At 36.9% G+C, this 72,089-nt stretch overlaps 2 long non-coding RNA genes across 5 annotated transcripts; both read right to left on the bottom strand.

Annotated features, from left to right (window-relative positions):
* Window positions 1–20,703: 20,703 nt before the first annotated feature.
* LOC105103542 (uncharacterized) lies at window positions 20,704–37,950 on the bottom strand. Of its 4 annotated transcripts, none has more exons than XR_838507.3 (4): window positions 33,950–37,950; window positions 30,354–30,454; window positions 30,127–30,248; window positions 24,430–25,773 (listed from the first exon to the last, which is right to left on the bottom strand). It is a non-coding gene; the product is annotated as an uncharacterized LOC105103542 (long non-coding RNA). The 4 variants fall into 4 exon arrangements; XR_010384211.1 differs by having other exon boundaries at window positions 30,354–34,053; window positions 37,282–37,950; XR_010384212.1 differs by lacking the exon at window positions 24,430–25,773 and adding an exon at window positions 20,704–22,065 and having other exon boundaries at window positions 30,354–37,950.
* A 2,676-nt stretch (window positions 37,951–40,626) lies between these two features.
* LOC135323072 (uncharacterized) lies at window positions 40,627–50,165 on the bottom strand. Its single transcript, XR_010384213.1, has 3 exons — window positions 49,935–50,165; window positions 42,446–42,525; window positions 40,627–40,833 (listed from the first exon to the last, which is right to left on the bottom strand). It is a non-coding gene; the product is annotated as an uncharacterized LOC135323072 (long non-coding RNA).
* Between the last annotated feature and the right edge of the window lie 21,924 nt (window positions 50,166–72,089).

Genomic DNA, 72,089 nt, shown 5'->3' with positions numbered 1-72,089 from the left:
CACAGACGAAAAAGACCCCGAAGGTTAAGTAACCTGACTTATGTCCCAAAGCTAGTCAGTGTCAGAGCTATGACCTGAACCCGAGAAGTTTGGCTCCAGAATTTATTTACACTGCTCATCTGATACCCCAGGGGGGTAAATAGCCTAAGTAATTCATAGCCATATTCCTACTTTCATAATGGGTGGAATAGCCCTATGAGTACCATCTCCATGAAGAATATTCTAAGACTAATATTATGAACATCCTTTAAAACTGAGACTATTCCATAAAGGGAAAGTACTTACTGACAGGTGGCATGGACCACCATACTTAGTGTGTTTACTCTTTGAGGAATACTATTTGCGGGGTACACTTGTGTGGGCGTTGGGGGGGGGTTTGTAATTAAATGAACATAAGAGAGAGAGAAGCAGATGCTCCTGCAGGCTGTTCCTTGGGGTCACATTGACTGTGTCATTGATATGCTAATGATCATGAGGATGGATGTTCTTAACATCTTTATAGGAGGCAAGGATGTGATCAGATAAGGAAAAGAACATGAATGTAATGAATAAGAATATTAGCAACTAGCCTGATGTCGGTGTGAATCAGGAAATAATGGTCTCTGTAAAGAACAGGCCTTGGATATTTGTTTTTATTGCATAGCACTTAGGATTATTATGAGACATTGCAACTTAAGTTTCTGTTGCCAGCAGCATTTGTAAAATTGGCAGTTTTACAGGGAGGATTGTGAGTAGCTATAAAAATATTATTTTCCTGTAGATAAAAGTTGATTCTGATTTCCATCAACCCATGAAACATGGTTTAGGGTTCAGTCGAAAGTGTCAGAAGCAATAGTCTGGAATCCCATCTTGGTTGTTGAATCTTTAAGGATATGCAAGTATCGGACTATGCTTTCTTGGAGCCCAAGTTCCTCCATGATAGTGAGGTAAGAACCTAGAGAGAATTTATTCTTTCAGTTCTTTAGGGGACCATTTATTTCATTACTAAAGCCGTGAAGGTTTAAATGTAACAAATCTACCAGCTCCCACTGAACAGTACAAACACACAAATTTTATAGTGGGCACTTTGGAGGTGACAGGAAATGCAAAGTGTTATGGTTCAGTTTCTGGCAAAAAAAAATATTTTTGACGCCAACAGAATATGAATTTACGCATCTGCTTCATCAGTATGATCATTAACATGTTTCATATATGCAACGCCTTCTCAGAGGGTAAAGCTCCTTGAAAAATTTTGAGTTATACTTCTGTGTGTTTACTCTAGCTTATTTGAGAAAATAGAAGAAAATAATCCATAAGGAATACGTTTTTAAAAAATAAAGGATACGGAGAATAGTCAAACGTGTCTGTATGTTAGATAAGTAAGCATTACTTCTGTCATCTAAAAAAAATGGAGTGCAATGAAAATTGAAAAAAAAAAAAACAAAACAGCACTAGAGTTTGTCAAAGAAGATAATGGAATACAAAGGAGAAAGAGAAAAGGAGGAAACTGTGTACCATTACATTAAACAAGATTTTATTTATATTTATATGAAAAATGGATGCTGAGACCCTACATTTACTAGGTATATTTTAGTGCTTGAACTATATCTGTGGAATAAAACAGATAAAAATTAGTCTTTATGGAGCTTGAATTTTAGCAAGAGGAGACAGAAAATAATAATAGTAATGTGTAGAACATTAGGAGGTGATAAATTGTATGGCAAAAATAGAGCAAGACAAGAGGTATGGAAGAACTATGAGATTAAGTACCTAGTTACCTGTAGGAATGTACATAATAACACTTTCTATAGAATATGCATAAAGAAAAATCACTTTTAGAGGGTCTCCATAAAGTTGTGCTATGAAGAATAACTATTAGCTGATTATAAATTAGTTTATACTCTCAGAAAATAGATAGGTTGAAGGGTAGACTTTCTAATTTCAACCTTGAAGTGTGTCCCAGTCAAAGTTCTTTGGGTATCAGAAAAAGGGGCAATAAAAATAGAATTTTATTTTAAGAATAAGAGACTCAAAGAGCAGGGACTGAAAACTGGGATATCATCAGGGCACAAGGGGTCTTTTTTTTATTTCCACATCATCACCAGCACTTGTTATTTCCTGTCTTTTTTTTTTTTTTTTTTTTTTTGGTAATAACCATCCTAACAAGTGTGAGGTGACATCTGTGGTTTTGTTTTGCATTTCCCTAATGATCAGTGATATTGAGCACCTTTTTATATTCTGGTTAGCCACTTGCATATCTTCTTTGGAAAAACGTCTAATTGCTCATTTTCAAAGTTGGATTATTTGGGGTTTTCTTGCTATTGAGTTTGCATTCCTTATACATTTTGAGTATTAACACCTTATCAGATATGTGGTTTGCAGATATTTTTTTCTACTTAGTAGGGGTTTTTTTTTTTCATTTTGTTGATGGTTTCTGTTGCTGTGCAGAAGCTTTTTAGTTTGATGTAGTGTATTTTGTGTGCTGTGTGAGGGGGCATGCTAATTTCATTGATTTACATGTAGCTGTCCAGCTTTCCCAACACCATTTGTTGGAGAGACTGTCTCTTCTCCAGTGTATGTTCTTGCCTCCTTTGCCGTAGATTGATTTGACCATAGGTGTGTGGGTTTGTTACTGGTCTCTCTATTCTGTTCTATTGATCTATAGGGCTTTTTTCATGCCAAAAATCACACTGTTTTGATTCATGTACCTTTGTAGTATAGTCTGAAATCTGGAGAGGTTATACCTCCAGCTTTGTTCTTTTTCTTCAGGATTTCTTTCACAATTCTGGGCCTTTTGTGGTTCCATATAAATTTTAGGATTGTTTGTTCTAGTTCTGTGAAAAATGTCATGGGTATTTTGATAGAGATCACATTAAATCTGTAGATTGCCTTGGGCAGTGTGGCCATTTTAACAATACTGATTCTTCCAATCCAAGAACATGGGATATCTTTCCATTTCTTTAAGTCATCTTTAATTTCCTTAATTAATGTTTTGTAGTTCTCTGCATATAAGTCTTTCACCTCCTTGGTCAGATTTATTCCGAAGTATTTTATTTTTTTTAATTTGATTTTAAAAGGGATTATTTCTTTACTTTCTTTTCCTGCTAATTCATTGTTAGCCTAAAGGAATGCATCTGATTTTTGTATGTTAATCTTGTATCCTGCTACTTTGCCGAATTCTTTTATCAGCTCTAGTAGTTTTTGTGTGGAGCTTTTAAGGTTTTCTATATATTAGTATCATGTTACCTGCATATAGTGACAAGTTTACTTCTCTTCCAATTTGAATCCATTTTCTTTTTCTTGCCTGATTGCTGTGGCTAGGAATTTCAAGACTATGTTGAATAGAAGTGGTGAGAGTGGGCATCCTTGCCTTGTTCCAGATTTTAGTAGGAAGGCTTTTGGTTTTTCACCATTGAGTGGGTTTGTCATAAATAGCTTTTATTATGTTGAGACATGTTCCCTCTATACCCACTTTGGTAAGAGTTTTTATCATAAATGGGTGTTGAATTTTATCAAATGTTTTTTCTGCATCTATTGAGATGATCATGTGATTTTTGTCCTTTGTTTTGTTGATGTGGTGTATCACACTGATTTGCGCACGTTGAACCATCCTTATGTCTCTGGGCGTTGGGTTCATTCAGGCTCCATTGCCATTGAGTGGATGCCGTCTCCCAGAGCAGGTGAGGCCTTTTCAGTCACAGATGACCTATGTATCTCCCATGTAGATGTTTGAGATTCCACTCAGAAACAGCCCAAGCTTGCATGCTTTTCTCTGTTGTGCTCATCCCAGATCTGATGCTATGCAGTGGTGTGGTGTAGGATATGGCTGGGGGTCAGGACATTGTGGCTGCAGGATTTGAGGTGGCTGTGCTGCTACCTGAGATTTGCGCTGCCTCTGTGGCAGTCTCATCTCTGGACTTGTGTGCTCCAGCTCTTGTGCTAAGCTGAAGTGTGTAGGGGGTAGAGCTGGGGCACTCTTGCTGGAAGATGAAGGCTGTGTACCCCTGAACGTGCTGACAGTTGAGATTGCTTCCTTGCCCAGACCACACCCCAGGCCCTCAGGCTTTCCCTGCATAGCTAGATGAGTTCTCTTCCAGGGCCTGTCTGCCTGGGATTCAGTGCTTAGCCACTGCGTGCTCTTGTGGTGCCACCCCATGAGCATGCTGACAGTGGCCTTGGTGGCTTTATCTGGATCACATCCCAGGCACACTGGTCTGTCTCTTCATGGCTAGACTGAGTCTTTGCCCAGATATCATGCCAGGCTGGGGTGTAGAATGAGCAGGGCCAGGGTGTTCACCCCTTCAGATTGGAAGGTGCAGCGAGGTGGCAGCCTCCAGTGCAAGGCTCTCTCTACCCTGATTATTGGCAAGCCAGTTAACCTATATACCTCAGGAGTAGAGTCCAGCCCTCTCTAGCCTTTCTGTCTGTCTCAGCAGTGTTCCTAGCAGGAAAGAGGCCTTGATTCCTCTATGCAGGACCCAAGGTCTGGAATGCCCAGATAGTGGTTCAGCCTGCTTACTCCCCATGGCAAAGATCTGCCCATGCAGGCCTTCCCTTCTTTATAGATTCCTCCCCGGGGCACAGGCCCTTTCCTGATGCTATATTTTCCCATGCTACCCAGTTATGTGGAGATCTTTATTGCAGTTTGGTTGTATAGGAATTCTGCCTCTTTCCAGTTAAATTTCCATGAGAAAAGTTCCACATGTAGATGTATTTTTGATATATTTGTGTGGGGAGATGAGTTCTCTGCCACCATCCTGACCCCCTTCTGGTACCATAGTCTTTTAATTAATATATCTTTGTAGTATAGTTTGAAATTAGGAAGTGTGATCCCTCTTGGTTTGTTTTTCTTTCTTGGGATTGCTTTGGCTGTTGAGGGTCTTTTGTGATTCCTAATAAATTTTAATTTGTTCTAGATTTGAAGTAATTCCATTTGAAATTTGATAGAGATTGCAATAAATCTAAAGATGACTTTGGGGAGTATGACACTTTAACAATATTAATGTTTCCAAATTATGAACATGAGATAACTTTTATTTGTGCCTTCTTCAATGTCTTTTATTACTGTTTTATAGTTTGCAGTGTAAAGATATTTAACTTCTTGGTTAAATTTATTCCTAAGTATTTTAGTATTTTTGATGCTACTGTGAATGGAATATTTTTATTTCTTTTTCAGATATTCTATTTTTAGGGTATAGAAATGCAACTAATTTCTATATGTTGATTTTGTATCCTGCAACTTTTCTATATTCATTGATTAATTCTGTTTTTTGGTATAGTCTTTTGAATTTTCCACATATAAGATCATATATCATCTTACATGCAGAGACAGTTTTACTTCTTTTTCACTTGAGATGCCTTTTATTTCTTTTACTAGCCTAATTGCACTGGCTAGTACTTCCAGTACTATATTGAATAAAAGTGCTAAGAGTGGGTGCCCTTGTCTTTCTGCTAATCTTAGAGTAAAAGTTTTCAACCTTTTACTATTGAGTAAGAAGTTACCTGTGGGCTTGTAATATATAGGCTGTATTATTAAATTTACTGTGTTGAGGTACATTATGTCCATACAGTTTTTGAGAGTTTTCATCATGAATGGGTGTTGAATTTTGTTAAGTGCTTTTCTGTATCTGTAGAGATGATCATATGATTTTTATCTGTCTTTCTATTCGTGTAGTGTATCACATTAATTAATTTGTGTATGTTGAAACATCCTTGCATCCCAGGGTTGAATTCTACTTGATCATGGTGTGTGATCCTTTTACAATGCTATCAAATTCAGTTTGCTAATATTTTGTTGAGAATTTTTGCATCTGTATTCATCAGCGATATTGACCTATAGTTTTTTATTCTCATATTATCCTTATTTGGCTTTAGTATCAAGATAATGCTGGCCTCACAAAATGAGTTTAAGAGTGTTGCCTCCCTTTTTTTGGAGCTGAAGGGAATCAGATTAAGGGTTTTCTTCCTGCCTGCCTTCCTTTTCTTTTTCCTTTCCTTTCTTTCCTTCTCATTTCCTCCTTCTTTCCTCCCATCCTCCCTCCCGCTCTTTTTTTCCTTCCTTCCTTCTTTCTTTCCTTCCTTCCTTCTTTCTTTTCTTCCTTCCTTTTTTCTTCCTTTCTTTCCTTTCTTTTCTTTCTTTCTTTCTTTCTTTCTTTCCTTTCTTTTTTTTCTTTTCTTTCTTACTTGTCAGACTAAGTGTTTTATTTCAACAGACATCCTTGGTTAAAAAGATAAGTTGGCAGAGAGGAGGTTCAACATTTCATCACACCCAACAGTGAACAAAACTTCCATCCGAGAACTCAGAGTCCCTTCTGAGGCATCACTTCAGTCTTTATTATGTCTAAGACAGAAATAAGCTGAATCTTCTAATTTTCACTAAGAAAAAATCTATCAAATATATTCATTCTTGCAGAGGTAAGAGTTGGATCCTTAGGGAAAGATATTCTGGGCTTAGAACAGCTGGGTCTCAGAAGTGAAGTTGAGGGCTGACAAACTGGGCTGCAGGAAATCCTAGGAGCAATCAGTTCGACAGTCATAGAAGCCACATTTGGCTTGGGTCTGCTTGTGGCTGAGCTTATCCTCAGACCAAGTGTTCTTCAGTTCCAGCTCCCAGCTCCTTAGCTTGATGAATCAGATACGTGACCTGGTGTTTCCACTGCCTCTGTCCTATTGGCTGCTAACCTTTCTTTCTGAAAGACTTCATGGTTTTGTTTGTTTTTTGTTTAATTTTTGGGTTTTGGTGATACTCATGTTTTTTACTTCTGTATGTTTGGAATTTTCTAAAATAAAGTTTATCTTTTTAAAACTTTCCCCACTCCACTCCACCCCCATCTGCTAGACATACACAGGGCCCAGGACAAGAGCAAAAATAGGAGATGTTGGACATTACCTGGGAAGGAGAAGGCAGTGAGGTGGTGAGGAAGGCAGCAGGTGTTCAGGCCAGCAGGACTGGGCCATCCTTCCCATGTTACAGAGACACAGGGACTACTAGATCAGGTGCCCAAACCTAGGAAACAGAGCCAGGGCAAATGAGGGTCAGTTCAGGGTTCAAATCCTAGATAATATGGTCTATGAGTAGTCACTCTTTTACCCTTCTAATGTAGTCCCTCTTGGTCTCTGTGGTCCAGAGTGGGTGTTTTAGTCCCACCCGAGTTCTGGTGTTTTCACAGTGGTGTCTTGTCTATGGAGGCTTGCTCGTTGGCCTCTTGTGAGAGGGACTGAAGTTCAGGGGACTATCTTGTCATTGTCTTGATGCTGTCACTCCAGTATTGGTACTGTTATTCAGAGACTGTTGTTTATATTTTGTGGCACAAAAAAAGTGAGTATGTTGATTTCTTTGAGACTAAGATTTTTGGGATGAGATAAATGAGGTTCAGTTGAGGCTAAGTAAAATCTGTAATAATGAATTTGGAATAAAATAATCAGCAACAACTCTTGATGTATTTTATCTTTAAAAACACAGTTGTTTTACTTTTGACCACTAAAAAGGTATGGAAACAATATCAAACCCAGTAGTAAATGAACACAGCCATTGTCCAGAGTGAGGGAAGTAACCCTGGATGGAAGTCAAGTGTGATAAATAAGTACTTATAAAAAGAGAGGTGTCTTGCATTGATCATTGATGAGAACAAAGTCAAACTGAGGATTACGATGTACTGAAACCTTTGTAATTGAGGTTCCACAAAAAAACAAGATGCAATGAAGCAAAAATAAAAACACTTGGACTGCTTACTCAAAGGCTAGTTCTACCACTTCATCTCTACTAGTATCTCTTGTTTATTTTGTGGTGACCTCTTGACATCAGCAAACGTGGTCCTAGAGAGCACTTTATCTAGAGGTGGTCAAGTACCTCCATTCTTGGAAGGAGAAGAGGGTTTAGAGAAAGTTATTCCTATTCAGTATAAAGTTACAGTAGTTACAGGAAGAAGCACTTGTTCTGGGTTGCATCTTGCTTGCTTCATTATTTTGAATGAAAGTATTTGGGAATGTGATAAAAGGAGTGGCTTCCAATATTTTGGAACATTGAAAAGAAGACCTAGGAAACTAGTGATGCCAATCTTCAACCCTTGGTGCTGGCTTAAGAAATGATTACAAGAACTAACCTCTCTCACATTTGTTAAGTGAGAAAAAGAAAAATCAACGCTCTAGTGCAGGCTGCTCTTGCTTGTCTATTTTCTCACATAAAGAACAAAGCCTTTCCTAACTGATAAACTTGCCATTGTATAAAATATGTTAAAAAGAAACACTGCCTATTGGTTATCAGTGCTACATAATCAGCTATACTAGTGGTGAATATTTTGAAATTGTTTCCATTGGGGTTTTTTTATTGCTGTGGTGTTGGTTTTCCCTGAATGTTTAACTCTGTTATAGGAACTGGAAGATCACTAGGTGAGGGTGCTGGATGGAGGGATGATGTGTCTCAGCCCAACTATTTTGACCCCAGCACCAATCAAAGTAACACTTTGTTTTCACATTAGCCTTGTTCCTATTTGAGCATTCTTCCTCCAGCCCAATAATGTGCTGTGCTTGGATTAGGCAAAGGACAAGGAAAGCTCTGATAACCTTCATTAAAAGTAATAGAATATATTAATTATTTTCCTGGACTCTTGGAAACAGTTGTCCTTAAACAGTAAGTAAATTCCTCAGGGATGAGCAAGACATTTCAGGGGAGAAAAATTAACCTTAATTTTAGCTAATGAAGGCCACTTGGAATAGTCTAAGAGTCATTTGCTAAGAAGTACCCTGGACGTATCAGAGCAGTAATTTTCTTCCAAGATTGTCTGAATTCCTCTCATAAGTGTATTCAGCCTCTCTAAACTAAAGTAATAACTCTTAACCTTTCATGGGGTCATCTTTTAGAATCTCTTTAAAATGTGAGCATCCTTTTAGAAATAAGCACATGCGTATTTCTAAAAATACTGTGTAAAATGTCGGAGGGTGCACAAGGTCAATGTTTTACAGATTCTATAGCCACCCATTTTTCTTTCCTCTATCTCACATAGTAGTCATAGTGACTCCTCAAGGATTGTAATACATCCTGAACTTTTTTGACCCCCTACCCTTGCCATGATCTTTCAATAATTACAAATGCCAGGGTTGTTAACTCTGATAAACCAAGAGCATTTGGTAAGTGCTCTACTGGCTGTGCATGATTCAGACAAGCTACAAAAGACTCCCCAGGGCAGCAAATCTATGGTTGTAGTTTCAGATGGGCAGTAAGACTCATGAGACCTAAAAAGGCAATATTATCTAATAATATAGGAATCTAATACAATAGCTAATTAGCTTTTTAGCAGAATACAAAGCAGGAAACACAGGAAGTACAATATCTTCATCTCATTAAGAGGCCTGACAGGTAACCAAAAATGCAGCTTCTTTTGCCTCCTTACCGTTATGGGGCATATATGGTTGCTACGGTTGAGGACCAAAGAATGTGAGGATCACCTTGGCCTAAAGAAAGCCATGGCTCCTTTACCCACCAGTTTTATATGCCGTGCATCCCCATTCACAGCTCTCCCTACCCCGCACCACAAAGGAGGCATAAACAACATTCTTCATTTGTCTTAAGTACCGTTTTCAAGCAGCACTGAGTCCGCCCAGGCCTAACGTTAGCCCTTTATTCACACTGCCCTTTAACTTCTAAGAAATTCTAGTGTTAGATTGGCACACTGGGATGAATCAGTACCACGGTGCCAAGCCTCATTTCGTGGGAGCTTACAGTGCAGTGTGGATTATGAAATGACAGTAAATTATAGTAAAATGTGGAATGCAATCAGTAATCTAAGAGATGCCTGAGTCAGATGCGTCAGTTTGATTCTGTTGAAGCTGAGCAGATATCATTAACCCTTCATGGAGACAACAGCATTTAAAGGGGGTTCAGAAAAGAGGATAAAGTTGTCTGAATTTTACACAGTGGTCAAACATTTGGCAGAGATGCAACTTCTTTATACATAGGTGGTCTTTCATTTATTGAGGTGGAATTAAATCAGTCCCACAGAATTCCCTCAAAAATACGTCTAGTCTATGGAGCAAGCATTAAATTTTAAAATGTCTTCAGTATGTCCCCAGTATGACGTTGAAGGAGAGCATCAGGAGGAAAACTGCATTCCTCATGGACCTAGTGCGTATCAGGCACTGTGCTAAATGACGTACAAATGCTATTTTAATTACCTCCAACTTCATGACAATTCTGTGTGGTTGATATTCTGTCCATTCAAGAGTCAGGGCCATTGAAATAATCTGCCCAAACATTCATATCTGGCAACCAGTGGAGCCAGGATGTTAACCGAGGTCTAATTGAATTCAATTAAAAGGGTTTTTTTTTTTTTTTTCAAATATATTATGGTGCTCTGAGGTCACAGTGTTAAGAGTTGCCTACACAAATTAGAGACTATTCACAAAAGGATAAACATAATGTTGGAGAATGAGGACAACATGTAAGAATATTGAAAGAACTAGGGATTATTAGGGGAGAGTTGCCAGATATAAATAATGCTCAGACTCACTCTAGGTTCTGAACCAACTGAAATGAAGTGCAAGGATTTGGATGAAGGATAGACTACATCCAGTATCAGCTTTATTATCCAGAGCATGCAGCTCACTGTTCACACTGAATGTGAAAATGTGGCTTGGACTTCATGGTGAAAAGAGGCTTTCCCCACTGTTCTTTATGAGTAGAACCTCTTGCCCATCCAGTTTCAGGCCAGGCAGTTGAATAACCATTGTTTCCTGTAATTAGGAGGACCAGGGAGGTCTTTGATGGTAAGCTGACCATGTAGACAGAATTGAGGAGAACATCTGGCATTTATAGGCATTCTTGTCATCCATAAGAGAAACTGCAGAGAGGACAGGACACACATGGTCCGTGAACTTGGAATATTAACTCTGACATTAGAGAGAAATGGATATTAGGCTTTTGCCTGTGCTAATCACTCTCTCCAGGTGGAAGAGAGAAGAGGGTGTGGGTAGATGGTAAGGACAGAGAGAGAACCTGAAATTGTTTCTCATACTCATCGCTGCTGAATAAAGAAAATTATCCTTATGTAACCTTCTAGGTGAAGAAATGCTCCTCTTTTCTGTCCTTGAAACACAAAGACCCTAGGAAGAAAAAACAGAAATGATCAGGAGGTGGGGTGGGAGGGGGATGGCAGTTGCTTTCAATTATTTAAAAGGCCCTAATGTGGTGAAAGAAAAGGCCTCATTCAGAAGACGAATGTTGATGAGTTAAGGCGAGCCAGAGTTCTGCTTATTATAAGAAGGACCTTTCCATGAATTAGAGCTAGCCATTAGTAGAATGAGCTACTTCAGTGTTGCATTAGCAAAGATTTATGCCAAAATTGCTCATAATGAATGTTCCAATGACCAGCAAGCTCAGGAAGATTTCCTCTAACGAAAACCTTGAATCCTTACTTAGTTTTAATACTTGAGGGTCTTGACTCTTCCCACTTCTTAAATACTTGGATAGCTTTTCATCTTTTTAAAAATCAGTAGAACCATTCATCAGAAGCCTTAAAGTAGAAACTAGGTGACCATTTTTTCTCTCTCAGTTAAGACAGAAGAGCACATAGTTTTCCAACATTGCAGCAGGGAGACCAGGCTATTTATTGAGGAAGTTTGATTGGAGAAGAAGACAAGTAATGAAGAGTTACTCTAGGGATTATATTAAATCACTGCAATTTATTAAAAAGTTTATCACTTTTTAGTATTATAACTTAAATATTAGCAAAATATTAATTGCAAAACACTTTACTGCTTGTACTGTGAGTTGAGAAGATATTGTAGAATGATGACCTCCATATCCTTTTATTTGGAGTATTTTCATTTATTTATTTAACAAATGATATTTTTATTCACTGAAGTATAATTTGCATACAGTAAAATTCACCATTCTTATGTGATGTATGTATGATGTATGATAAATGTAATCATCACTACAATCAAGATAACAGAACATTTCTATCAACCCCCAAAGTCCCCTTCTGCTGCTTTGTGGTCAAGCCTCTCTCCCCACCTCCTCTTGAAATCACTGATCTGAGTTTGACTTTTCAAGAATGTCATATAAATGGAGTTGTACAGAACTCCATTTAGTGACTTTTTTAGTCTTGCTTCTTTCATTTAGCATAATTCTTTTGAGATTCAACTATGTTGTTGCATGTATCTGTTTATTCCTTTTTATTGCTGAATAATATTCTATTGTATGGATGTATCACAATCTGTTTATCCATGCTACAGTTGGTCTACATGTAGTGATTTTTCCAATTCTGCAGAAAGAAGCTATATAAATCAGGAGGCTTTTGGCTTAGAGTAACAGGAAATTCAAACTGACTCAAGAATAGAAAATCAGTTTTCTCATGAAACCACAAGTCCAGATGTAGTGTGTTTCCAGATTTTGTTGATTCAGTGGTTCAACAATGTCATCATAGTTTGAAGTTCTTTTCTTCTTTGGTTGTTTTCATTGTGTGTCCAGCTTTATCCCTAGGCAGGTTCTTCCCTTGACTTCCAGGTGGCTTAAGAACGTTCCCATGACTTAAGCATTTATAAAATGCAGGAGAAGAGACTGCTTCTTTGCAATAGCACCTCCATCCCCTTCACACTGACACAGATTTGTCATCCTGCTTTATTGGCCAGTAGGAACCCTATCAAGGGCCCCTTCAGGAAAAAGGAAATCTGAGTGACCAAAGGTCCAGAACTTTTTCTGTTTTATATAGTATTTTATCCAGATTAAGTACTTGTTCTCCACATTCTATAGATCTGATTGAAAAAAAATTCAAAAAGCTATCTATTAAAATAAAAATTTGAGGGCCATTTTTATGTACTTGTGAGGAAATAACGTGATTTTATGAGCTAATCTTATCCCATTATGAAAATTTACTTTCAATTTTGAAAATGTTAATTATCTGGTATCATTATCTGAAACACATGCATCACTGAAAATAAAATGCAAGACAGAAACCTGAATTGTCACTTTCTCTTTTTTAAAATTTAATCCAGAGTTGTGTATTACTCTTTGAAAAATGTTACTTTGGTTAAAAAAAAATTCAAGATATGGATGCACTGAATTAAATTCTCACTATAAAGTTTGAATAGTGAGCTTTGAATTTTATTTTACAAATATAATTACTTGCATTTTCTTCTGAGTTAAGTATATTTTTGTTCTTTAATTTCCTTTAAATCCACTCCAATATATTAAATCAGTATATATTATATCAGGTTTCACATTTGCCATCAATTTCTATCTAAGCAAATAACAAACACCACACACACATATATACCATATATCATATGTACATATCACAATTGAAAGTATATTCCCCCAAGTAAAAAGGCTGTACTTCTAAAGACTATATGGGCTGAAATGGTATAACAGAGTTTTATTTCTTCAAATCTTTGTTTCAAGGATACAGTACAGTATTTGGGATTTTTGTTCTACTGTGGAAAAGTAAACTGGATTAACTGCAGATGGTTTGTGGATATTCTGTAATTTTACTTCTCTTACCCATCTTTATTATTGGACATATGTCTGAAAGGTGAAAGTTCAATGGATTTTTACAGTGACTTTAAGCAACCCAGTAAAACAATATGTAGTATCACATAAAATAAAAAGTTATTAATATCTGTGTGTCACAATTCTAGGCACTTTAATAAGTTGTTTTGGTTTGTCCATCTTCTCTACTAGGAGGTCACTGAGGAGAGGGGCTGACTTTGTGTACACACTGCCTACCACGATGCCTGGCTGCTAATGATACCATCATCATAAGAGCTACCATTTATTAGGCATATTTTTAACAGCAAGCATCTGTAAAACAAAACCAGTCTTTGTGCTACAGCTTTTAAACATTATCTCATCCTTACAGCATGATCACTATTATTTTTTCAATTTTATTAAGTTATAATCGACATATAACATCGTAGAAGTTGGAGATGGCTTCATGACCGTCAGGACCCAAGCTCTGTCAATCTTGTTGCTTCCCCATCCTCAGCTTCCATCTGTCTGCTGAGTCTTAGGCCATAATGACTGCAATCCAGCCATCAGGAAGGAGAAAGGATGACAGAGGCTTGTCTACTACAGTGATGATTTCTGGACACTTTCAGACACTTACTTGCATTTATTGATCACTGCTTAGTCATACAGCCAAGCCTAGTAAGAAAAGAGACTGGAAAATGTACTCTTCATTCCAAGTAGCCCATGTGCCCAGCTATAAATTGGTGTTACATTACTAAGGAAGTCAGGGAATACAAATAATGGCAAATAAATAAAAGTTTATGCCACAGACAGAGAGGAAAGATATTAAACACTGTCTATATAGAGGTGTGCAGCTTTTGTTTTGTTGTTTCTTTTCCTTGCTATTTTCCTTTTTTTTCCTCCTCCCCCCCTCCTCCTTTCCTCTGTCATGTTCTTCTTGCTTTTCTTGTTAAGGGGAACAATATGGGCATATTTGAAGGCCAATGAGAGGCATCTAGTAATTAGACAGACATCTAAAAATCTAGAAGACGTTCGGCTCCTGCACTTGATGTAGACTGGCATCCTCTTGTGTCCTTAAATTCTGGTTTATACTTGAAATAAATCCTTAGTCTGCTTAACTGGCCGAGTACTCTTTCCCAAGGCGCTCACAGATGAGAACTTTATTTTGCTTATTATTCCATGCCCAGTTTGACTCACTCAATTTTAATAAAGAGAAAGACTCTCACAACTTTACTGCTACTTTAATGCACTTCACCAGTGCACAACGTTTTCTTCTAATCGCTATTTAAGACCTGATGAATCTGATGCCTGTCAAGACAGACTGCTACTGAGTGCTAGCCTGTGCTGGCTCTGAAAATATATCTCAGAAAAGACTATATAATATTTTAAGTGATTAGTAATCACTGTAGAAGGGAAGATCCCTCAGTTAGAACTCACCATGTCATTTTTCATGAAATGATGTAAAAGTTTGAGTCTTTGATTTCAGCGTGGAAAGTATATCCATGAACTGAAAGTACTGCATGCCTGGGTTGGCACCTCATAGCTGCTCTAAGCTGGTACAAACTAGCAGAATCTGTTTTACTAATGTCAGAATCCAGAATTTCTGCACCAAGTCTAGAGGTACAAATATGGAACCCTGAAGCTCACACAGCCTAAAGTAACCACCCTCTAGAAGCCCAGGATGCCACTGGTTAATTGCAAAGAAGTAGAAGGTTCACCTCCATAACCTCTCCACCTAAAATACCCTAGGAATAGTGTTGATACCTCCTTTCAGGCAGGGAGACCCTTGGCCAAGATGTTAGTAAAGCGGGCTGTGCTTGGAAACAGATGTTCTGGTGCTTGTTGGACTTGAGAAGTTAGGCACTAGTAGTTGCATACTAGGCAAAATGCTTTTCTTGGTAAAACAATAGAAAGCCAGGAATGGGTGGCGCTGGGTCATTTACTCAGCATGAAGAAACGTGCCAGGTTAGTGGAACAGACTCATCAGAAGCCTCTGGATTTCTCTTAGCATTCAAGCTGCTTCATACATACCGATAGTGTATCCTGTTTGAAGAGGTACGGATTTTTAAAATACAACTCCCAATTCAGTAGCTAAATAAGGAAGATAAGTAGTATGTGAAGAATACTCTTAATGAAATAAAGATGTAGCACTCCAAACAGCAATGAAACTGTATAGGAGCACAATAGAAGGCAGAGTCACTTGGCCTTCCACAACTCTCTAGTCTTAGAATTTGGGGGAACTGCTACTACTGCTTCATAGCCACAAAAAAATCAAGTCAGAGTATGTTGAAATGAGGAAGAAGTGGTCCCCAGACTCAATGACCCTGACCCTGCTCCTTCTAGTGCTAAGCTTTCTGACGGCACAATCATAATCCTAAAACCTTGTCTAATGGCCTTCAAGTGTGGCTGGGAAGCCATAAGAATGCATTCTTGAAAGTCAGTTCCATTGGGGGAAAGCTGACTACTAAAACTTGAAGAGATTTTCTGCAGTGTTGGGATGAACATCTGCAACTTAAATCATGGGCAACATGAGATACAACATGTACATTGACTCCTACTACCTCAAGGGTCACACTGGAATTTTTATTATTTAGTAACTGTACAATGGGTAGGAGAGGGGAGAGGGTCAGGACAGTTGGGGATGTAATTACTATCACCTGTTCAAATGTGGGGTTTTCTTTAACAGATGAGTGAGAAATTATTTGGAAATTGGGGATGGTCATCATATTGCTGACCAGTGGTGGACTCTGATAGACTACTGTCCGGCTTACTACACTGAAAACTCAGGCTGGCTTGATGATGTATTAAGAAGTGGAATTGTTGCAAAATATGTTTATGATGCAACAATTTACATATATGGCAATAGAGGGGACTTTGGGGTAATAATGGGCTTGTTCTAAGGAAACTTGTAAAAGGCAGGAGCCACAGGTAGGCACTCATCTAATTACATGGCTTCCTTATTCTGTACATGCTGCCTTGATCATCAAACTTCAGGCACATCAACAATGAATGGAGTCACATGATCAGCCTTATAGCACAGCCATTCCTCGTTTTTATTCTTGATCCCCAGTATCACCTTTACCCTGCTGCTTTGCCTGTTTGACAGCAAAACCTAAGAAACAGTAATACTAGCTGAATTTTAGCATAATTGTATTTGAAGATAACAGACGCCAATTTAGAAGCAATGACTTATGGATGTTTTTAATGACCAAAGCAGAAAAATAACATGTTATCAAACATTATAGATGCTCCATAGAGCAAGGGTTACATGATTTTTATTTTGTGACATTTTTGTATGATAGCATTCTTTGTAACGTATAAAGGAGTTTAACAAAATTGGATGACTTCTTCAATGGTACCACTTTACTTGAAGTCGATGAAAATCAAAACGTGGTCGCCCTAAAATAAATTTCATCTCATTTCATGCTGCAGATAAATGCTGCAAAAGAAACATCAGTGATTAGTGATTCCAGAGCGGATGATAACATTTGAGATAATGCTGCTTGAATTTTTCTTCTGCTCCAAGCCAGGATTCTACTCCAGGCTTAGTAATTCAAATGATGTCTGGCCTCACCAATGTTCCTTAATAGTGACTGTCTTTTAATTTTCTTCACCAGGTGATAAGCAAATATGTAGGATTTTTTATGACAAGCCTTTGATGGGAAATCCAAGTTTTCAAATCAAAACATTTTCTTAAGTAAAAGTGCCGTATTAATCCAGAGTGTTTGGAAATAGGCAAGGTAAATGTGCCCTTTAGCTTTGATAGCTTCATTTTTTAAAAAATTGAAGTATTGTTGATGTATAATATGTTAGTTTCTGGTGTACATCATAGTGATTCAGTTATACTTTTATATATATCTATTCTTTTTCATTATAGGTTATTATAGGATATTGAATATAGTTCCTTGTGCTATACACATATATTGAATATAGTTCCCTTGTTTATCTACTTTATATATAGTAGTTGGTATCTGCAAATTTCAAACTCCTAATTTATCCCTCCTTGCTTTTCTCCCTTTGGTAACCATAAGTTTGTTTTCTATGTCTGTGAGTCTGTTTCTGTTTTGTAAATAAGTTCATTTGTGTTATTTTTTAAGATTCCACATATAAGTGGTAATTTTCTTTCTCATTCTGGCTTACTTCACTTAGGTGATAATCTCTAGGTCCATCCATGTTACTGCAAATGACATTATTTCATTTTTTATGACTGAGTAGTATTCCTTTGTGTATAAGTGTGTGTGTATGTGTGTATATATGTATGTAGGTGATAGATACAGATATACCACAATTTCCTTACTGAATCATCTTTCAGTGGTCATTTAGGTTTCTTCCATGTCTTGGCTATTGTAAATAGTGATGCTATGAACACTGGGGTGCATGTATCTTTTTGAATTAGAGTTTCCTCCAAATATATGCCCAGACGTAGGACTGATGGATCATATGGTAACTGTATTTTTAGTTGTATAAGGAACCTCTTTACTGTTTTCCATAGTGGCTGTACCAAGTTATGATGGCTTCATGTTTAAACTGTCAAGAACTTGCCACAAGAAAAAAAGTATTGACGTTTTTATATCCTATCACATTTAGTAGTGAAGAGAAAACAAATTGACATAAAGGTTTATCATATTTCTTGTACATTTTCATCATATGCTAAATCCATTGTAAAAAGAGAATGTGTATAAAATCATGATGGCAGGGTTTGGCATGTTTTATTGCTTTACAGGTTTTTAATTTTATTTTTATTTTAAAAATGTTTCACGGAGGTATAATTGACATACATATTGAACATATATAAAGTACAAAATTTGATACAGTTAATACTGATAGATACACATAAAGATATATACCTGTACATGAAAACATCACCAAAGTCAAGAAAATGACTTTGTCCATCACCCCCAGAAGTTTTCCTTGTTCCTCTTGTAGTTTCTGCACTTTCTCCATCAGACAACCATTGATCTGCTTTCTGTTACTAACAATTAATTTGCCTGTTTTGTAATTTGATAAAAATGAAAACACACTGTGTTTTGTCTGTTTTATCTGGCTTCACAGAATTATTTTGAGATTCATCCATTTTGTGTGTGTATTAATAGTTCATTATTGCTGAGAACTATATTTCATTATACGGCTGTACCATGTATTGTGATTGTAGTCTCATTTGCATTTTTCTCCATGAGAAATGTGAAGTCATGCTTACATTTGCCATTTGTTCTTTTATATTACATAGTGTATCTTTTTTTTTTTTTTTTTGGTTGTTTTTTAAGATTTTCTCTCTATAGGTTTTAAGCAATTTGATTGTGATGTGCCTTGGAATAGTTCTCTTCATGTCTCTTGTCCTGGTGCTTGTTGAGTTTATTGAATCTATGAGTTTCCACTTTTCATCAAATTGAAAAATTGTGATCACTGTTTCTTCAAATATTTGTCTCCTGTCCCCTTCTCTTCTTCAGGGACTTCATTACATGTATATTAAGCAACTTAAGTTTTAACATTTTAATGCAGACCTTTTTATAGTAAATTATTCTGTGAGAAATCACATGAATACTACCTGTCTGTTCAGTCTTATGCCATCCTACATGCATTCAAAGTAAATTTTGATTTAGTATGTTTGCAAAAATCAACTTCCAAAATTATAGGCTATAAAAACATGTTTTTGATTTTTTATTAAATCTAATATACTGATCTTATAAAATTATTTTCAATCACGATTGAAAATCTATAGATTTAATGCACTGGAATATTACATCTTAAATATAAGCCTTGTGGCTATAGCTGTTTTTGTGCTTTTCCATATTGTTCAAAAATACTAAACGACAATATTTTTGTGTTCATAAATGTTATTTTTAAAATGGTGTTTTTAAACTTAAAATGTTACCAACTAATGATATAGAAGTGGCCAATGTTAGAAGAAACATAAATGTGCATCATTTTGAACTGTTCATCTCTGAAACTCGGGAGCTGTGTGACCATTGTGATGTAGTCATGTGGAAATACTCCACTGACATCTTTCAGTAAGATTAAAAAATAACAGCATCAAAAATTTTTAGATATGTAGATCACATAGGGATACATAAGGATATATTATAAGGGCTTTTAAATTATATTTATTTTTTCATTGGACCTCTTTAACATGAATATTTAGGACTTTATGCAAGAACCAGTAGTAGACCAAATAGGATGCACTAAACTCCATTTCCAAAATGCTTCTAACTACTTCAGCAGTCATTCTAAAGCTAAAATAGCAATTTCCCATCCTTCCTTGAAACTGGGAGTAGCCATGAGATGCAGTGAAACTTAAAGTTGGTCTGTCGGTGTCCCTTCTTCTCATTTCTTCTTTCTGTCTGGAATGGGCTCTCAGTGCTTGAAAGTGAAGCAGCCATGACCAAGCATTGTGAAAATGAAGACAGCAGGAGCTTCTTTCTGAAGGTGCTATAGGAGCCATTCCTGGTGCTTCTTGGTATATAAGTTACATAGACCCTTGTGAAACTTAGTACAGGTTTTCTTTCTTTCTTTCTTTCTTTTTTTTTTTTCATTTATCTTTACTTCTTCATACTGAATGAGTTATTTTCCAGCATCCTCTCATTTCAATCTTCAGGACTACCTTCAGAATTTCTAACTGTGATAAACTCTGCTAGCTTTTATTTAACTGGGAATATCTTAATTTCTCCCCATTTCTGAAGGGCAGTTTTGTTCTATATGGGATTCTTTTTTTATTTTTATTTTTTTAATTATTATTAGTTTTTATTGAAGTATAATCATTTTACAGTGTCATGTTAATTTCTGGTGTGCAGCATAGTGATTCCATTATTCAGTTATATTCTTTTTCAGTATGGGCTATTACAAGGAATTGAATACAGTTCCCTGTGCCATACAGTAGGATTTTGATACTTATCTATTTTATATATAGTAGTATCTCCAAATCCCAATTTATACCTCCACTCCCACCCCCATAACCACAAGTTTGTTTTCTATGTCTTTGAGTCTGTTTCTGTTTTGTAAATAAGTTCATTTGTCTCATTTATGTAGATTCCACATATAAGTGATATCATACAGTATTTTTCTTTCTCTTTCTGGCTTCATTTAGTATGACAATCTCCAGGTCCATCCATGTTCCTGGCATTTTATTCTTTTTTAATGGCTCAGTAGTATTCCATTGTGTGTGTGTGTGTGTGTGTGTGTGTGTGACAGCTGCATGTAAATCAAAGAAGTATATTTTATTTTTTATAGCTGAGTAGTATTCCATTCTGGTGTGTGTGTGTGTGTGTGTGTGTGTGCGCGCGCGCGCGTGCGTGCCACAATTTCTTTATCTAGTCTCCTGTCAATGGACATTTAGGTTTCTTCTATGTCTTGGCTATTGTAAATAGAACTGCTATGAACATTGGAAGTGCATGTACATTTTTGAATTAGAGTTTCCTCCAGATATATGCCCAGGAGTGGGATTGCTGGATCATAGGGTAAGTCTATTGCTAGTTTTTTTAAGAAATCTCCATACTGTTTTCCATAATGGCTGCACCAAACTACATTCCCACCAACATTGTAGGAGGGTTCCCTTTCTCCACACCCTCTCCAACATTTATTGTTTTTGGACTTTTTAATGATGGCCATTCTGACCAATGTGAGGTGATACTTCATTGTAGTTTTGATTTGCTTTTCTCTAATAATTAATGATACTGAGCATTTTTTTCACGTGCCTATTGGCCATTTGGATGTCTTCTCTGGCGGAATGTCTGGGTCTTCTGCCCATTTTTTTATTGGGTTGTTTATTTTCTTGTTATTGAGCTGTATGAGCTGTTTGTATATTCTGGAAATTAAACCCTTGTCAGCCACATCATTTCCAAGTATTTTCTCACAGCTCATAGGTTGTCTTTTTTTTGTCTATGGTTTCCTTTGCTATGCAAAAGCTTTTAAGTCTTATTAAGTCTCATTTGTTTGTTTTTGCTTTTATTTATATTGCCTTGGTAGACTGCCCTAGGAGAACATTGCTAAGATTTATGTCAAAGAATATTTTGCCTGTGTTTTCTTCTAGGAGGTTCTCTCGTCGATGTGGTGTATCACGTTGATTGATTTGTGTATGTTGAACTATCCTTGTGTCCCTGGGATGAATCCAACTTGATCATAGTATATGATCTTTTTTATTGAATTTTGTTTGCTATTATTTTTTTGAGTTTTGCATCTATCTTCATCAATGATATTGGCCTGTGATTTTCTTTTTTGGTAGTGTCTTTGTCTGGTTTTGGTTATCAGGGTGATGGTGGCTTCATAGAATGAGTTTGAAAGTTCTCCCTCCTCTTCAATATTTTAGAAGAGTTTGAGAAGGATTACTATAAATTCTTTGTTTGGTAGAATTCTCCTGTGAAGCCATCTGGTCCTGGACTTTTGTTTGCAGAGAGTTTTTTTTAATTGCTGATTCTGTTTCACTTCTAGTGATTGGTCTGTTCAAATTACCTGTTTCTTTTTGGTTCAGTTTTGGTGGATTATATGTTTCTGGAAACTTGTCCATTTCTTCGAAGTTGTCCAATTTGTTGCCATATAGTTGTTCATAGTAATCTCTTTTTTATTTCTGTGGTATTGGTTGTCATTTCTCTTCTTTCATTTCTTATTTTGTCTGTGTCTTCTGTCTTTTCTTCCTGGTGAGCATAGACAAAGGTTTGTCAATTTTGTTTACTCTTTCAAAAAAATACCTCTTGGTTTGATTGAATATTTTTCTATTTTTTAATCTTTATTTTATTTATTTCTTCCCTGATCTTTATCTTTCTTTCCTTCTGCTAACATAAGCTTTTGTTTCTTCTTCTTTTTCTAATTCAGGTGTTATTCATTTGGAGCCAAATATGTCCCTATTAGAGACAGTATTGGTGATACCTGCTTTTGCATTAGCTTTTACTGTGGATCTGATGTCATAAGTTTTTACATCTCCTTGAGAATAGCAATGTGTGCTTGGTGATTTAACTCTGGTTTGGCCCACTGTATGGGGCCATGAATGCACCTTTCACTTTGTCTCCCTTCATCAGCTAGAGAAGGCTGTGTGCTATTTTTGCTATATGTTGTCTTATAATGAAGCAGGCATATGCTACACAGAAGTAACTTTTGTCCTCACTATACACTAAAGCTTCTCTAGACAGTAAAAAGTATTAGTATTTTTTGAAGTAAGCTCCAGTTTTTCATATGGACTATTTGTACTGTGCATGTGACAATTTATAGAGATGTGTGAGTCTTCAGTGATGAAACTGGAGATGATTTCCAGCTCTGGAAAGTTAGTATCCCCAGATTCCTGTGATCTAATTTCTTAGATGGCAAGATTTAAGCCTCTCTCACATTCACAGTCCCAGCTACTTCTGGCTGTGACTGACAATCAAGTGGTTGATAAGCAGTCTCTGCCACTGGTGCACTGTGTCACCTAAATCTGATTGCTTCGTGCTGAATTTTGTAGAGCTCTGTGTTTATTTCATGGAAATGTCTTGGAGGTTGGTCTGGCTCCTCTGGCTCCTCAGATTTGTAAGATGAAGGATACCTAAGACTTTCTTCAGCACTGCTACTCTAAAAATTCTAATTCATGTGCTAAACTTATTTGTAACACTGTACAGAAAAAAAGTATTTTGTAATCAAATTTTTATAAAAATTAAAAACATTCTCTCTATATATATAGAATTATGTGCCTAGAAAAAAGGCATCATGAGTTTCTAGCATCAACTCTTCTTGCTGTTTGCATTGTACCTGCATACTTTAACATCAAACTTGTAATGTTCTGAATTTAATGGTGTAGAGACCTAAATCCTTCCCACTTTAGGTAAAGGCAATAGTCTATCCACTGTCTCTCCCTTAGTCCATTCTCTGTAACACTTGAAGGGAATGTGTGTTATAGATTCATTTTACATTATATGCTTGCTTTCTCTCCACATATTTTACGTGCTGTCTCCCCAAAAGACTTAAAATTCATTATTTACTTAGTGTGCTTATTCTTATAACTTTGCTGAGCCTAAATTAGTCTACTAGGGATACAAGTGGATGTCTTTAATGAGTTTACTGTCCAGTGAGGAAAAAAAGTATTAAATCAGAGGTCCTGAGTGGTGGGGTCCAGCAATTTATATACAGATTTTAAAAGCTTTCCAAGCGATGCTGATATGCACAAGGTTTAAAAATCATAGGTAGACTATATTTAGTCAGTCAAAATCTCCAAGTAATTTTACAGAGTGCTTCTTATACACATGTAGAATTCCTGCCATATTTTATTGCTTTGTTCTTCACTCCATCTCCACCACCATCTTTTAGAATGTGAAAAAGTCTTAGATAGCCTTTCTGCTCAGAATTCACATTTTAAGATGAGAAAGTTGATGAACAGAGAAGTATGGTGGTGTGGCCAAGATGGTCACTCCAGTACTAGTACCCAGAGGTACCCAGTACCTCAATTCCAAGTGTAATACTCTTGTCTCTCCATGCTAGACAAACTCAGTATTGTCATTACTACTTTGCATGAAAGAAGAAGAATCTCCTTTTGTAAAATGTTTTCCATTATACATATACACCCTAAAAGAAACCATAAATGCCTTCAATCGTAGCAGTTCTATACATTTTCTTTCACATTTAATCTCTTATTTTCCATTTACTTTCATGAGCAATATCTGAAGATGCAGTTATCAGGCTGTCATAGTATTTTATTTTCAAAATCAACATCCTGGCATTATCAATTTTCCCTATCATGCCAGCTACTCATGGATGTACTTCAAAACAGGATTTTCAGTTGGGACTGTCCTCTAGGACAGCTGTCAGAATCCTTTCCTGTGTTGGGGATCAAAAGCGAACCAGTAAGGTGTCATTAAAAATATTCTAGTGATGAATATGTTTATGGGGTTGATTGTGGTGATAGTTTCATGGGTGAATACCTATCTCCAAACTCATCAGGTTGTATACAAAAATACAGATTTTTGCATGTCAATTATACCACAATAAAGTGTTCTTTATTTAAAAAGGAATAAAGCACAAAGAATTCAACAAGCTCATAGAACTCATTATGAGCTACTGACTTTTTATTCTTTGGCATACATTTCATAAAATATTATTAATAGTTACATTATTAAATACAAAACCTGTGAGGAAAGTAGGAAAAAAAAACTTAAAAAAATTATTCCTATGTATCTTTGAATTGCTCCCAGTTGTTAAGAACACCAATGACCACAACCCGTGGAGTATCTTTTGATGTACATAGCACGCTTATAGAGTCCCTCATTTGCTTGTCACAATACCTTTCCAGGGGAGCAAATATGTTCAGAGGAAAAAGCGACTTGCCCAAAGGCTCGCTGCTAATAAGTTCTCGAGCAATGATTTGATCCCAGATCGTCTGCTGGCACGCGTAAGGATCTTACATACATTATAGGACTCCAGAAGCAATTAGAGCACATTTTCTCAGTGAATATAATTGTGGTTGGTGTTCTTTAGAAAGATCTGCTGCTTTTTTCTCATGACAATGCTAGTGGGTAAAACTTTGGCTCATAAAATATGGAATTCATTTTAAACTCCTAACATTACATAAAACTACTTAAATGAGCACACAGACTAATCACTGGGTGTGGATAGATCTGTTATTATTACCACAGGAGTAGTGACAACATATTTTTAATCATTTCAAATGTATTAATTTTGTTTTTATGTTAAATTATGACTAAAGATAAATGGATATTGAATCATATTTCACTGATTTCCACATTTACATACAGATAAAGGTATAATTGCGTTAATTCTTTATGGTTTCCTTTTACAGATGATATACCAAGTCACTTAGCAGTACTCATGCGTTTCCAACATCTGGTCACAGCATAACAACACGGCTGTGTAGCAGCTGCAGTTCCACTTGAATCCAAGATAGCATTCCCAGTCCAAAATAGCACAGGAAGAGGTAAAAAGAGATGAAACCTAGCTTGGAGGAAATCTTAGGCATAACTTCATTGTCTTGTAGTAGTGTGTAATATATATATATATATATATCAATCACTATATAATACACAATATATTATAAATATATAAACATATATATAGTAATATATGAAGTATTTTATATAATACATAGTTATATACCATGTAGTTTTGCATGAAGGTGCCTGGTACACAGATGCATCCATCCATATAATAAGTCATATGCAAATGTATATGTTGATTCTAAAGAAAATGGAAAGAAGCTGAGGGTGATTCAAGGCAAGTCGTAAGCCTCTCCTCATTCGGTGTGGCATTTCAGAAAACAGCTTTTCCTTTGAAAAGGAGTTACATGTGTACATTCTGAAGTTGCCGATTTCTAGCTGGGTGTTTCTAAGAAACCATTTCAAGCCAGTAGATCTGAGTTTCTGCAGCTGGAAAATCAGAAATGTATATTAGGTCAGAATTGTTCAACCTATCTGCCTGCCTGTCTGTCTGTCCATCTAGTGAGCTATCAAGCTTCTGCTTACCTAGCTACCTACCAATGTGGAACCTTTTGAAAATGAAATCTTACATGTGACCCCAAGCTGTCCCACTGGCTGAGTTTTTCTGTCTCTTTCCAAAGATTCAGCAGTATCTTTTATCCTCTTCTAGGCTATCTATTTTTCCCAATCCTGCTCTTCAAGGTAATATTATTTTACAAAATATAATTTGAAGGAAAAAAACTGGCCAGATGATCTCTGTTTTCCTTACATTCTAATGCTCCATTACTGAATAAAAGCAGGGGACCCTCAACTGACTATACATTTAAGATCTCTCTCTCTATCCCTCCCTCTGAAGTCACCTTGGAATTTATCATGGTAGCTGGCTTGAGGTAAATTCTAACTTTATTTGTTTATAAATGGGTAACCAATGTAATTCCTTTAATACTTTTATTATTTCTGCAAATCTGTGGTTTCTTGCATCAGTACCATCCTGTTAAATACTCAAATATTCTTAGCTATTTAAGTAAATTACATATTGATGTGTATTTTTCTTTCTAAAATATCTTCACTGTTCCTTCCTATATACATAATCACATAAAATTCAACCCAATTTATAATCTTCCATATAAATTTTAACATGAGTTTATAACTTTCGATTATGTATCTGTTGCACTTTTGATTGTGATTTCACTATATTCATAAATTTGCTAGAGGAAACTGAAACTTTCACTAGGAATAGAGCATATTTTACCATTATATCTCCTTTTGTGTACTTCACTAATGTTTCATAATTTCATTCACATGGTACTCAAATATTTCTTATTTACTGTTTTCCTGACTATATTTTAATACAGAGGTTTCCTTGTTATTTTTAATGGGGTGCTTGCTTTCATTATATTTTAATAATTGATAAATGCTAGTATATAGACAAGCTGCTTATTAAGATGTTAAATTTAAAACCATAAACTATTACTGGTTGAAATACATTTCTCTGATTATTTTCTTGGCAAACAACCAAGAAAATAATGGGTTTATTTTTCCTTTCAAATATTTGTACTTGCTGGAATATAAAATGTTACTTGGGCAAAAGAGTTGACAGTTTCTTACAAAGTGAAAACTACACCTAACATCTGACCCAGTAATGTCATTTCTGAGTATTAATACAAGAGGAATGAAAACATACGTCCGCAAAAAGCGTTGTACCTGAATTTTCACAGCAGTTTTATTCAGAATAACTAAAAATTAGAAGCACCCCAAGTGTTTTTTCAATAGGAAAACTGATAAATGAGTGTGGTTAATTCTACACTGGAAGTTAGCACAACAAAACAAAGGCAGGCATTACAACAGTAACTGATTTCACAGAGAAGTCGAGTAAAAGAAGCCTTCTGTCCTAAGGATAGCTTTGTATGCTGAGTATTTAAATTATTTAATTCCTTTCATATTTGATTTTATTAAATATATTTAAGGGTACAATTTCACCACTAACCTCTAGCTGCATCTGTATCCCAGAGGTTTTGACATGTACTTTGATTTATATTCAGGTCTATATATTTTGTTAATTCTAGTTATCCCTTCTTCATCACTTGATTTAAAAAAAGAGATGAAAAGTGAAGTCAGAAGACCATAGGAGTTCTGAAATTTTATTGGGCAGATGTTGTCAGGTCTCCCTACTACAAGACAGGTCTTGACCAGCCCCAGGTTTATTCTCTCAGAGTGGTGCCCAAGTCCATCACTCCTGCCAGCTCTTGACTCTACCTTTGAGATGTACTTGCTTTTCCATTACCCTCTTCCAGCCGTACCTGCAGAGGGAGAATCTGAGGAAGCGCCCTTCTTGGTAACCAAGAAGATTTTCCAACCTGTTCCTTTCCTTGATGAAGTTGGGGTCCAGGGGCATTTGAAATATTTCGGTATTTTAGACACAGTTGGCTTTGCTTTTGCTAGTAGACATCTTTTTTTAAGGACTGATCAATTCCTTTGGCAAAAGCCACATTCACAATCCTTTTTGAGAAAGAACTTTATATTTAATTTCAGGTAATTTGGGTGCAAGTGACCATGTAACAAAGCATTTCATCTTTGTAGAGCCATTCAGGTCTAGAAGAAAGTCTACTAGATGCTATCTAAATATTTCCAAAAGTGTTAACAAATGAACAAATGGGACTGAAGCCACACTCTTTGGTCTTTACCTGGAGCCTGTATCTTAATGGTTGCATGTTGTGTTTGATCTTTTCTGTGCAGCTGCATTTAAATGGCCCACCTTTGATGTGAAAAACTCTGACTCTGAAATTTACCTTTAATTTCCTTCTAAATTATTTTGTAAACCTGCCAGTCTCATGATTTTCTTGCATCACTGTAACAAATGCAACCAGCAGGAGCCAGCTCATACTTCACACTTCCAACATTCTTTTTCAAAATCTCATCATTTAGTTTCACCAACTGATTGGGTAAATCTCCTGTTTTCACGTTATTTTAGGCAATACTTTGACAAAGTGTTTCACCACTATGTGAGTCACTCGTTTCCAGCCTTCTATGCTTCCTCATATGTGGCCCAACTGTGCAGACATTTCAAGGCCTCTGCTTACGTCATGTGTGCTAACATCCTGCTGGCCAAAGTCAGTCATATGGCCAAGCCCTGATCCAGCATGATGGGAAGTGTAGTCTTCCCACACAGGTGCTGGTCACGGGAAGTGAATGTTTCCTGACCACAAACCTTCATCTACCACACTATTCTAGTATCATGATACATTTTTAAATGAGCCTGTCCACAGAAAAGGGTAATTAGAATGTTTGAAACTCGTCCTTTGGATTTTCAAGTTGGCATTTGAATAGATCAGTGGAGAGCTTGCTATTTTATTTGTGCCACATAGTTTTCATTATACTGTGTTAACACTCTTTGAAAGGGCATCCACATACACAGGGAGTGGCTGAAGTCTCTTACTATTTCCATCACCCTATCCCAGAAAATTTATAACCATTCCACTATGCATAGTGGACACAGACTCTAAAGAAAAAGTTTCTATCTGCAGAAGTTTATTACTTAATATTAATCCCCTTAATATTTTCTGGCATATTCCACAGAAGCAGAGGAAGGGAGTAAGAGGGGTTGCACATATGAACATAATCCTAATGGTTGAACCATTTTACAGCAAAGGGATTTCTGAGAAACATACTTCACAGGAGTAATTGCCTTTCATAAGACATTTATTTTGATAAGTGAAAAAAAAACACTGTTTAAAGATGACTTAAGTATTATTTTCTCTTTTGCTTGCTTTTCATGAATCATGATTATAGGAGGGTGGGGGATTTGTGTGCTGGTCCAGGACAAGGATATGACCATGGCAGGCAGTAATGTGCCCAGCTTTGACTGGCGATGCCTTGATAGGTTTGCGAGGGGGAGAAGCCTCTCATAGAACAAGTCTGTCCAGAGGCAGTAGCTCAGGGGTCTGCTACTCAGAAGGGGACAGAGATAAGACAACTCCCAGGGAAGGGGGCGAGCTGAGAGGGAGCTTAGACCTCCAGGTAAAGTTGCTAAGCCTCCTAGGAGGGTAGTCTTTGGTCAGAGAGCTGAAAAACAGGACCCTTACAACTGCAAGGCCCCATTTAATCAGTAGATAACAGCTGTTGGATGAGGATTCATGGGGTATTCAAAGCAAGAAGGCTCTATGTGGCCAAACATTTGCTTGTCTGGTCTATTTTTAAAATAATTAGACGTGCAAATATTTGAGTCTGGCGCTAATAGGCTTTTGAGCTGGAAGGTCTCAGTCTGCAGGGAAGAAATATTGTAGGCACCAATACACAGAGGCCATATTTTTCCTCATTTATGTAACAATGATGCATTAGAATAAACAGCAAGTTAGGATATCTAGAACTTTGCCTGCAGTTTGAGCTCCGAGACGAAGTTTTTAGGGACTTGGGTTACGTATGCCATTTAACATCTCTGAACCTGATTCTCCTCTTCTCTAAAATGAAGAGATTAGATTAGATGGGTCCAGAAATGACTCGCAAGCCAAATCTGGCCCACCACCTGGTTTTATAAATATTTCAGTGGGACACAACCACATTTGTTTGTCCATCTATTGCCCATGTCTGCTTTCTGTCTGCTAAGGCATAATTAAATTGTTGTGAAAGGACCATATGGCTCATAAGCCTAAAATATTCACAATTTGGCCCTTTACAGAAAGGTTTGCTGACCACCGGCCTAGACTGTATCATGGGCTTCCTTCAGCCTAAACCCTTTTTGACTTAAGAGCTGGACTTGTCATTTCTCTTACCATCTTAGAGTTCCTGCGTCTTATTTTTACTTACCGTTTGAGCAGTCACTCAGCACTCCAGCTAAGGGGTCTGTCCGTAAGCTTCTCTTACAGCTAACATGATGCTGCCCGTCTCCCTGAGTAAAGCAGTAGCTCTTGCATTTTCATGAAGCCAAGCTGAAATGAACATGGAAGGAGAAGGTAAACACGTGCAGGGAAATGAAAAATGTGATATTTAATTGAAATAACATGAGTAGTATGCGTTGAAAGAAATGTAATTACCTAATTGGATTTCAGCCAGCAGCATGTCTTCTCTGTCTTGGTTGAGTGACTGGGGTCATTTCATCTCATCAGGGATTCAAGCCCACATTTTTATATCTGATCTGGCAAAGGACAAAAATTAAGTCAGAAGAAAGCCATTCATTTAGGCACTTAGATTTTTATTTGGCAAACATTGTAATTAATTATAAATTCCGTATTTCAACAAGCAATTTCTAGTTACTACGAGAAGCTTCAAACTGTCAGAAATCAGACTGAAACCTCTCAGAAATGATTGTCTTCCTCCGTAATGAAAGTCAAGCTTATTTTGCTCTTTGATGAGTACAGTTTTATGCAGCTCTTCATTGTATTGCCAGCTCAAGAATAGTAAAACAAATTACATAACTACACATCACATATATTTAAAAAATAATTTAAAGCACACTTACTTAAAAAAAGATACGTGTTCTTCTCAGAATGTTTTTGTCATCTATATTTAAAATAACTCCTTCATGAAGACTCTTTTGAATGTGGTTGAAATCACAATTTGTTTAAATTCATTTCTACTACGCATTCTATGGCGAAGGACCAGTGGATGTAGTAAAAAAGATAATGGCCATGGAGTTTCACTGATTTTCAAGCAGGAAGTGCAAGATGGGAATTGGAAAATTTTAAATATACTTTCTATTTACATGAAGAGTACGTATATTATTTGACCAGGTTTTCTAATTTTAACACATATTATGTTTGCTGTGTATGAAAATTCATAATGAACCGCATCTAGGTCTAGCTGACAGATGCTAAATTGTTACAATGTTTCAAGCACTGCTAGTGGTACTTTTACAGGTATTTCCTTATTCAATACTGACTGTAGCCCTGTGGGCTGGGTTCTTTTTCTTGTTGTTTGACTCTGTTTTTTGTCTCCTTCCATTATATAGTTGAGGATACGGAGGCTCAGAGAGGTAAAGTGTACACAAAAAAATACAGAGCAAAAAAAAAAAAAAAATCAGCAGAGCCCAGTTTCAAACCGAAAGCTTTGTTTTTTTTTGTTTTTTTATTTTGTTTTATTGAAGTATAGACAATTTACTATGTTGTGTTAGTTTCTGGTGTACAGCATAGTGATTCAGTTATACATATAATACATATTTCTCTTTATAGGTTATTACAAGGTAATATAGTTCCCTGTGCTGTACAGTAGGACCTTGTTTATCTGTTCTGCACATATCAAACCCAAGGCTTTGGCTGTCTAAGTAGAATAAAGACAAAAATATTTTCTCTCCCGCTAATCTAAGCTTATGCTGACTCTGCTCTGCTTTGCTGACACATTCATAAGATGGATAAAATCCTGTTAAAAAAAAGTGACAATTACAACAAAATTCTTCAGAGTGCTTTTTGAGAATTTTTCATGGCAAGTATCAAGCATCGATGAAAAGCACCTGTTCTAAAATGGGGGCAGTAAAAGATAAAAGGTTATCAGCAAATATTAATTAATCATGCAGTCAAATTGGTGGTGGTGATGTTTAAATCAGACATTTTCCAAATGCACATTTCCTTTGTTCCCTTGCTGCTGCCAGCACTGAATTTTTTCTCATCCTCTAGTTCCTACCGTATTTAGGAGCTACCCCAGTAGAGTGCCAGCTCAGATGCCATGTGACAATTGGCAATGCTGTGTCAGTGACATGGAGGGAGCAGCAAGCTGGAGGACCCGTACACCCAGGGATTAGAGGGAGATGATGGTCTTTTGGGGCAGCTGCCATGTCAGGTGGACCATGCATCCTTTAGCACAACAGATCAGCTGTCCTCACGCTGCAGCTTTTGTTAATGCTGTGGAAGTCACCTCGCCTTGTCTCCAGAACAGCGTGATTTTGACAAGGCTTTTAGTTCCTGCTGCTGAGCAGAGCACGTTCAATGCCTTGTCAGCTGGCAGGGGAGGTGAGAAGAGCCATTAGCCCAGCTTCCTTTATGGAACGCTGTTGGCAGGTAGGAAGGAGATGTGTGGCCCACCTGGATAGGCGCTGAAAATGGCTTCTGTTTTGCGGCAAACTCCAGTTCCAGGAAGCATGTTCTGTAAAGCAAATGCCTCTCGGGTGTGTACCTTCTTCCCACAGAATTCCGTTACAGAAGTCAAGTCACGTTTTCTAGTATTGAACTTAAAGTCTCTGCTGAGTGCATTGTATTAAGAAGGGGTTAAAAAGTTAGAAGTTAAATAGGATGCTCGATATTTAAGTGGCCAAAAAAAACTACTGTGAAAAAATTTCTGTATTTCCTGCTGGCACTCACTCGCCTTCCTGAAGAATTCTGTCAAAGATGGTATTACTTTCTTCCTTGATTGGAAATTCTCCCTCAGCCGTTAACTGGTTGCTGTGAAATTGCTAAGTAACGAGTTTGTGATAAGAGTTTTACAAGCATCTATATTTCTATCTAAAGTCTGTTTTGATATCCCAGGGGTTATTTATATATTTATTACTACTGAGCATCTTTTGAATAATTTTTGTATTAGGGGAACTTAGTACATTAGAGATCCAGCCTGCTCAAGCTTTTTTTTTATTCTAACTTTTCAATTAGAACCCTATGACTGAATCCAAACTCATTCTGCTCACTGCACGACAGGCCAATAAATCAAGAGGCATGGTGTCGGGACAAGGAATAGCAACTTAATTCAGAAATCCAGCAGACCAAGAAGATGAGGGACTACTAATGTCCTAGAGAACTATCTTCCCCAAGTCAGAATTCAGGCTCCTTTTATACTAAAAAAGGTAGGGGGTGTGGCTGGTGGTTGGAAACTTCTTGGGGTCAGAATCCTCCGTTCTTGCAGTTGTCCACCTAGGTCAGGTCATGATGTTCTTGCAAATCTCCAGCAAGAGAAATGTTATTCTCTGTTCTGCAACTTTTTATCTGTATATGAATGGAAAAGTGCTATATCCTTAAAGGTCAGAGACTTGAGAATGGGCTGTCCTGTCTATTTTGGACTGTAGGCAGCATTCTTTTGCAAAAGGTGCAGAATCAGCATGACTAAGCACAGGAAACAGAGCACAGGGTTAAAGCTAAAGGAACAGACCTAATACGGAGTCAGATTTGTTGTTCTTTGTTACAGCCAGATAGGTGACCAATCAAATACCAGAACCAGACAGGCTCCATCAATCAAACACACGACAGCCTGACTCCTCAGGAGAGTGTGATGTCAGGAAGAGGATGCTAGGGAGAATTTACTGGGGAAGATACACAGGTGTGATGAAGGGGAAGTGTCTGTTTCCACCAGACTAGCCGAAAGTGTGATCTAGGTGTTGGGATCTGAACTACCTTCCTCTCCTTCCAAGTCTTTGGCCTTTGCCGATACTCGGTGAGCTGCCACTATCTGTCAGTGTATGTTTTTGCAAGTGCGGGCATAATATAGCTAGACTAGGTGCTCTTGGAAAACTGTCAATAACAAATAACCAAGCTTTCAAACATTAATCTTCAATTCTTGCTTTGATAGCTCACGTAACTCTTAGTAGAGAGGAGTATAGCAGGTATGTCCCCTTGGATGCCACAATTAATTTCACCTGTTCTCTATTCTCTTTCCCTTCACTTCATGTAACTATTCTTACTGCTTGTCTGGGGCAGTGCTCTTATTTGGTTACCCCTTTCCATGTTGAATTTTTGCAATGAAGCCAACTTCACTTCCTGTCTTGCATCACCAATTCAATTTTCACAGTCTGCACGTCTCCACACACTTCTGCCTACCCTAAGAAAAAATGAGTACAAGTTCTTGAAATATGAAAAATAAATTGGGTCAGAAAGCTTTTCTATTAAAATTGCATTATTCTCCCACAGCAGGTTAAAGATAGCAAGGTATTGTGAAGTGCAACTCTCAATATATTGAAGATGTAGGACCAAATAATTTTAGAGGTCAAAGGGACTTTATAATTCATCTTCACCAATTTTCTACCCCCTTCCTTAGAAATCTTTTCAGTAGTATCTTTGGCAGACGGTCGTCTAGTTTCTGCTTAAACACACTGTAGTGATGGGGACTCTGCTTTTCCTAAAGTGTCCATTTACTAACCTACAATAAGTATTGATTATTGTGTATGCCCCAGGCACACTGCTAGGAAGAGAGATGCTAGATATTATATACTGGCTGTTGCGGGGCATATCTTTAGAATGTCCTTCTCACTTTACAATGAGGTGAAAGTCATCTTACTTTAACTCCCATTAATGGGCACATATTTAATATTAGTCAATAATTAAAATGACTATTTATCTTGAGCTTTATGATCCAAACAACTAAATTTAATTAGTAAGTAGAGTGATTGATTGGTACATATTCTATTTAATTATACTTTTTTGACAGGATAGTATTCTTAATTAAAATATCAAGGTTTACTAACTTAAAAAACACCATGCTTAAAAGAGGATATTTGTTCAGATTAAGACAAAAAGAAATAAGCATGTAAGTTCACTGTATCTTCTCATTCATCAGTTTTTAACAATCTGCTCTAATTATCAATCTTATTTCAAGAGTAGCATATTTCATTCTATATTTTAATCAAAATATAATGTATTTTCTTAACTTTGAATTAAACATTCATAATGGAATTTAAAGCCCACTTGGCTTTAATCCTTTTGAAACTCTACCACTGTCAAAAATTTATACAGAAGTTTGATGAATCCTAAGTACACAACAGGATCATATGAAGAGATTTAATAACTACTGAGGCTACCTCACCACTACCCATTCTGATTAATTGGATTTTGGTGGGACCAAGGCACTGGTAGGTTTCTAATCTACCCAAGACATTGTAGAACCACTGTTTAAAGGAAAGCTTGAGATCTCTTAATGAATCTTTCCTATGTCTGTGTAAAATAATCAGATACAAGCCTTGCTTTCTTCTCCAAGTCCATTTTCTCATGCCTCTTTCCTCTTATGTGTCAGTAGCATGAAATGATAGGAAAACAAACAAGTAAATTAAAAAATGGATCAAACATTTGCAGAAGTACTTCACAAAGAAGGCATATGAATGATCAGTAAACAAACACCTGAAAGATGCTCAATATCACTGGTCATCAGGGACATGTGATTAAAACCATGAACACACGTTAGAATGGTTACATTAAAAAAAGAAGCATGGCGTTACCAAGTATGGGAGAGAATGTGGAGCAACTGGAATTCTCATACATTGTTGATAGGATTGCAAAATAGCATGGCCGATTTGGGAAATTTAAAGCAGTATATTTTAAGTCACTTACCACGTAATTCAGCAATCCCATTCTTGTGTAATACAAGTAAGACAACACAAAATAAAATGAAAAGATGTACATACAACTTGAATGAATATTCATAGCAATATTATTCATAATAATCAAAATCTGGAAACAGCCCAAGTTGTCCATCAAATGGTGAATAGATCAACAAATTATGTTTTAACCATGCTATGAAATATCTGTCAGTGATGTGTTGATGTAACTAAAAAACATTTTGCTAAGTGAAAGAACTCAAAAGTCTACTTATGAAATTCGAAAATAGGCAAAACTAATAGTGACAGAAAACAGATCAGTGGTTGCCTGGAAACAAGGATAAGGGGTCTGGATTCGCTTCAAATGGTAATATGGGAGCTTCTGAAGATGGTGGAACAGTTCTAAATTTTGATTATAATGGAAGTTATAACTAGAAAATTTATCAAACTGTATTCCTAAAGAGTGAATTTTGTTGTTTATAAATTATAGCCAATAACTGTTAAAAAGTAAGACCTAGAATTAGGCATTTTCATATACTATAGATGGAACTGTAAGTTGGCACACCCTTTTTGGAGGGCTACCTAGGGACATCTGTGACAATTAAACCTTTTCTTTAACTATGTAATTCCACATTTAGATATTTATGCAGTGGAAATCTTCACTTGTCCACAAAGATATAAGAGCAAGCTTGTTCACTGCAACATTGTTTTTAATATCAACAAGACCCAACAGGGCCTGCTGCAGTCAATTGTAGTATATCCACACAACGGAAAATCATGCAGCTTTTATAAAATGTAGCATATCTATGTGGAAATTTTCTAACATATATAAAATCAGAAGCATTAAGGCACAGAACAGTGTGGATAGTATACTAAGGTGCACATAAAAACCGAGCAGAACAAGTTTGGACTCAGTAACAAATCTTGTCAAAGCCAGCCAGGAGCCTTGCTGCTTGTGACCAGCCAGCCCCACCTGGGGAGTTTTCAGGCGAGGCCCTAGCAGCTGCCAGGACCACTTGTCCTGAGGCTCCTCCCTTCACAACGTCCCGAAGCAGTACCACTGCCCTAGCGTGTGGCAGTTGGAGCAAGGAATCGACATCTGGGGGCCAATGGGCTCCATACAGTAGGGTAAGTAAGTCGCTCTGCTGTGTACAGCCAGAAACTTTATTCCTCTCCATTTGGGGCTTTCTCTTGAATAAACCAGTCTGTTTTAGAGGGGTACCCTGTTGGAGAGAGGAAAGAGTTGTTGGACTTTTACCCGACTTGTGAGCTGGTGCATTTGTTTCTTTGGCTGCTAGCATTTGTGTTTTGTTTGTTTTGTATTCCTATCTTTAAAAAAAAATGGGGAACGTGTCAACTATCCCTAAAGAAGGTTCTCTGAGGCATATTTTGGATAAGTGATCTGATTACAGCTATGAACCCATGCCTGAGAGAAAGATGAACGATGTGTGGCCGGAGTACCTGTGGGGATCCCCACAAGCAGTTTATGCCGGGTTATCTCCGTCTACTGCCACCCTTGCTGTGTTAATTACGTCATTTGTGGTCTCCTGTGTCGTTGGTGTATGTAAAACCCCAAGGCCAAACCTGAGCATTTATTTAGGGTTTTCTGTTTGTCCTTTGGGTTTCTTGTTTCACTTTGTTTTGGTACCATTTCTCCATCTATAACCAAGTCGGTTTTATGATACTTAACACTTTTACTGTTGTTAAACTGAAGAAAAGAACAGAAAAAAGAAACCTACCTGTTCTTGTCTGAGCGTGGGACATTCCCGGGGAGAATATAAAGGTTTCACTTGGTTCCTAAAATCACGAAAAGCCCCAGCCCGGAGTTCAGCCCGGCTGGTTGATGCCAAGTCACAATGGTTAGGGAGGATCACGAACTATTTATACTTTCACAATAAAGTGTTGAGGAATGGTGGCCTTTGAGTGGCTCTATACAACCCTGCAATTTTAGATACTCTGTGAAAAAGCAGGAAAAATGATGAAATGCCCTATGTGTAAGTATTTGTGCTATTACATCAGGGAAAATAAAACAGAGGAAAGGAAGGAGAGTGAGGAGATGTTCCTTCAAACCTTAACTCCTCCGGCTGAGCTGGCTGTCCCAGCCTCTCTGGCCACTATGTCAATGTGTCCACTCCATCCACTGCCTTCCACTTCTACATAGCCAGCCCCAGTTCCTGACACTGGGGCTCAGGAAGCAGTAGGACTGGCTCCCCCTCCTATATGGATAAATTAGAAAATCCTATGTTAGTTTCTGGGGCACAGGGAACTGGTCTGGTATTGCCATCTTAAGACCTGACAGGGCACCCAGTCTGAACCAGGAGCCACTCTGGCCAGAGGACATATTCTTCTACACCATTATTCCATAGGGGACCTAAATGCAAACACCCAGTAGTCTGGGTTTAACAAAATTAAAGAAACCCAGCAAAAAAACAAAGACCCCCCCCTTTTTTTTTAAATAAAGGTTTTATCAGGTCTACAGCAGATTCCAAAGTCCCTAAAAATGCTAGAATGCTAAATATGAGAAAACTGTATAAATTAGATGATTGGTAGATGTTGCTTTTAAAGTCTTAAACAACAGGGAAGCACTTATGCTGGAAACTCATCACTTTACCCAACGTTACCTTTATATCCTGCATCATCACTCCACTCAGCTCATGTTTCGGCTTCCTTGATCCAACACTGGCCCTCTTTGTTTTAGAGAAGTTTAATTTACCAGCTGGATATGTGGGTCTGGTATCAGTGCCAACCTTAGGTTTAGAATAGTGCCAAACTATCCTATGCCATTTCTTCACCACCATGGGGTCTACTCAGTGATAAAAATGCCACATCTAAAGAAATGGCTTCTGAGTTCTGGAAACTTAATCACAGCAGGGAGCTGCATGCTCTTAGAGCCTGCCCCAGTCTTGCACATTAAGAGGTGATGGCGGCTTTCAAGAGAACAGATTTTTGTATTGCTATCAGCAGCTTCCATTAACTTAGGTTCTATGATGTGTTTTATCATTGGACCCTTCTTCCTCAAGAAGGCTGAAAAGAAAGGCACTAGCCATGCAGTTATTGGTACGATTTTTGGATGTTATGCTTTGTCGGACTTGCTGGCATCTTTAGTATCTGGAAAAGACCGTGTACGTATTGGAGCACAATTTGTTTGTAACAGGAATGTTTGCCTCAGGAGGAACTGCAGTTCTCTTTGGTGCATTGGAACAAGGTCCAAAAGGACCAGTGTTTATTGCTATGTGTTTTCTAATGAGAATAACTAATTCACTAAGTTTTGCTGCAGCAAAAACTGCGTCTTCTTCTATCCTTCCAAAAGCATTTCCAAATACTGTGGCTACAGTATTGGCAGGTCTTGACACTTTTTCTGGTCTGGGATGCTTGCTAGGGTTTCCTTTAGGTGGCTTCTGGTATCAGTCCTTTGCCTATGCAGTGCCTTTTACTTTTCTGGGACACATAAGTCTACCCATCAACACGTTCATTTCACATAATTATGCACCCGATCCAGGAAAACAATTAAAAAGGATAGGAGCCCCAGGTAACTCTGACAGTGGGGGACAAGTGGTATGGGAATCCAAGAGAGCCCGCCTCTTTGGTATTTCAACTGGTATCGAGTAGTGCTATCAACTATAAGGGGAGAAATGGCCGAAATGAAGCCCTGTCAAAATTTACTGTCTTTTGTCCTTCAAACACTTGAATGATTGTGATATTTAAGGAAAATAAAGTTGAATTTCAAGTCTTGTCATTGCCATTAAAAACAAACTGGACATGAGATTTGGTTTTACGTGAAAATTCCCTACCTGAGGCCTGTGACCACTGTCAGTGTGCCACGCCAGGAAGCAGCTGCAGCGAGGGGTTACTTGGCGTGCACTGCTCACGGAGATTCGTTTCATCTTTGCATATGGACTTTTTAAAAAATCCTTTTACATATGTAGTGGTTATGATCCAATGTGTCGTAAGTTAACTAAGTTTCGTTCAAATCAAATATGCAATGTTTACTTAAATTTTGAAAGCAAATTTTGACTATTTATAGGATTCTTTAAAGTACAGTTTTCCAGACAGGTGTGCTTTCCCTTCAGTCATCTTGCAGATGCACATTAAGGGCTTAGTGTCCGGACCTGCATATCTGGGGCACTGAAAGACAAATGACTTACAAATACATTTCGCTTATATTTTGTTCTAGGACTGGCACTGCTGTCAATGGAAAGTATTTTTAACTAATCTGTTATTGAGACATTAATCATATTTTTGCATTTCAGCCAACATAAAGACCCTAGCTAATATTCTGTAAGATACAGCTAATCTGAAAAGATGAAATTAATGTTTCAAATGATCTGAACTATATTTTCCAACTTAAATTAAACATGCAATGTAGATTCAGAAAGACCCATATTTTCTAACAACTTCACTGTATACTATGTTGTTGGGTTGCATAAAGAAGGAATTGTATTTGTTTCTCATAAGTGAAACCCTGGACCATGGCTTAATGTTAACTCTTTGCTTTGTCTTTCGGGTGGCCTAACCTACAGTAACACGAAGGCTGAACGTTTTTCTTTGTTGAGCTTTCACAGGCATTTATCCAGGCAGGGAAACAAAGGTTACAAATGCTATAGCAATATTGGACACAGTCTGAAGTGGTTAAAGCCTTCCGTAAAGAAATTATCCCTCAATCTGGCCTGCCTAATAGTCTTCAAAGTGGTAACAGGCTGCTCTAGCATAACTCAACAAGTTCTAAAATATTGCAAATTAACTGGAAACTACATTCATCCTGGAGAGCACAATCAGCAGGAAAAATGGAGGAAAGGAATCTTACACTAAAAAGGAGTATTGCTAAAATAAGTCGACAGTAATTTAACTTGGGATAAAGCCTTACCAGTTGCCCTGCTATGGATCACAGTGGCTCCCAGAAGCAGGCTTAAATTAAGCCCCTGTGAAATATTGTATGGTAGGCTGTTCCAGGTGTCTCCCTGGGCAAGAGAATCTGTAAATGCTCTACAAGACCTAGTAGTTGCCATCATGTCAAAACTTTGGGCACTCTACTAACCTCTGTTCATGAGTCTGCCTCCAGCAGGTCTGCCTACCTAACTGAAGTAGTCTAACATCCTTTCTGACCTGGAGATTGAGTCCTGCTCAAAACCAGAGGAAACAAGGGCCTGAATGTGAGACGACTGCAAGGTGGACAGGACCACACGTGGTATTACTTACGATGCACTTGTCTGTCAGGTTAGCTGGGGGAAAGCCATGGACTGAAGTAGCACCACCACCATCAGAATCAGAAAATGACCCAACTCCTGAGAGGCCTGGGGAATGAGAGTTTTGTGAACCCTTAGAAGACTTAAAGTTACTCCTTAAAAAAGGTAAGTATTGAGATTATAGCTTCATTGTTTAATCTTGTCTAAATGAATAGCACAGGAATCTAGTGTAATTATGGTACAGTAAAAAGTTAGTATTAATAGATATGTATTGGAAACTGGAACCAAAACTTCCAAGTTCAACGAAGTACTATAGATTTTTATCAGGTTCAAGTAGTTGTAAAAACAGAAAAAAAGATTATTCTACTGACTAAAGAGTCTAAGGAATGTTTTCTGTCCAAGGCTGATGAATTCCATTCCATAATCACCCCCTCATTGCCCCTGTTCAGCAGGAAGTAGCCAGAACGGTTGCCATCTCTTTTCCCTCAAGATTGTGGAATGGATATTGACAGTGGGGAACTGTTATAGAGAAGAACAAATCTGATTCCATATTAGGTCTATTTCGTTGGCTTTAACCCTGTCCCCTGTTTTCTAGGGTTAGTCTTGCTAGCTCTGCACCTTTTGTAAAAGAATGTTGCTTACATCCTTAAATGTACCTATTTCTCAAGGCTCTGACCTTTAAGGATATTAACACTGTTAAAGATAATAAGTTGCAGAATAGAAAACACTTGTTTTATCGGAGGTTTTACAGGGGCACCATGACCTGACCCATGTGGACAGTTGCAAGAACAAAGGATTCTAAAGACAAAGAATTCCTACACAAAGGAGTTTGCAACAATCAACCGCATCCCATCCCTTTTTAGTCTAAAAGGAACCTGAATTGTGACTTGAGTAAGATGGTTCTCCAGGACATTAGTCTGCCATCTCAGTGTGCCAGCTTTCCGAATAAAGTCGTTATTCCTTGCCCCAACACCTCGTCTCCTGATTTATTGGCCTGTCCTGTGGTGAGCAGAATGAGTTTGGGACTCTGTAACTGTGTATCTTGAAACACAGCAGAGAAAATACAAATCAAATACTAGAAAAAATATTACTTGTCAAACAAGTCAGATTATTTTCGAATGCATATGAAACGTTCTTCAAGATAGACCAAAAATGCTGGGTCATAAAAAAGAACTCTATAAAACATCAAAGTATCAAAATAATACAAAGTGTATTATCTGACCATAACAATATCAATTTAGAAATCAGTAGAAAAAAGAATTAGCAAGAAAATATCAATTGCCAAAATCCAGAATTTTTTAAATTGCATGTCATTACAGGGCCTTCATATATTAAAAAAGTAATAAAAAGTATCAACAACCTAATGCCAAAAATTAGCAAATGTAGATTAAAATGTCTGAAAATATTTCAGAATGAAGGCTGTCTCTTCTTTAAGGCAATAGTTGTGAAACTTTAATATGCTCAGAAATCACTAGGGGGTGCATTATAAAATGCAGATTCTGATGCAAAGGTCTGGGGTAAAAACTGAGGTTGTACATTTCTAGTAAATTCCCAAGTGATGATGATGCTGATAAGAAGAACTATGTGTTGCTTAAGAAGGGATACCCACTATGCATTCAAATCCTTCAGGATAGTGAATGGATTTACAAGTATACAGGACAGATGTATTTTGATCCAGAATCTAGGGAAGGAAAGCCAAATAAATGGGGTGTTGACTTACATGAGATGTTTCATAGGGACCTCTGAAGTGGCTGTCAGGTTGGAGTGGACACCAGGGTGCAGGGAGGATCTACACATTGCCTGGAGAGGTGCAAAAAAAAAATCTCAACTTCACAAATTTCAAGTACCCTTCTTGAATTGGACCCTAACAATCTAAGCTAACAAGGTAAAGATACTTATACTAGGATAATGTCAACAATGTAATTTGGGATGTTACTGGTGATAATAGTTACAGTGGATTACCTAAGCCTCTTTATTTCTACTGCCTTTTAAAATTCACAGAAATTTTCAGACGATATTAAAGTGATCAAAAATGGTTACAGTAATTAAATATCACATTAAAAATGGCCCTTGATTTGCAGATAAAACCAAGTTCAAACATTTTTCTTAATATAATGATCTTTCTAGCCTAGATTGCTTAAGTGAAGAATCTAATTAGACTGCTTTTAAAAGATTACTAGTTTTCAAAAAAAGTTAATTTTCAGAATTAAAAATATGATACTTTTCTCGTTTAACACGTGGCTGCACAGTCAATACAAGGGTACTTTGCCTCCTGTTAACATTATCTTCAAAGCTCAGCAAAAATTCCAAAATGTACATAATGAATTATTTTCTCCTTCACCTGTATTTTAATTTCAGTAATACTTTACTTTCCATTGTGATTGATCTTATATAAGCATTGATTTCTAATTTCTAATTATATCACAAAAAATCATCTTAGAGGTATATTAAGAAGAAACAAGCAGGGGAAAAACTCGCAGAAAATTGTCATAGAATAAAAGTAAGCTAGCTACCTGAATTTTGCACTATGCTAATTTCTTGGCTGTTAGCTTTAGGATAGTCTGGTCCCAGATCTGCAATTGCAAAAAATTACCTTTGTGAAGCAGATCCCACATCAGCTGGCTCTCAATTACAAAGGAGATGGGTGTACAAGGCAGTAAGACACAATGATGGCAGATGTTAATTCCACCTAGCCATATTTCACTTTTTATAATTTATACATTTAAAAAATAGTATTAGACATGTAACATGATTTGATATACATGAAAATAGTGAAATGATTACTAGTTACACTAATTAACATGTCACCTTACATATAGTTAATGCTTTTTCTATGATGAGTGCATCTTGAACCTATTCTTAGACTATTTCCAATATTCAATACAGTATTATTAACTACAGTCATCATGCTGGCACAGGAGAGCCGTGGACTTACTCATCCTACATACAACTCTGTACCATTTGACCAGCATTTCCCCATATCCCCCACCCTACCAGTTTCTGGTAACTGCTTTTCTACTCTTTGCTTTTAAAGGTTCAATTTTTTTTTTAAAAGATTCCGCAGATTAGTGAGATCATACAATATTCATCTTTCCCAGTCTGGCTTGTTTCATCAACATAAGGTCCTCCACATTCACACATGTTGTTGCAAATGACAGATTTTCTTCTTTATCATGGCAGAAAAATATTCTATTCTCTCTATATAAAATATTTCACGTATATATTCAATAATATTCAGATACTTGGGTTGGTTGTAGACCTTGGCTATTAATAATGCTGAGTGCAGAGGTCTCTTTGAGATCCTGATTTCATTTGCTTTGGGTATATAACCAAAAGTGGGACTGCTGAATCTTATGGAGGTTTAATTTTTAACGTTTTGTGGAAACATCAATACTTTTTTCCACAGAGGCTGCACCAGTGTACAGTCCTACCAACAGAGAGCAAGAATTCCCTTTTCTCCACATCCTTGCCAACAAGTTTGTTATTGCTTGTGTTTTGATAATAGCCATCCCCCAGGCGTGATGTACTGAAAACTGCAAATCCAACATTGTGGCATCTCTGATCACTATTCCTGTTATGTTCATCACTAATAAACTTGTAACATAGTATACAGTTTATCTTTCTCTTCTTACTGTAAAATCCATGAGGGAAGGGATTTTTAAAAAATTTTATTAGCCCAAGTACCTTGATGAGTAGCTTATACACAATGAAAATATGTTGACTGAATGAATGAAAATATGCTATTTACTATAGTAAGTGCCCAGGAAGATAAGAATGAACAGGACAGACATGTCTCCTGTTTTAGGGAGCTTATAGACTATTACAGTTGTCAAAGCATTTCAAGTTTGAAGAGACATTAAAATACATGCAGTCCAGCTTCAACATTTTATAGATCGGGAAATGATGGTCCAGTAATTTTATGTGGCCCTTCTAGGATCACAGAGGGACCAGAGTTCAACTATCTGGCTCATGAAGTAGCACTCTTCTCACTACACACTGTCCTTAATAATTTTCACTTATTATAGTTTGTGCTCACAGTACAGTAGGGACGACATATGCAAATATAAGACGAGTAAAGCTAACGCACAACATTATAAATGGCACTATGAGTGCTGTAGGAGCGGTGTGAACAAATAACCCTGAAGTAGTGCAGAACTGTAAGAAATCTCCATGCCCTGAGATTGGCAACACAACCTTCAACAAGTTGAAAGAGGAGTAAAATAACAACAAAGGTAGATACAAGGTAACTGAAGTTGTGGGGAGAGAATGAAGGAGAGTGATAAGCTCCCTTGAGTTAACTTAAATCTTTAGGCCTCTATGAATTGCAGTCCTGTTAGAGAGCAGACACTGACGATGTGGTCACAGATGAAGTCAAGGCATCGTAACAGAAATCAGATGAGAGAACATCCTGTAAATTTTCAAACAGATAAAAATAGTAGATGACTGAAATGAAGAAGTATGTTGAAGAGCTAGCTAAACAAACTGTATGTGAGTAATCAGTGCCAAAGTTGGCCATTACCGGGAGGTGACAGGTTCACTGAATGACAAGACTTGCTAGAATGGTTTGATATTTTATCTTAAATGAGGTATGGGTACTCACATGTTTGTTGTGTTTATGTATCTGTACATGCACATTTGTGTGTATTTAAGCAAGGTATTTGACAAAATGTCTCTTAATACCTTGCAGGCATTATGGAGTTAATAATTACCACACTTTGCTGTTACATAGGTGGTTGAATATTCATGTGCCAATGATTTAGTAATGAATAGATTTCAACCTAGAATGAAGTGTTGCGTCAAGTTCTCTACCTTGTCTCCGTTTTTCCCTAATATTTTATCCAGTATTTGTACATCAAAACAAAGTACAGTTATGAAATTTGGGGGCTAATATACAGGATGACAGAATCAAATATCCAAAAGATTGAGCAGAAATGGTAATTATAATTTTAATTACTTCATTTTGGAGTAGCTATTATGTGCTGACTAGGCAGCTTTATGTGCTGCATCTCATTTGGTTAGTAACTTCCCAAAGTAGACATAATTATTCTAGATTTCTTGTTGTTCCTAAAACAAGTTGTTACAGAAAATGTCCGAAATTTCTGTTTGGAAAATACACAAAACAATAACCTACTTAGTCCTACAGAGTAGTATGTCCAAATCCAGACAGGGAAATATCTAAGGTGGGAACTCACGCAAGATTACTGGGCAGACAGGAGCTCTGAATGAGTCTTCAACATGAAGTACTTGGGGATGAAGGCAAATAAAGCAAAATAAGAATACAATCAAGTTTACTGCATCACAGTAATAATTGATTCCCCCAGCTTCTTAAGAAACCCTCATTCTGCTTCTCACGATGTATTGATTTGGGTTTCTGTCTATGTGAAAGCGATACTAGTGTGGGGTACCAGCCCAATCGCAGTTAAAGGGCTAGAGTGGGGACCCGGGGACCCAGCACACTCCCCGAGTTGAGGGAGATGAAGCCGAGCCTGGAGGAAACTAAGGCAGCTAGAGCGAGGGTTAGCTCAGTGGTAGGGGGCTTGACTAGCAGGTCCCGGGTTCGATGGAGAGGGGAGAAGAGGAGAGTAATTGCTCAGTTATTTTCCCTAAGATAGACTTTTTGGGAAGAAGATGGCTTTCACCATGTCCCTCCTTGTTGCTGTATATAAGCCTTTGGTCATAGGTCCCTTCAACTCTATTTGAACACAAGTGGTAAAAAAAAAAAAAAAAAAAAAACACGTCTCTAAAAGACTTGCAACATGGCAAATGTGTATGTTGCTTAGGAATGTGATTACACGTCTGTCTAACAGCTTCTGTTTGGGAGTTGGAAATGCATTTCCCAGGGCCAAGAGCATATTTCAGCTGAGGCAGCAAGTTGGTTATAAGGTCCTAGGCTTTATTTCAGAAAATGAAAACCAAACCAATCAAACAGAAAGACAGGCCTCGAAGTCTAACCAAGGCCTCACGTCTTTCTAAATTTCCTTTCATGATTCCCACAGAGTGCATCATACCGCTCGGAGTGAAATGAGACCCTGCGCGTTCACTCTCTTCTGTGTATGTTTCAAAAGATGCCAGTCTCAGAGCAGGCCCAGTTTTTAGAGCCATACCGTCAATGCCAGTGACAGACGTTTGCGTTGTGCATTCCTTTTTTTTTTTTTTCAAAAGTCATTTATATCAAAATCAGTCTCGGGAGGGCACAGAGTGGCAGCTTGGGATGGTCCATTACAGAGTATTTGGTTCATTATTTTGATCTGTGAAAGTGCAGTACGTGGCTGACATAGCCATCCCTCTGCTGCAAGAGGTCAGCTCCCCCCCCAGGGACAGGTCTGATCCTCGCCTAGAGAGGCCCATCTGCCTTTGGATTGTCCTCTTCTGCTTCTGGCGCCCGGGGTCCCCTTTGCCCTACGCTCTCCCCATAAATCCAGAACTATGATTCATGAGATGTGAGCCTCTGAGAGTTATATAACTTGACATAATTTTGAAAAGTAAAATATACTCTATATCCAAAAAGATATATTTCTAGTCAGAGGTGTCCTGATGTTTAGCTGCATCTCTTAAATCTGCCTTAATATTTTAGTATTATATTTAACCCCTCATTCCCTTTCACCATAACTCAGAGTCGTCATCATTGTAAGCTCTGATTTTAGCGTATCGGCTAGAAAGTAGGGGAAAAGGAGTAATTAATGATTGAAGGAAAACTTTTCCCTTTAATATTCCTTTTGAAGATAGTACAAGGAGTGCCTTTAAATATAATGAAAGTTTACCACATATATTTACATAACTCCTGCCCCCTCCAGTCCCAATCTTCCCATATTCATGTTCTTTATACCTGCATTATTTGCTATCAATTCCTTTATCTTTCTATGATACTTCATTTATCATTCTAATTTGTTTAACCTCTCTGAAATATCCTTTCTTAAATAAGGGCTAAAATTCTATGTGTGAATTATGGAAGAGTCTCCAGAAACAAGATGAATCAATTTTTCAGCAAACAGCCATGCCATACAGGAAGTAAAAGGCTAAAAACACGTTAGCCGAGGTGTATACTGTACCTACATATGACTTACAACAATCTGACCTGTGTTTCACAATATCTCTATTATTGTATTGCATGAAAATTAAGCATAAATGAGAATGATTAATCTCATGTCTGCATTTCTTTTTCATGCTAAACAAAAGCATGTTTTTCTCACCTCTTTGCATGCTTTCCAGTGTATATAAATGACATGCACTGAAGTATGAGTTCCTCAAAGGAAACACCACTTCACAGTGTGTCCCCAGTCTTAGCACAATGTCTGCTTTATGAGAATTTCATAATAAATGTTGAATGAGTAAATCTTTATCTATCCATACACTGAAGTCGACAGTCGTTCATGAAAACATATAAGCCTCATTTCGGACTGCCTTACTGACGAACTGAGATGATCACATCTACACAATTCTGGACTTCTGAGACCCTTATCTGTGTCTGGCATTGCTCTATACTCTGAGAAGCCACAGTCCATCCTCTCTAGAAGCTAACAGTCAACTCAAGGGGGTGGATTAGACAAGAAAACAATGTGAAATCGCTGGATCATAAACTGCCTATGGGAGAGTGAAAAGGCCTGAATATACTGCTTAGGAATTTGATTATCTTACAGGCAACAGGTGTATCTTGCATTATTTTTAAGCAGATAGTGACACATTAACAAGTAAGCAGTCTCACACTCCAAAAGCCGTAATCATCTGTACCTATAACTCTAGCCCAGGGCTAATAATTCCTGGAGCTGCCATTCCAGCTTCCCTCTCAGTGGTTCGTATCCTCATCTACTTATAAAAATCACCTGGAGAGCACAGAAAAAATAAAGTCTGGGCCTCAGTATTTTGATTTTTCAATATGACTTGGGGCTCAGGCATCATTTTTTAAAAGAAGCACCTCCAGGCAACCCTAATACTTGATCATGGTTGAAAATCATCGTCATTGTTCTGTTCGTTTTCTTCCTTCCACATCGCGGAAGAACGAGGAATCAGAAATTCAGAGAGGAGCCTCTTGGTAGACGACTGATACTGGGAGCTGTGATAGCAGTGTGATGCTGCAGGAAGTCATGCGGGTTTGTAACGCACCCATGTACTAGGAAACAAGTTAGTGATGCTCTACTCTACCCATCCACCTAGACTCTCTGGGTAAAGACGTTCTAGCAGTGCCAGGCAAGCCAGGTCCAAATCTTACATTCATCTTTGATCTGATTCTGAAGATGAAGGAGGAAGGGAAAAGAGGAAAGAGAAAAAATGTAAGGCCCCTAGGGATAGGGGAATTGAATGTGAAGGTGGGAAATGGGAAAAAGAGAGACAGAAGTAAAAATAAATTGAAATGATAAATTCCCTCTCATCCTCATTTTGCCATCAAACTAACATGATTCCAGAGGAGTGGAACAAAGATGCCTTCTCACAAATCTGGAAAAATAAGCTACTGTGGAGGACCCAGGTCTTTCCATGGAAAGAAAGTACTCATAGATTTTATTATTTATCTTGATTAAAGATTTTTGTCATTCATAGAGTCACAAGAAAACAAATTACTCAATGTCTGAGTACTTTGGCAGCTTTCCACATTTTGCAGTTATGCTTCACACGCACACACGCACGCACGCACGCACGCATACTCCTCAATACAAACACCCTAATAGGCACCACAACATTGTAGCATGGCCTTGACGGGCTGTATCATAGCAGCAGGCACTTGCCTTCAGGGTCCTTTTCAACACTCAGGGTCCACTGAACTTTATTATTTTCCTCACAGCTTTATTCCTTGAGCTGAGGCTTTTATTCTCAAGTGAAATAAGATTTTCTTATGTCTCAACTGGTCAAGACCAATAGATACAGTAATTTTTGACTTCCAGACTAGAACAAAGGGATAATGGGATTTACTCTAAAAAGCTTTGTAATAAATTCTCTAAATATCCCACCTCTTGTATAAAGTTATATTTAGATCCAGAAACGTAAGACACTAGTTGCCTTAACTTCTGTGAGAGAAGCTTAATTTCTTAAGTAACGAGATATCTGGCGCTGAGCTCCAGGATGACTGCAGAGGCCCATGGACCTAGCTTCTGTTTTCCAGTCTGCCATTTTTTTTTTTTAGCACATGGGCTTTGTTCTCATGATCCCAAGATGGCCAACACCCTCCACTCACGTGTTCTCTTCCCTGGAACGAGCAGGCAAAGACTCCAGTTGCTTACCTAGGATTTTGGAGAAAAATCCAAAGTTCCATGACAGCTGGAGTCATTCCTTGTAGAAAGGGTTTTCCAAAGACCCACCCAGAAATTTTCTTTAACATTTCGTTGTCCATATCTTGATCATTTGGTCACCACTACCTGCAAGGAAGACCAACATGGGCTAAGTTGACCAGCCTAGTCTGTCACCCAATCTCTCTCCTGTTCACCTCACCCCAACTTTCTTTGTTCCTAAACTCTAATATCTGGAATACAATTAAGATGACCAGTAAGAGCCTCAAAGCTTAAACTCGTGGTTAAGATTGTTGGCATTCACATCAGAAACCACAGGTTTATGGAAGAGTTGGATAAGTGTCAAGGATCACCTCGACACACAACAAATAATGTTTTCCTCATAAAAGTGCTGAAAGAACACTTCAGAACTTAGGCTTTTTAGTGACTGAGTAGTTAGTCTGACTTAAGCTTACTCAGTTCCTGCTGAGAATTGTGCCTAGGCACTCTTTCAGAAAAACTAGGGGGGAGAAAAAGGAACCAAAACCAAAAACAAACACCTGTGATTTTCTCTTTGAACTATTTTAGGATCTTGGCAGCAATTGGTGTTGACATATTAATATGGGAACACATTTTGGTGGCAGTGTTGCTTCTGTTGTTAACTTCCAGTACTACTTACCAGTGGGAGACCACTGATACTAAGATTAATGAAGTGGTTTCTTCAGCCAAGAAAAGCAGGCAGGAGTATTATGTCTGTGAGTGTTCAGTGAATACATTTATTAATGCTAATTAGAAGTATTTAAGCTAATAAGTGTTCCCATGTTCTGTCTAAATAATATATACTAGTTTAAAAACTCATTAAGTCTTTTTAATAAATATTTGAATCTACATTAGGAGTAGCCATTTCCAACCTAATTACTTGTTTTGGGATTTTTCCTGGCACATGACCACATCCATATAAACACACACACACACACACTCACACTCTCTCTCTCTCTGTCTCTCTCCCTCCCTCCCTCCCTCTCTCTCTCTCTCTCTCAAATGCCCATATTTATTTCAGAGAGTAGTTAAGTTTACTTTCCTGGTTCTCCGATTAAGGAGAATAAAACTTTCACTTCACTTAAGTGTTAACTAGACCTAAAGAATTTGAAATACTAAAAGTAAAGACATACTTACTATCTATTTAATTCTCACAAATTAAATTGTAATTAATTCTTAATGAATGGTTCTAGGAATTCTTAGGAAACACTTAAATTTTGCTTAGTGGTTGTAATTTGAATATAGCAACATTTTGATGAGTATTCAGATCTCAATAAAGTACTGTGGTTTCAGTAAGGGTTTCAGTAATTTTTCACCTTGTATTTTGTACTGTGACCTTCACATTTAAAGCAGTCATGACATTGCTGACAAAGATCTATGCTGTGTTGTAATTTTATTGTCAGTAGAAATTACACATGAGTTGCTTATATACTTCAAGGCAAGACAGTCCCTGTTTGAGGGTCAAAGCTTTGATTAGGGTCACATTACTGTTAGTGTGCAGACACATTCACATTTTGGTTTTGAAAAAAATATAGCATTCTCAGGAGCACAAATCTGCATTCTGTCCATAGACCTAACTGTCTACTACTCTTATCAGAATTCACTCCTGGAATGAGTCACCAAACTAAAATGGTTAGAACTGTTTTTCTGAAAAACAGTGATATTTCTATTTGTAATAGTCCATCACTAATCAACACTTAGAATGTCCATTTTTTTCTTGAAGCTATTATTTTATAACACAAATATTTAGCAATATAAAATCTGACTTAGACAAAAAGCATGCTCCCCTCTACTAAGATAAACTGAGTACCAACCAGTTTATCTTATACCCATTTTCAACCAGGGTACCAAGACCATTCAATGAAAGGAACAGACTTTTTAAGAAATGGTACTGGAACAAATGGATATCCAGATGCAAAAGAATGAAGTTCACACCATATATAAATACTAACTTAAAATGGATCAAAGACCTAAATTTAAGAGCTAAAACTAAACGTGATTTTTGCAAATCATATATATGGTAAGAGATTAATATCTAGAATATATAAAGAGCTCCCACAACTCAAGAACAACAACAACAACAAAAAACCAATTAAATTATAGACTAAGGACTTGAAAACACATTTCTCCAAACATATACAAATGATTATAAGTATGTGAAAAGATGCTCAACATCACTGGGGAAATGCAAATTTAAACCATAGTGAGATAGCACTTCACATCTATTAGGATGGCTATTATAAAAAACAGAAAATAACAAATGTTGGTGAGGTTATGAAGAAATTGGAACCCTTGTGTGCATCTGGCAGGAATGTAAATTATCACAGAAACTGTGTTAGACAGTTTAGTGATTCCTCAAAAGCAGAGTCAGCATACCCAGCAATTTCACTCCTAGATATATACTCCAAGTAACTGAAAACAGGGGCATGGATACTACTCTGCCAATGTTTGTTGCTGCATTATTTACAATAGCAAAAAGGAGGAAACAACTCAAATGTCCATGAACAAACAACTGGATGCATAAAATATAACATAGCCATACAATGGAATAATATTTGGCCACAAAAAGGAACGAAGTACTGCTAATGAACCTTGAAACCATTATGACAAGTGAAAGAAACTAGTCACCACAGTCCACATATTATATGATTCCATTCACGGGAAAAGTTCAGAATAGGGAGATCTACAGAGACAAAAAGTGGGTCGTTGCCTAAGCCTGGGGGAGAGGGTGGAGAGGTGATGGGCAGTGACAGCGAAAGGACATGAGCCTCCTTTTTCAGGTGACGCTATGTTCTAAAATTGACTGTGATGATAATTGCACGTTATCTGTGAATATGCAAAAAACCCTAAGGAATTATACACTTTAAATGGGTGAATGATGTGGCATGTGAATTCCATCTCAATAAAATAATACAGATTTAAACATTTAAAACTAAAGATTTTTTTAAAAATTTGAATAGAACAGCTCTGCCACGCTTGATCTCCCGTCTCCCGTTCGGAGCCCCCTCGGACAGCGTCTGTTGCTGTGTCTTCGGCTGTCCTACTGGTGATGTGAAAGCCTTCTTGTAAAAGCCCCAGCTCCTCCAGGTACTTGATATTGGAAGAACCAAGAGTGAAACAACAGAGGGATAAGCTATCAGTTAAGTGCTGAGTCAAAAATGACCTTGACTCAGAAGTTAAAATGCGTGAATTTTTCCCTCAAATATAAACGGCAAGGCAAAATTATTTTCTTTCAACAATGGGTTAAAAAAAATAATTTTGCCTTGCCACTTATATTTTTGACAACAACTTTGCAGTGGAAGCAAGGTCCTTGAGAGGAGTTTCCAAATACTTTTACCTGCCTTTCCCCCTTATCTATGTAGGTAGAAAAAGAGACTCCTGCTCACTCAGCAAGAAGTCCTGGTGCTGACTGGTAGACGGATGTGATTGAGGTTTAGAACCTGAGCTCCCACTCAGGACTGATTAAGTCTGTGTTTGCTGTCTAACTGAAAATTAGTTGCTGACAAATATCTCCAAAGAGAGTAGTCTGTGATTAGTCATTATATCACACACATGCAAAGATGAAAAGGAAAAATTTCATTAAGATGATGCAATTGATTGTATCCTGGACGGAAGCTGACCTTTTGATGTAGACCTGAATCCATACATAGGAAGCAAACATACAGCACTTTCTATAGGCACATATATATTTTTTTCAGAATTTTCTACTCTATGGTATAATGGAAAGGTAACAGAGCTCTTTTAGAGAAAAAAATTTTCTATTACAAAAAAAAATCCAGCCAACCGTTTTGATCTATCAGAAAGAGCATAAAATTTTGGCACAAATTTCCCAGTGGTATCCCCAGAAAACTGAAAGTCCAACCAAAAAGTGTCAAAACATGTCATTAAGCAGGACATTTACAACTTACTTTCTTCTCTCCAACAGTGAGCTTGGGGTGGGTTTTTTTTTGTTGTTGTTGTTGTTATTTCCTGTTAAATTATAACTGATTCTAATTATTTTCTCTGTTTTTGAGTTGTTTAAAAAAAAAAAGAGAGAAAGTTATTTGGGTGCAGTACAAGCTCTGTGATGGCAGACAAATAACTGTTGTCTCAAGTTCTCCAAATGTAAAACTAGGATTGTAGCAGAGCGCCGTTATTTTACAGTTTCTACTTCGACAAAATACATTCATTTCCCCCAATATATTTTCATATCATATTAATTATTCATAAGAATGTGTATTCAGACACACAGACTAAAACCTTATGCTTATTAATTTACCTTGATTTATACTAATACCAAAGCCTGTCATTCAAACATATACTAACTAATCCATATATATACATATATCCAAATGTATTTATCCATATATCTGTATATACATATATTATTTTTCATCATATTTTCATTTCTTATCCTCAAATGTTTAATCCAGATGCTTTAAATGAAAAGTACTACAAAAATTGTTACACAGTCTATCAGTATGTCTGTGTGGTATTTAAAGGGTAAACTGTAGAAGACTAGTGATATTTACGTATAGGACTTCATAATTTTACAAATCACTATGTTCTTTTTGTACATGCTTTGCAACTTCTGCCTCAGGCAAAGCCTAAAGAAAGGAGGCTCCTATTGGATAATTCTCTCCTTTCATTTCAAGGCGACTATAACTTTTTTTTTTTAATCTGAAATTAGGGTTAATCTTTCTCACGCTTTAGAGACATTTTAAGATTTTTCCCTTCCATTTTAGTTTCTGTTTTTCCCTTCTCTCCCTCTCTCATCCATCCTTCCGTCTCTCTTTAAATTACTACCTGTCATGCATTAAAAATTGGTGCTAAGTCGTAGGAATAAAAATCAAAACAAAATTTTGAACCCCAAGGAGCTCTAAGTCTGGCAAAGGGGACAGGGAAGCAAAATTAATAATTTAATGCAGGATAAATCACAAGAGATAGGCACAGAGTGAGTTCTGGAAACAACAAAGATAACAACTCTGCACAAGTTTTCAGATGATGGTTGCCCGAGAGAATGATACCAAAGTGACAGTCTACAGAGTAAGTAGGAAATAACAGGGAACAGGGCAGACGATGAAAAAAATACATATATCCTCAAGGGAAAAGGTACACTTTTAATTGGAGAAATGCAAGCTTTGATATGGCTGTAGTTCCATGCATAGATACATTTTCATTTGACAGTTTTCACTCACTGTGGCCACCAGGGAATAAAGGCTTTTCTAGTGGGAACATCACTGCCAAGACAATTTGCTCTTTGGGCTGATTTGAATCTACTCGTTGTTCTAATCTGAAGCAAATTATTTGAAAGATTCTTAGTATACTCAAATGGGGGTTTATCTTTTTATTTTTTTTAGAAGTATGGTTGTTTTAAAATACTGGGTTAGTTTTAGGTGTACAGCATAGTTATTCAGTTATTTTTTTCAGATTATAATCTATTATAGGTTATTGCAGGATACTGAATATAATTCTCAGCCCTATACAGTAAATCTTTGTTGCTTACCTATTTCACGTGTAGTAGTTGTATCTGTTAATCTGTGTGCCTCATTTGTCCCTCCCTCACTCCTTCTTCCCTTTGATAACCATAAGTCTGTTTCTGTTTGGTATATAGATTCATTGGTATTATGTTTTAGATTCCACATATAAGTGATATCATATAGTATTTGTCTTTGTCTGACTGACTTCAATAAGTATAATATTTTCTAGGTCTGTCCATGTTGCTGCAAATGGCAATATTTCATTGCTTTTTATGGCTGTATAATATCCATTGTATATACACACCATTTCTTCTTGTGTCAGTCTGCTGTTGATGGGCACTTGGATTGTTGCGTATCTTGGCTATGTAAATAGTGCTGCTATGAATACTGGGGTGCACTGGAATTAGTTTTTTTTTTCCAGATAAATACCCAGGAATGGGATTGCTGAGTAATAGGGTAGCCCTAGTTTTAGTTTTCTAAGGACTCTCCATACTGTTTTCCATAGTGGTTGCAAAAATGTACATTCCCACAGTGTAAGAGGGTTCCTGTTTTTCATACACCCTCTTCAGCATTTAATATTTGTAGACTTTTTGATGATAGCCATTCTGACAGATGTGAGGTGATAACTCATTGTGGTTTTGATTTGCATTTCTCTAATAATTAGCAATATTGAGCATCTTTTCATGTGCTTTCTGGGCACCTGTCATCTTTGAAAAATGTCTCTTTAGGTTTATTGTCACTTTTCTTTCTTTCACTGTGGGAGACTGACCTAAGAAAATATTGCTATAATTTATGTCAGAATGTTTTGCCTATGTTCTCTTCTAGGAGTTTTATGGCATCATGTCATATTTAGGTCTTTAAACTACTTTGAGTCTATTTTTGTAGGTAGTATGAGGGAGTGTTCTAATTTCAGTGATTTACATGAAGCTGTCCAGCTTTCCAAACTCTACTTGTTGAAGAGAATGTCATTTCCCATTGTATATTCTTGCTTCCTTTGTCATAGATTAACTGGCTGCAGGTGCTTGGGTTTACTTCTGGGCTGTCTGTTCTGTTTCATTGATCTACAGGTCTTTTCTGTGACACTACCACCCTGCTTTGATTCCTGTACCTTGGTAGGATAGTCTGAAGTCTAGAAGGGTTGTATCTTCTGCTTTGTTCTTTTACTTCAGGATTGCTTTGGCAATTCTGGAACCTTTCCTGGTTCCATGTAAACTTTAGAATTATTTGTTCTAGTTCTGTGAAAAATGTCACGGGTATTTTGATAGGAATTGCATTAAATCTGTAAACTACTTTGGGGTAGTTTAGTCATTTTAATGATATTAGTTCTTCCAATCCAAGGGCACAGGATATCTTACCATTTACTTGAATCATGTTCGATTTTCTTTATCAGTTTTTTTTTCAGTTTTCATAATACAGATCTTTTACCTCCTTGGTTAAGATTATTCCTAGGTATTTTATTTTTTATGTGATTTTTAAACAAGTGGGGTTTGTTTTTTTTTTACTTTAATTTTCTGGTATTTCATTATTAGTGTAAAGAAATGCAAAAGATTTCTATATATTAATCTTGTATCCTGCTACAGTGCTGAATTCATTTTAATTAGTTATAGGATTTTTTGTGTGGAGTTTTTAGGGTTCTCTATATAGAGTATCATGTCATCTGAAAATTGTGACAGTTTTACCTCTTCCCTTCCAATTTGGATATCTTTTATTTCTTTTTCTCATCTGATTGCTGTGGCTATGATTTCCAATACTACACTGAATAGAAGTGGTGAGAGTGGGCATCCTTGTCTTGCTCCTAAATTTAGCAGGCAGGCTTTCAACTTTCACAGCTGAGTTTTATGTTGGCTCTGGGTTTTTCATATATGGCTCTTAGTATGTTGAGAAATATTCTCTCTGTACCCTCATTGGTGAGAGTTTTTAAGAATGGATGTTGGCACACTGTCATAGGCTTTTTCTGCATCTATTGAGATGATCGTGTCATTCTGGTCTTTCCTTTTGTTAATGTGGTACATCACACTGATTTGCATATGCTGAACCACTCTTGTGATCCCGGAATGAATCCAACTTGATTGTGGTGTATGAGCCTTTTTATGTATTGTTTGATTTGGTTTGCTAATATTTTGCTGAGGATTTTTGTATCTATATTCATCAAAGATACTGGCCTGTAATTTTTTCTTTTCTTTTTTTTTTTGTAGTGTCTTTGCCTGGTGTTGGTATGAGGGTGATGGTGGCCTCCTAGAATGAGTTTGGGAGTGTTCCCTTCTTTTCAGTTTTTTCGAATAGTTTGAGACAGATAAATATAAATTCTTCTTTGTACCTTGGCAGAATTACCCAGTGAAGATATGCAATCCTGGACTTTTGTTTGCAAAAAGTTTTTTTTGTTTTAAAACTACAGATTCTATTTCATTTTTTTTACACTTTTTATTGAGTTACAGTCATTTTAGAATGTTGTGTCAAATTCCACTGTAGAGCACAAATTTTCAGTTATACACGATCATACATATATTCATTGTCACTTTTTCTTTGCTGTGAGCATTGAGTCTGTTCAAATTATCTGTTTCTTCTTGACTCAGTTTTGGCAGGCTCTATGCATCTAGAAATATAGTCATTTCTTCTAGGTTGTCCAATTTGTTGGCATATAAGTATTTATATTATCTGAGGATTTTTTGTATTTCTATGGTATCAGTTATTATTTCTCATTTTTCATTTCTTATTTTGTTTATTTAGGTCCTCATCTTGGTAAGTCTGGCTAGAGGTTTGTCAATTCTGTTTGTCTCTTCAAAAAGCCTGCTCTTAGTTTCACTGATCTTTCCTATTTTTTAATCTCTTTTTTATTTATATCCTCTCTGATCATCATTATTTTCTTCCTTCTGATGACTTTGGGTTTTGCTCATTCTTCTTTTTCTAATTCTTTTAGGTGGTAGATTAAGTTGCTTATCTGAGATTTTTCTTGTTTCTTAAGGAAGGCCTTTATTGCTATGAACTTCCAGCTTAGAACTGTTCTTGCTGCATCTTATGGATTGATAAGGCTATATCTTCATTTTCCTTGATGTATTTTGTGATTTCTTTTTTGATTTCATCATTGACCCATTGGTTTCTGAGTAGCATATTTTTAGTCTCCATGTGTTCAGTTTTTTCCTGTTTTTCTTTCTGTGGTTGATTTCTAATTTCATACCTTTGTGGTTAGAAAAGATGCTTGAAATAATCTTAAATTTGTTGAGGCTTGTTTTGAGACCTTATAAGTAGTCTATTCTAGAGAATATTCTATGCATGTTTGAAAAGAATGTGTATCCTGTTTTTTGTGGGGGTTTTTTGGGGGGATGTATATAGTGTCTTGTAGCTATCAATTAAATTCAACTGGTCTGTTATGTCATTTAGGACCTCTGTTGCCTTACTGGTTTTCTGTTTGGATGATCTGTCCATTGATGTCAGTAGGGTGCTAAATTCTCCTACTGTTATTTTATTATTGTCAACTTCTCCCTTTATTGACAGGGACTAAAGGAGACAAAAGTCTTCCTGTTCGTATTTGTTTTATATATTTAGGTTTCATATATTGGGAGTTCCTAATTTTTTTTTTCATATGTCTTTTTTTGGGATTGGGTGATTTTCACTATTCTATATTCCTGATCACTTACTTGTTCTGTATCATTTAGTCTGCTATTCATTGCTTCTAGATAGGTTGTTATCTCAACAACTGAATTGTCTATTTTTGATTGGTTCATCTTTCTAGATTCAAATTCCTTGTTCCAGTGATCTGCTTCTCTATGGATAATCTTTCTTAATTTAGTTAGCATTTTTATTACCACACTTTTGAATTCAGGGTCTAGAAGACCAGTGAGCTCTGTTTGTTCTTTTAATTGGGAGTTATTTCTTCTGCTTTTGATTAAACTTTCTCTGTTTCTCTGAATTCAGGAGAAACAGTTAACTACTGTGGTCTTGAAGGGGTGTTCTTATGTGGGAGCATCCCTGTGTAGACTGTCTGTGTCCAATGTTTTTGGTGTAAGGGCTGATTTAGGTATGAATACCAGCCACTACTTTCCTCAGAGTGTACTGCACATTATCCCCTTGATAATGGTTGTCAGTGAAGTATGTAAAGCCTGTGCAGCATATGAGGTGTGGCTTCACCTCTGCTCGTGACTCTCACTGCCTTGTCAGGGATGGAGTCTGCTCCCCAGTTGTTGGAGTAGACGCCCTGAGAGTTGGGTTCGATCAGGCTCCACTGTCTTTGAGCGTGTGCCCTGCCCCAAAGGAGGTGATTGCTCAAGCAAATGAGGCCCGTGTGGTCACAGAGGACCTATGCATCACCTGTGTAGGCATCCATTGTTCCACTCAAAAGTAGCCCAACGTTGCATCCCTTTTTCTATTGTGTTCATCCCAGATCTAGTGCAAGGCTATGGCAGGGAGTAGGCTGGGGTCAGGGTGCTGTGGCTGAAGGAACTGAGGTGTTTGTGCTGCCATCTGAGATCTGGGCTGCCCCTGTGGTAGTCTTCTCCCAGGACCTGTCTACCACAGACATAGTGCTAAGCTGAGGTGTGGAGTGGGCCAACCCAGGTACTCAATAGGAGATGAACTTCTGTGTAATCCTAAGCTTGCTGACGATGGCAGTCACCACCCCATGCAGACGAAACCTCAGATCATCTGGTCTGTCACTGTTTAGCTAGACAAAGTCTTTCCCCAAATCTTGAGCCAGGCTGTAGTGTAGAGAGAGCTGGGCCAGGTTGTTCACTCCTTTGGATTGGGAACTGCAGTGAGGCAGCAGCTGCCAGTGCAAGACTCTCTCTGGGTCAATTGTTGGCAATTCATCACATACACACTCCTCCTGAGTCTAGGCTTCTCCAGCCCTTCTGTTTGTCTCAGCAGATTTCCTAGCAGGCAACGGGAACTGCCTCCTCCAGGCAGGACCTCAGGATTGGAATGCCCAGATTGTGGCTCAACCTGCTTGCTTCCCAGAGCAAGAGTCTGCCTGTGCAGACCTTCTTTCCCTTACAGATACCTTTGAGGGGCATAGTTCTGGACCTGATGCCTTTTTTGCCATCCTACTAGGTTACAGGGAGATCTTTCTTGCAGCTTTGGTTGTACAGGAGTTATTTTGCAAGTTTCCAGTTAGTTTTCAGGAAGAACTGTTCCATATGTAGATGGATTTTTGATGTTTTTGTTGGGGGAGGCGAGTTTCATGTCCTCCTACTCTGCCAGCTTGATCCCCTCCTTTATGTTTTATCATTTTTTAAATTTTAGAAATACTTAGCTGTACAAAGGTTCTGTGATTGTTTTCATGAGTCATACATTCCCTTATTTTTCTCAAGCACTTCTTGCAGAGAGGAGAAACTAAGGTCAAATGATTTTTCCATATTTACATGATAATTTAAGGGGGAAATGGGATAAAATATGATAGGTCCTTAGTTTAGAGACTATTATATATCCTATAGAATTGAATTTCCTGTTAGCCATCTCTGCTTTTTACCATTTATATCTTGGTACACTTCATTAGTGACTTACTAACCAGCTCTGAAAACATTTACGTCTTCAACAAAATCTTACATAGAAGAATACAATTCTCCTTAAAATTTGTGTAAATTTAGAATTTAACTATTTGTCTTTTAATATTTAAATCTTATCCAATCAATCATAAGGTTATGTGGAGTTCCTGACTTTGGGATGAGTATTTCACTATTGTTCCCTGATATGTCTAGAAACAGAGTAAAAAACATCAGAAGAAACTCTATTGGGAGGGCCTTCAGAACTTCCTCATGTCCTTCAACAAGAGAAGATGCTCCATCGATTTGAGGCCATTGAGAAATAGAGCTAATTCTCTAGTCAAATTAATTTATATTCTGATATGCATTACTCTGACAACTGCAAAAACCTGCACAGATAGAGTTTCTGTCTAGGAGAGAGATTTCTCTGTTCAGTAATTTTTTTTTTTTAATATAGAGACCCTGAATAGGAAAAAAGTAATTATATTGCTTATGGCCCAGCTTCCTTTACCTACTCCCAGGACTGGAGAAATTTTCCATGAAAGAGGTTCAGAGTGACAGCCACCAAAATGAACCAGACCACACTGTGCTCTAAATACGGGAGTAAATATGAAGTGATAAATGCACACAAAGACACTTACATTGCTGTGGAGAATTGATAACAAGATTCCATCTACATTTGTTTGAAAGTTGAAAGACAAGGAGTTACTTGAATACATTTGGAAAGACCTTGGAAGTCATTGGATATAAAGTTAGTAAATTCTGCCACAATTTCTCCTTTGTTTCTACAAACGGGAACATATTCTGATGCACAAGGAGTGTCACACTGAATCCAGTTCTTAACAAATTTTAAAACTAGCCTTCGAGATAGCAATGTCTGGTCTTATAATTTCTGTAGACCTATATTACACAATGCTCAATTTATGAATGATTTTAGATGGAACATAATTCTATCAGATGCCAGAACTGCCACTGGCTACTAGATTTCTTGAGTATGCAGTTTTGATGGTATAGGGAAATTTGGAATTTCCTAACATTGGGGAAGAAAGGAAAATGAAAGTTACCATCAAAGCAATAGTGACGAACTCTAGTAAACATTAGTGTTAGCGGTAACAGAAATGAAAGGCAGCTTGCTCCAACAACCATGTAGCCAGGACAACTAGTTTCTAGCAGAAGGCACATAAAAAATTAGACTTATCTCTTTTACCAGTAGCACCAGGGACCAGGATTATGAAAAACACAGAAGGAAACAGAGTGGTTTAAGTAGCCAGATGTGCAACTGAAACTCTTGAACTTAACTATAACTGTGCAAAAGGGGAAACTTTACAAGTGGCTTAAACAATACAGAACTTCATTTCCTCTTCACATAAGATGACTCTAAAGTATGTAGATCAGGACTGTTATGGGATTCTAGTGCTACTAGTATTTAGGATTTGGGAGCAATATAAACCCCATCATTAGGGAAGTAGGATATAAATATCACACTTGACTTAACTAAAGAACACAGTCCAGAAGTTAGAAGGAATGAACTGGATGTGAAGACAGAATATACGTAAATCACACACACACACACACACACACACACACACACACACACAAATAGTTATGGATGAAAATGAAATAGGCAGAACAAGACCTTTAGCAGGAAAAATAGATATACAGAAGTTAACACTACAAATTTTCAAGGATACTTATATATTCAAAGATTTATTAAAGTAGCAGCCTATGAAGCAGAAAGAAATGGTGGGGAGTGAGGATAAACAGAAGAAGATTATGGACGGATATATGATAAACAGTGAGAAAGACATTTTTTAAGGAACCATATTTGTAATATCCCTTGAATGGAAATTATACCTAAATTCTGTGAAATAATACAACAATAATGTTCTAATAGAAAAGGAATAAATCTTCTAAGGAAGATGCAGAGAAGAACAATGAAAAATAAAAATTTTATTTAAACTTAAAGGCTTTTGCACAGCAAGGGAAACCATAAACAAAATGAAAAGACAACCTACAGAATGGGAGAAAAAATTTACAAAAGATGAGACTGACAAGGGCCTAGTTTCCAAAGTATGCGAACAGCTCATACAGCTTAATATATTAAAATCAAACCAAACCAAACCAAAAAAGAAAAAAACAAAACCCCAGAAAACAAAAACAAAACAGCAAACCAATCAAAAAACAAGCAGAAGACCTAAATGGACATTTCTCTGGAGGAAAAATTCAGATGGCCAACAGGCAAATGGAAAGATGCTCAACATCACTAATTATTAGAGAAATGGAAATAAAAATTACAATGAGGTATCACCTCACACCAGTCAGAATAGCCATCATTCAGAAATCTACAAACAATAAATGCTGGAGAGACTGTGGAGAAAAGGGAACCCTCCTATACTGTTGGTGGGAATGTAGTTTGGTGCAGCCATTATGGAAAACAGTATGGAGATTCCTCCAAAAACTAGACTTACCATATGATCCAGCAATCCCACTCTTGGATGTATATCCAGAGAAAACTATAATTCAAAAAGAAACATGCACCTCAATGTTTATAGCAACACTATTTACAATAGCCAAGTCATGAAACTATCTAAAAGTTCGACAGATGACAAGATAAAGAAGCGATGGTATATTTATACAATGGAATACTACTCAGCCATTAAAAAAGAATGAAATAGTATCATTTGCAGCAACATGCATGGAACTAGATTGTCATACTGAGTAAAGTAAGTCAGACAAAGACAAATAGCATATGATATCATTTATATGTGAAATCTAAAAAAAAAAAATGATGCAAATTCTATTTACAAACCAGAAATAGACTCACAGACAGAGAAAACAAACTATGGTTACCAAAAGGGAATAGAGCCCTCTTAAAATAAATTTTGATGAGCCTGAAAGACATTTACAGTAATCCAAATCTCTGCAAATAAGACTATGTATATGAGTTTTAGATTTATGTAAATTAATATCTGAAAAAAAGGAAGACTTGAACTGAGAAGAACTAAGATTTCAATTTATGCTCTTTGGAAGTAAAAACAGATACAGAAAATAGTGTGTCTTAGTTCAAACAAAATACTTGATGATTGTCTTGAGGACAGTGATCAATTTGTTTAAAATTTAACCGAGAAAATATAAATTTGAAATGTAATTCTGCCATTGGGGAAAGACAAATAATTTTCCATAATTGTTCTAATGGGGCAGATAATTTTTACAACTATTTTAGAGAAATGTTCAACTCTCTGCCTAGAGACAACTGTTCTTGAGTACAGCATTTTATTAGAAAGTGTTTCAGGAGTAGAAGAAAAGGCCCTAGCAGTGTCTACTGCAAAATGGGATGTATTTCATGTTAACTAAGAGAAGAAGCAGATATACAGAAATGTCTTAATGATAAACCATAAGAATAGGGAATACAGATACATATAGATATATACAACCTGGCAATAATCCATGGGTCAGATGATAATGGAGACAATCAAGCATGTCCAAATAATTACAAGGAAATGACCTAAAAGTAAAAAAGAAGAAGAAGAAGAAGAAGGAGAAGGAGAAGGAGAAGGAGAAGGAGAAGGAGAAGGAGAAGAAGAAGAAGAAGAAGAAGAAGAAGAAGAAGAAGAAGAAGAAGAAGAAGAAGAAGAAGAAGAAGAAGGAAATTGAAGGGGAAAATAATGGATTTCCACTGATGGTGGAGTAAGGATGATGTAATACATAGAGTACTGAATCCATTCATCAATATCATTTACCATTTGACATTTGTCTTGGGCACTTTCCTTTTCTACTCACCTTACAGAAAAAAAGTTATTATATGTGGTAGACAGAATTCTAAAAGCAGACCCACAAGATCTCCTGCCCCAATCTCTAGAACTATGATTATGTTGAGATAAATAACATATTCCTGGATTGATAACACAACCAAAGAGACATTTCAGATGTAATTAAGGTTACTAATCAGCTGCCCCTGAAATAGGGAGATTAGATTAGGGTGGGCCTAATCTAATTATATAAGCCTTTTAAAATCAAAGACTTCTTTCTGGCTGGTGGCAGAAAAGGAAGTCAGAGGGATTCAAAGTACAAGAAAGATTTGAATGACTTACTGTAGAAGATGGGGGGAGGGGCACATGTTGAGGAGCACAGCCAGCCTCTAGAAACTAAGAGCACTTATCTAGCTGTCAGCCAAGAAGGAAATAGGAACCTCTGTCTTACAACCCCAAAGAAATTAATTCTGCCAACAACAAGAATGAGCTTGGAAGGAATTTCTTTCTCAGAGTCTCCAGGAAAGAGTTCAGGCTAGTCTAAACCTTTATTTCAGCCTTATGACTGCCTAAGCATATACCCATATTAAGTCCATCTCTCTATTTTTGAATTACAAAACTATGAGCTAATAAATAGGAGTTAGTTTAAGTCACTAAGTTTGTGGTGCTCTGTTACATAGCAATAGATAACTAATACACCATAATGCATCATTGCAGTTTTACCTTGGATTTATTTTTAGGCAATATGACAATATGCATCTGTGCCCCATGAGTAAAAAAAGAATTATATATCAAATTAATAATTTTAACTATCATTTTGAGTACAAAAGACATGGTGGCCCAAGTCTTTTCAATGAAAGATGCATTAATTAATGTCTTAATACAATATTCTTATGAAAAATAATGAACACTGACCTGCTATTTATGACTATGAATGTAAAAGTTCCCCAAATTGCCAAAATTAAGTGCTTATTCCACTGAACTTTGCTGAAAAATAGTTATTTTGAATTACAATTGATTTTAAAAAATTAATTTGAAAGTAACTCAGAAATTATTAAATATAAATTACTAAAATTTCACCGTAAGCAACACAGTGTGGCAGAAAGCACATTCAAGAAAACCAGGTATCAGCTCTAGTGTTGACAATACAAGTGTACTTACATGGTCTTGAAGAAGGCATCTAACACTTTGACCTCAATTTTCTGATCTCTGTAAGTTTAAATTTCCTCTAAGGTCCCTTATGAGCTAAACTTTATATCAGAACTGGCTGAAGGTTAAGTATGTTGTTAAATATAAGAAAATGATATATAAAAATAGTAAATATTTAATATAGTTGATTTGAAATGTTTATTTGAGCTACTTTTCCAAATAGAACACTACTTAATAACTGTTGAACAAATGAGATCATTATATGTGAGAGCTTTAAGAAAAAAATAATAGGTATATATATATGATTTCATGGGATTATTGAAATCTCTTACACATTTTCAATTTCAGATAAAATCTTTGAGGGACAGTATACAATGTAGGAACAAGAGAGGGGAAAGAAGGAAAAGAATCGAAGGAGAAAAACGTTACCTTGCTTTGAGAATAAATACCTAAAATCTCAAATCAGAGAAAGCCAATTCAGCCAAGTAAGTGGAAAGGAAAAACCCAAGAGAGTAATAAGAAAGAAATCAGAATGTCACACTCAATGAAAAGGAGAAAGTATAAGAATATTTTTCAAGAAAGAGGATGAGACATCTGGGAAATAGGAAAGGCTGGTTGGAATATAAATAATGGTCTGGATTATCGTCCTCAGGAAAGGATCTGCCAGACTTCAATGACAATGGGAACCTTACCTATTATAACTCTATCTATCCCAGCCCAACCTTCTGAAAAATTTTGACACCAACAGATTTCCTTGAGCAAATAATTACTCCCATGGATGTCAACTTGGTGAAAGCATTCAGTCAGAAATAGTCAATATAAAAATGAACTACTTCTAGGCAAGCTGCTTGGGGAGATTGAATTTTGCAGAAGCATAAACCTCAATTCCCCATTATCAGCAGGGTCTGTCTATTTTGGAGCACACTCAAGCATCTGTCACGAATTCTGACATTAATCACTACTTTTCCAGTGGGAGGAGAAATACCTGTTAACCCTGCCGCTCCTAAAAGTTCTGTCTCAGTAACAGGAATTCTGGGAAGGGAGCTGTCCCTTCATGGGGATATCATGTACCAGTAAGTCCGCAAGACCCAAAAAGGGAAATGACTGACAGAAGACAGCCCTTGAACCTGTCTCATTCTTACCAGGGGAAGAACAGAACAAAACGTTTTTAGTAGACCGAATTTGCTAATTTCCACCTGCCCCATAACCGGCCAAGCATTCCTGGTTAACATGATAGAAACAGCCTCCAGGAGTGTAACATGCCACGTACATGGCTGTTACACAGATCAGTCAACACAGCAGTTTGTAGAAAAGGAAATAAACATACATCATTAGCATTTCTACCCAGCAAAAAAACAAAAAAACAAACAACAACAAAAACTTGTGGAAGTCTGGAACTTCATAGTCACATTAGGAAAGTAACTGGCATTTTTTTTTTCCTCACCCGACCAAATATATCAAATTAATCTTCATTGCAGGATGGAATTAAGAATTCATCAGTCTGCACAGAAACATGTGTTACCTATAAAACTTACCCTATTCTAGTCTGTTATTTTATGCACATCCTCATCACCTTGTTCCTGAAATGATTTAAATAATCTCCATTTGATCCAAACAAATGTCCACTTAAGAGACTTGGCTGTCTGATTTGGCCACTGACACTGATCATTAACTTAAAAGTTATATACTTGACCCAGAATAAATTTGTAATTATTTTTATATCTTCTACAGAGCCTTACCCAAAATAGTTGTCCAATAAATTATAGCTGAATGGCAATAAATTAAAAGCCAGAATTATCTCTTGGTTTTCTGGAAATCTCATGGTCAGATTACAAACAGTGATTTTTAAAATTAAAATTAAAGATATTCCTAATACAAGATAATAATGGCCACCACTTCCTGAGTGCTGTGTGCTAGGCATTGTAATGAACTCTTTAAGTGAATCACTTAGTGATGAATGAGAGTGAGACAGTTACTCTTTCATCCCCATTTTTACAAAATTGGATACTGAGGTTTGGAGAGATAAGCAGCATGACCAAGGTTCCACAATAGGCCCAAAACTTGACTCTTTCAGATTGTCTTAATGAGTTGTACTGACTTAAGGCCATGTTTAAATACTGTAAACTATCTCTTTCTCTGAACTATGCTGGATGGATTCCTGTGATAGGGAACTCTATGTATTAACAGAATTAAAAACATATAGTCTGTCTACCTGGCATGTAGATGGTAATTTTGATGAATACCAAGGAAAGTAAACTAGTCAGTGTCTTGATTGAGGAATATCATTCCTTTACTAGAGTTATGCTACAGAAATGGCAAGATGGTTCTCTTTATTGTTTATTTTTTAAAGTAGTATATCTCCTTGAATGCTTAAATAAGAGTTTATCTGAAACTCAAAATTTCTAAACCATAAAAAAATGGAAGAGAAAATTTTAACCTGGAGGATTCTAATGGTGCAAGTTACCGAAGTCTTACATCAACCATAAGACTTACATTATCAGTCATACATCAATAAAAACTAAATATTATCCCTGCGTCACATATACTGTGATGTGCAGGATGCCAGCTTGATGATACTATGAGAGAAAGTGCAAAGTGAGAATGTGCAATGATTAACATATTTAATAAAATTATTTATTATTCCCTATCTGTTCACAAAAATTGAGCTAGCAGTTATGTTAATAATATTTAGTATTTGTCAACAGATCCTGAGGTCATATCTGTAACATATTATACTATACACTAAATTACGCTTGCTACCCTTTTTTACACAGCAGAAGAAATGCATGAGCAGAAGAAACTGTTTAAGGTAGTAGACTGAACCTGGATCTCAAATAGTTCTTCTTCCAAAAAAAAATAATTTGAAAAATAATTTGGAGATAAAAGTGGGATCAAAGTTTTCAGTTAAATATATCACACAGAAGCCTTCCTTAAGCGCACTAACAAAACAAGTCAATTACAGAAGCAACCAAGATATGAAAGGAAAATTAACAATAAGCAGGACTAAGTAAGGGTTGTACAGAATTTGCCTAAATATAAAATTTAGTTAAAAACTGGAAAATGGGGGTCACAGAAGTTAAATGTCAAGAATTCAGTAATAATATAATTTTTTTTCCAGAAAATGGGAAAAGACAAGTAAGGATAGAGTAAGGAAATTACTTCCTTTTCCTGAGAATGACATCTATAGATAAAGGTTAATGCAGAAACACTAAGAGGCAGAGTTTGAAGTGTATTATGTAAGCTGTAAAGAGAACAGCAAGAAAAACTGAAAATTCAATTTGGAACAAAGAAAGGAGAAAGAAAATTTGTGCGCTCATTTTGTCATCTTTCAGAGGGTGTGTCAATATATACAGACTGTGTAATGCTTTTTTCCCTTTTCTTTAAACATCTCATAAAAAACACTACTCATATTATTCATTTTTAAAAAGGCCAACAAATGAAGGCATACTTTCTTTTGTATGTACAAGTTTATCAATACAACTCCTAAAAGTAATATTATTAATAACATTAACTTTGAGACTTTGAGAAAAGAGAATACAAAATGGCTCTAACAACCCTCTTGTAAGTTGACCCAACCGTACGAAGAGAAGAGAAATAATGAAGGAAAAAACATCTTTCAATAACCTAAAAAAAGAGAATGATGCCAATCACATACCACTAACTTAAAGAGTGGGAAAATGTGAATGAGAAAGGATGTAATGATAGAGGCGGTGGCAGGAATTCAGGGAAACCTTCCTGATGTCCCTGGAGAGCATACACTAGTCTCGAGGAAGCCACGGGAGGGGCAGAATTAGCACAATCGGAGGTCATTTTCCCACATCAAATCGGTGGTGTTCTAAAGGTATAAGCAAGGATAGAGAAACCAGTGCAGCCATTTCTCTGACTATGGTATGATTTCTTATTAGGAGCACAAGATTACCCCAAGTTTGGAGAATCCTCTCTGTTAAAAAAAAAAAAAAAAAAAGCCTCTAAGATAGTTCTAGGAGTTAAAGAAAACCTACAAATCCCTTGATACTTAGAAGCACTAAGAAATAATTTGTTGAGAGATGGTAACAAGACTTATGCTGGTGATCTTTTCATAATCTATAAAAATACTGAATCATTATGGTGCACACCTGAAACTATTATAACTCAAAAAAAAAGAAGTAATTTGTTTTGTATTGTATGTGAATGGAAGGAGGGATGCAATCTTTATTCTAAGTGTATCAGTTACATTAGTTGCCATAGTAACTAGTTATATTAGCGATATATAGTTTCAAATATTAGTTTGACTACATATGACACAATGCTACTCATTTTTTCTAACATAAAGTCAGAAAGTGAGCACTTTTAAAGTCAGTGATACACTCGAGTAAATTATGAGGAAATGAGCCTCCTTCCTACTCTCCAAACAGAGCATGCGGTTTTCATCCTCATTATTTAAGACAGCAAGTCCATTTCCAGGTGCCCTGTCTACAGTCCTTGAAAGTAGCAGGAAATGTTGGAGAATGAAAGCAAATCTCCTACAGTTAAGAATATAAATTTTTCTTTTAGAAAACCCAGCAATCTCTGTTTATTTCCTTTGGCTACAATTATAAGGAATCCTGAGAAATGGCATTCCTATTCTGAGGGGTGGCAGAGAAAAGGGGACTTATTGCCACCTTGAACAAACTCAAGGTGGCTAGTAAGTAAGGAGTGGGAGTAACAGACATTTGATGTAAAATTGGAAATACCTTCTTCAGGCTATCGCTCTTGCTGTCCAGCAGCCATGCCTCCTCCCATCTCCTGTAAACACCCTCACCCCTCCCCAAGGTAGTCTCATCCAAAAGTCTAGGATTTCTCAAGTTCTCTTGGGAGGAGCTCCTTAATGAAGGTCTGGAAACTTGTACATTTAAATCTTAAAGCTTATCTGACACCCACATACAATAGTTTAGAAGAAACAGGAAACTACAGCTCAAAGAATAATTTTCATTTAGACAAGGGAGGGAGGGGAAGTAAACAGCATTAGCTAATTTCTGGAACACACCAAATCCTGAGGGACAAGATGAGGGGAGAGCATCCTGGTCTGGGAGTGAAGGAATTTCCCTGGGAATCAGTTGAGATTCCTGGTTCCGCTCCGGGGAAAGATGCATCTTGCCATCTTTGATGTACCTATGGATACACTGGTGTCAGAGAACGTGTCCACTTTCACAGACTACTCCCCCCTGGTGCTGGTTTGAGCGTTTCGGGGAATATTTCAAAAATGGATGAGTCAAAAGCTTTTGCAGGCCAAGTTCGGAGTTTCTTTGGCAAAACAGTAGGGTTCCCATCATGCAGTGGTTAAGAAAATAGACTCCTGAAGCCACAACTACCATATACCAAATCATGACTCTGCCTCTTACCAGCGCTGTGATCTCAGTTTACCTTTCTGTAAAGTGGGTGTGACAATAGCAACCACCGTGAGGGGCTGAGGATAATATAAGAAGTCAGAACAATGCCTGAATGATGATGAGTGAGTGCTACATCAACTGTAGTCATGATTCTTATTCTAGCTATTTTATAACCACCCTCATTGTTATTAATGATGTGGGTAAATAACCACAAACAGTAATTATTTAGACATATCCTTTAAGATATTTGCCTTTTGCATGTTGGCTTTTTTTTTTTTTTTTCCTGTTCATTCCTTTATCCTTTCACACAGTAGCCATGGCCTTACAGAACTTTGAAATAGGCTTAGCTGAGAGAGGACTATCTGACGGTGGGCTTATAGCAACTGAATGACTGTGAATGCTTAGCGAAGTGTGCTTAAGACAGCCTTAGTCCCACAATCTGATCTCCTACCCAGATCTCCATTCATAAATTCTGATCACAGAGTGAAAGAAGCAGTTGTTTCCTTTAGCCTTGGAATAATCCAAACCATTTAACTTGTAATTAATAACAAATTAATAATAAAAATTTAAAAAATAAAATATAAAAAAATCTTTATTTAAAAATATAAAATACATAAAAATATATAAAAAATAAAACATAAAAACTTAATAAAAAACTTAAATAGCAGTCATGAGATGAGAGTATCTCTTTTAATAAAGCGCATCATTTCCTTTTGTCTCTGCTTTGAAAATTGGATAGTTCTTTTCTTATTTCATCCTTCTCTTCCAGAACTTGGCTCAATATATCCATAAATAAATAAGATTTCACTATGTTTTGTTTTCTTCCCCACCATTTGCCCCAACAGTACATATAATACTTGATGTGTGCCACACACACAAAAAATTTGATCATTTGATTTACTGTTTAACCACCACATAGTAAGAGTTATTAGCTTTGATTCCTGCAAACTCA

This window comes from Camelus dromedarius, chromosome 15, assembly GCF_036321535.1.
Source record: "Camelus dromedarius isolate mCamDro1 chromosome 15, mCamDro1.pat, whole genome shotgun sequence".
NCBI classification, from domain to species: Eukaryota; Metazoa; Chordata; class Mammalia; order Artiodactyla; family Camelidae; genus Camelus; species Camelus dromedarius.
The sequence above is the reverse complement of the archived record's forward strand: the minus strand, read 5'-3'. Positions and strand labels throughout refer to the sequence as shown.